Below are 72089 nucleotides of genomic sequence, written 5' to 3'. Positions count from 1 at the left end.
TGCAGACGAGCCGGAGGTTGAAAAATAAGCCGGGCTGCGTGGTTCTGAATTAGTTGCAAGCGTCTGGATTGATACGCGGGGATACCCGCATAGAGGGAGTTGGCGTAATCTAATCGTGAGATTATAAGCGCCAGGACAACCAAGGTAAGGGCTTCTGTTGATAGAAATCTTCTAATTTTTTTGATTTTGCGTAGGAAGAAGAAAGTAGCCGAGACCAAGGAGTTTATCTGATTTTTCATTGATAAGTCGCTGCTAATCAGGACCCCTGAGCTTTTTACAGTGGACCCTGGGTTGGGGGGCAGGCCCAGAGATGTGGGCCAAAAATTGGTGTTCCATGGGTTTGAGAGGCCACCACTCAGGATTAGATCCGTTTTATCGGGGTTTAACTTTAGTTGGTTGTCTTTCATCCAATTGCTGATAAATGTCATTATGGATTGTAAATTTATCTCAGACGATCTAGTCCGTAGGATGTTGAATATTAGTTGCAGGTCGTCTGTGTAATTGAACGTCAAGACTTCCTTTTCTTTCAGAGCGTGGATTAGGGGCTGCAAATACAGATTAAATAAAAGGGGGGATAAGGAAGATCCCTGAGGGACTCCGCATTGGAGTTTCCCTTTAGTTGAGCCAAAGTTTCCTAGGCGGACTGATTGGTATCTGTCCTTTAAAAAAGACTGTATCCACCCAAGAGCTGGGCCCTGAATGCCTGCGCTGTGGACACGGTCGATCAAGCTGGAGTGATCGACCGTGTCAAAAGCAGCAGACAGGTCCAGAAGAATCAGAGCCTGGGGGGAGTCATGATCGGCCCCGTTTCTTAGTTCATCCATGACTGTCTGTTGAGTGGGCTGGCCTAAAGCCGGCTTGATGAGGGTCAAGGAACATTGACTCCTCTATAAAGGTACTGAGACAATCTGCCACGTGTGCCTCCAAAATCTTGCTCAAATATGGCAGAAGAGATATGGGGCGGTAATTGCTCAATACTTGAGGGTCGGCCTGGGTTTCTTTAAAATGGCTAGAATTTCTGCATTTTTAAAACAATCAGGGAAATGAGTGGCCACTAATACACTTTCCTGCAAAACAAACCCTGGAGTGCGAGTATTTCTTTCCTGCTAGCGAAACTCGAGTGATATTTTCCTTTCATTTCATACCGGGTCCCGATGCCAGGAACTCGCACCAACCCCATTAGGGGGGGAGCTGGTGGTAAGGAACTTTTCTCTGCATATATCTATTTATAAATATATATGTTTGTGTCTGTGTGTATTTATATATCTATTCACTGACAAAACAATGGTTACAGGGACATTATAGTTAGGGTCAGAGTTCACTCGTACTAAACCAGTATAATTCAGCAGTTATAGCTACCTGAGCTAACTATAACTTACGACCCTGCATGCACTGCTTCAGGCCTCACATATTACATCACTCATGACATGGTCAGTGACACAACACAATACATCTCAAATGACATCACTGATGACATCACCCACAAAAACACTCAGATACAAACTCACACCTCTATAGAACATTTCACACACCCACTCCCACTGCCACACATACCCATTCACAGACCCACACCATTCTTTATCATTTTTAATTATATTTAAACATCCTTGTATGTTTAATCTGTCATAATGTCAATACCAAAAGTGTCTACTCTTTCTTAAACTGAACGTTAAAAATTAAAATGATTTCCTAATCTTTTATAAAAATACCTGCCTACTAGGAGGCACCCTCTAAAATTATCTGCAATTGCAACAGTGTAAATGTTTATTTCAAGAATATATCATTTGTTTAATTCTTCTTTTGGGGGCATATACTTGAAAAAAGTTAAATAAACAAAAAAATAACCACCATAACATCAAGCTTCCAAGGCTAGACCTACTGGTGTTATCAATGCTTGGCAGACATTGTTTTTAATATACATCTGATCTTAACGGAGGCACTGGGAATCAGACGGCGTGTGTCTCTGCAAACGGACCCTGTAAACCTGCAAACCGGCTCAACATCTCGCCGCACCCGCTCCGCGGGTGCCGCTTCGGCCAGGTTTTCATAGCGGGCGTTGAGGAGGCTTCCCAAGGCGGTCTGGGCGAGAGGCTCGGCGGGGCTGCGAGCGTGCAGGGACTCCAGTAACCAGGAGTCCCTGCGAGACCGGGGAACAGCTGACGGTCCGCTCTCCCTGCTGGCCCGCCCCCCGCCCATCGTAGGAGGATAAAGGCTCACTCTACCGTCCACCTGTGGGACATCTGATCTTAACGGAGGCACTGGGAATCAGACAGCGTGTGTCTCTGCAAATGGACCCTGTAAACCTGCAAACCGGCTCAACATCTCGCCGCACCCGCTCAGCGGGTGCCGCTTCGGCCAGGTTTTCATAGCGGGCGTTGAGGAGGCTTCCCAAGGCGGTCTGGGCGAGAGGCTCAGCGGGGCTGCGAGCGTGCAGGGACTCCAGTAACCAGGAGTCCCTGCGAGACCGGGGAACAGCTGACGGTCCGCTCTCCCTGCTGGCCCGCCCCCGCCTAACACTCTTCCTATATAACAGACGCATACTCCCGCAGCGCGGGACGCAGCTCGGGGCGAAGAGCGGGCAAAGAGAGGGCCGTTCGAGGCCGTTCGAGGACAGAGAGGACTGGACTGGCCCACCCCCTTTCGCTCGATATCCCTCAAACTACTACAATAACATAAAGGTAAACACCTATCTTCGTCCCCGCGCCCCAAGCACAATGAATACAAGGGTAACTCGTAGTAAGACATGAAAGAATCAAGCTGAACAGCCTGACCTCTGCGCACTGTAACTTTTGCCCTTCTGGGTTAAATTATACACATTTTGCAACGTTTTTCAAAAAAATTATTAGAACACCGCAAGCTGTGATTTTGATTGTATCCAATTGTATTGTCAAGTCATAATAAGAAATTACATTAACATTCTCATGTAATTCATTCATTGGAATGAGATATTTTTTTCACATCAAAAATAGTTTCCATCTTACAATTTATGGCCAAAAGTTATCGTGCCCAATGCATTTCGGGCCATACGGCCCTTCGTCGGGGGCAGTACCTGAAAAAAATATAAAAAATGTTTTTTGTAGCTTGATAAACTGGTCTGACAACATGCAAGGTTGCAGAGTGACACAACTGGTTATTAACTAGTATGTTGGCAATTCCACGTATTTAAAGCTAATTATAGCGTCTTAACTGACATCAAAACAGTGAAGAGACCTGCATATGGTTGTACATAGTTGAAATGAAATGGTACTGTACAATGTGACAATTTAGGAACATGGTAAAAAACATGATTCTGAAAAACCTATGGGTGACCGTATGAAAAAAAGACTCACTTATCTGGCCAAAAGAGCTAGCAAGATCTGGAGTTTCTACGGGATTTGAGATGATTCAGGGAAGCATCCTCCAATGTGCTAAGTGAAAAAAATGAAATAAACGGGGATCACTACACCAATATTTGAGACAAGAAGAAACTATTCAGCTAGTCAAGTTTACACCCCGAGAGGAACAAACTTACATACAATGTTCTGGTAAAATGAAGGTTCGTTGATGATATCCAAGCGCAACAATTGTCAAGCCTGTAAGCACAAAGTAAACCTCAATGTTACACGCAATGCTCAGTGCACGTCCGTATACAATATGCTTCCCGCTGGTCAGGTTACTCTGGGCTGCTCACTCATATTATTCTAAAGCACTCGAGTTGCGCTAACAAAGCCCACTCTTAATTATTTTAGCAAAAGCACCAGTGCCATAACATTACACTCGGATTTATAGGGAACTGACCTTGACGACGAGCCGTCAATGTCCTGCACTCTAATTCAACATTGCTCTACCGGCAGACCCCTATAACGAGAAGGCGGCAATACTATGATACTCAAACATGCTGTCACGCAATGCCCCCTGTTACAGAGCAAACCTCCGTGAACCGTACCTGCACGCGTTTCCTGGACAAGTTCACAACCCGGACCATAACCACCATTCGATCTGTCTACGACTAGCTGAACCCGGCGCCATTAAATGACGCGTTCTGAAACATAAGGACAAACGACGGACTACTACAAAAACGACGGACTACAAAAAAACGGCCTGAACAAATGCTAGAGCCTGCTTGAGCGCCATATTTGACTGGGGGAATGTGGAAGTATAAACATATCTACAAATTTACAACTACACGGTCACCCAATGGGACAGTTAAATGGACAATAAACATTTAAACAATAATCAGTGAATATATAGAGGTGCATTTCTCATATACTGTCTACATTGACCTTCTGCATACATGAGTGGAGCAGGATCTCATAAGAAACAAGTGAGATCCACTCGATCATTGATCCCTTTGGGATCTTGTGTCTGTAGTCTGCGGATCCAGAAGATTTCCCTTTGTAACAAGGTCTTGGTAATGCATTTCCCAGGAGTTGGGGTAACCATTTCGAGAATCTGGAATTTGACCTGCGCAATGGTGTGTCTATGAGTTTCCCAATGTAAGGCCAGACTGCTGTTGGGATTCTTGTTTCTAATTGTACTTTTATGTTCCGATATACGGGTTTTTATCTTTCTTTCTGTTTGTTTTGCCTATGTACAACAGCCCACACGGGCACTTAATGGCATATATAACATTTGAAGCATTGCAGTCTGCACTGATCCTGATGGGGATAGTTTCTCCCGTGTGGGGGTGTTTCACACAATCAGTCACGATGACGTTATTGCAATGAACGCAATTATAACATTTCCTCATTCCTTTGTATGCCTTGGATGGAATAGTGGGATGATGTTTCAACATTTCTTTGATGTTTTTTGAGCGTTTGTACGCAAAAATAGGCTTGTCACGGAACAGTTCCTTAAAGTCAGTCTCATCTCTTAATAGCTCCCAGTGAGTGGTGATACTTTTCTTAATCTCATTTGAGCTGGTGGAATACTTGGAAACGAAAACCTGTCTGGTTTGTTGCTTTTTCATTTTGGGAATGAGTAAAGAGTCACGCATTGATTTATCCGTTTTGTCTTTGGCTGTTTCTAGTACAGAAGGAGGATATTTCTTGGATGCGTACTTGGCTGTAATGACTGTCAAATTGCTTTGATATGTTTCTGCTTGTGAACAAATTCTTTTCGCTCGTAACATCATAGAGTAAGGCAAATTATTGATAAGATTCTTAGAGTGGAAACTACTATACATGAGTGCCGTATTTTTGTCGGTTGGTTTATGATACACTTCAGTTTGTATTGTATTGTCTTTTATTCTCACCAATACGTCCAAAAATGCACTCTAAGAATCTCATCAATAATTTGCCTTACTCTATGATGTTACGAGCGAAAAGAATTTGTTCACAAGCAGAAACATATCAAAGCAATTTGACAGTCATTACAGCCAAGTACGCATCCAAGAAATATCCTCCTTCTGTACTAGAAACAGCCAAAGACAAAACGGATAAATCAATGCGTGACTCTTTACTCATTCCCAAAATGAAAAAGCAACAAACCAGACAGGTTTTCGTTTCCAAGTATTCCACCAGCTCAAATGAGATTAAGAAAAGTATCACCACTCACTGGGAGCTATTAAGAGATGAGACTGACTTTAAGGAACTGTTCCGTGACAAGCCTATTTTTGCGTACAAACGCTCAAAAAACATCAAAGAAATGTTGAAACATCATCCCACTATTCCATCCAAGGCATACAAAGGAATGAGGAAATGTTATAATTGCGTTCATTGCAATAACGTCATCGTGACTGATTGTGTGAAACACCCCCACACGGGAGAAACTATCCCCATCAGGATCAGTGCAGACTGCAATGCTTCAAATGTTATATATGCCATTAAGTGCCCGTGTGGGCTGTTGTACATAGGCAAAACAAACAGAAAGAAAGATAAAAACCCGTATATCGGAACATAAAAGTACAATTAGAAACAAGAATCCCAACAGCAGTCTGGCCTTACATTGGGAAACTCATAGACACACCATTGCGCAGGTCAAATTCCAGATTCTCGAAATGGTTACCCCAACTCCTGGGAAATGCATTACCAAGACCTTGTTACAAAGGGAAATCTTCTGGATCCGCAGACTACAGACACAAGATCCCAAAGGGATCAATGATCGAGTGGATCTCACTTGTTTCTTATGAGATCCTGCTCCACTCATGTATGCAGAAGGTCAATGTAGACAGTATATGAGAAATGCACCTCTATATATTCACTGATTATTGTTTAAATGTTTATTGTCCATTTAACTGTCCCATTGGGTGACCGTGTAGTTGTAAATTTGTAGATATGTTTATACTTCCACATTCCCCCAGTCAAATATGGCGCTCAAGCAGGCTCTAGCATTTGTTCAGGCCGTTTTTTTGTAGTCCGTCGTTTTTGTAGTAGTCCGTCGTTTGTCCTTATGTTTCAGAACGCGTCATTTAATGGCGCCGGGTTCAGCTAGTCGTAGACAGATCGAATGGTGGTTATGGTCCGGGTTGTGAACTTGTCCAGGAAACGCGTGCAGGTACGGTTCACGGAGGTTTGCTCTGTAACAGGGGGCATTGCGTGACAGCATGTTTGAGTATCATAGTATTGCCGCCTTCTCGTTATAGGGGTCTGCCGGTAGAGCAATGTTGAATTAGAGTGCAGGACATTGACGGCTCGTCGTCAAGGTCAGTTCCCTATAAATCCGAGTGTAATGTTATGGCACTGGTGCTTTTGCTAAAATAATTAAGAGTGGGCTTTGTTAGCGCAACTCGAGCGCTTTAGAATAATAGGAGTGAGCAGCCCAGAGTAACCTGACCAGCGGGAAGCATATTGTATACGGACGTGCACTGAGCATTGCGTGTAACATTGAGGTTTACTTTGTGCTTACAGGCTTGACAATTGTTGCGCTTGGATATCATCGACGAACCTTCATTTTACCAGAACATTGTATGTAAGTTTGTTCCTCTCGGGGTGTAAACTTGACTAGCTGAATAGTTTCTTCTTGTCTCAAATATTGGTGTAGGGATCCCCGTTTATTTCATTTTTTTCACTTAGCACATTGGAGGATGCTTCCCTGAATCATCTCAAATCCCGTAGAAACTCCAGATCTTGCTAGCTCTTTAGGCCAGATAAGTGAGTCTTTTTTTCATACGGTCACCCATAGGTTTTTCAGAATCATGTTTTTTACCATGTTCCTAAATTGTCACATTGTACAGTACCATTTCATTTCAACTATGTACAACCATATGCAGGTCTCTTCACTGTTTTGATGTCAGTTAAGACGCTATAATTAGCTTTAAATACGTGGAATTGCCAACATACTAGTTAATAACCAGTTGTGTCACTCTGCAACCTTGCATGTTGTCAGACCAGTTTATCAAGCTACAACAAAAAAAATTTTATATTTTTTTCAGGTACTGCCCCCGACGAAGGGCCGTATGGCCCGAAATGCATTGGGCACGATAACTTTTGGCCATAAATTGTAAGATGGAAACTATTTTTGATGTGAAAAAAATATCTCATTCTAATGAATGAATTACATGAGAATGTTAATGTAATTTCTTATTATGACTTGACAATGCAATTGGATACAATCAAAATCACAGCTTGTGGTGTTCTAATAATTTTTTTGAAAAACGTTGCAAAATGTGTATAATTTAACCCAGAAGGGCAAAAGTTACAGTGCGCAGAGGTCAGGCTGTTCAGCTTGATTCTTTCATGTTTGTCTTTTTCGACGCAGTATGGGCATTGCATCCTCCTCTGCAGCACGCTTAGATAACTGGAAAAAATTACAAATAATTTTTGTTTAAACTGGAGTGCCTCTCCCATTACTAATTCTTAACTCGTAGTAAGACCTCAAAAGGTGGGTCACAAATCAGTGGCCCCATGGATGACTTTATTACCCGCACCAACATAGCCATAGACGAAGAGATATCTAAAGTCCAAACCCGGGTCTCGTTAGAATTAGAAGCTGCCAGAAGAGTGTCCCAAGTCATCGCACTTTCTAAAAAATCCTCTTTAGGCCATATAGCTACTTCAGTTACTCCTGAGCGACCTGCCCGCCCTTATTGTATGGTTACTCAGGTCGACGTCCATCACTCCCCGATCCCTGCTATTTTCCCTCCAGCCCTAGAAAACATAGATGAGGGAACCCCATCCACACCTCTCAGTGCGCACAACTCTATCCCTATTATATCCCCTCAGACAACTTTGATTTCCATCAATACTAGTGGCAAGCAACCAAAGAGGAAGCGACATTCTCGCTCTGCCTACTTTCGTAAAAAAAAAATATATATATATATATATAATATTATATGTCTATCTTGCTATCAAGTAATAACAATAAAAGAAAGAAAAAAATTAAATTCACCACAGATCTCAGAGTATAGAATATTTTTTATAAATAGTGGTAACCTCCGACATAACAATTAAATTTGGACAACAATACATGTGAAACACGTTTTCTGCTTATTTAAATCACACTGTGCACATACACAAAAAGGGTGTCATACATTGAAGGGAGTCATACTGGGATGAATCAATGATTTGTGACAACAATTGTGGTTGCAAACCACTGATTAGATACTGGCATCTGCTTTGGGGTGATATGTTATTCACAAAGGGGAGATTATCCCCTTACTGTGAGCAGATAGTGCTAATAACTGATGTGTTCCCAAATAGTGAAGAACACCGACCTCTTTGATGAACATGTGCTGCTTCACTTGGTCACAACATCTATCCTGCTTAATTAATATTTTTTAGGCAGATTGTTTTGCAACCCATTTAACATCAATAATTTGTAGTGTGACGTATTACTGTATATGTTGCATCATCAATTGCACCATCATTTGAAAAGTAGTTGGTGAGCATGTACATATTTCTGGTTTGCAATCCAGGAGAGTGCAAGAAATTGACATCATATTTATGGGCCCCTTGTGCTGCCAGAGCATCACTTATTGTGATGCTCCAGCGACCAAACCACCAAATCATATTTATGAGGCCACGCAAAGCCACTTTGCATGGCTCTGAATGGCATCATAGATATAGGGTAAGGCGAGGTAGCAGAAATTGCTGTGTTGCCTTAATCTAGCTAGGTATCCAGGGTGTTGTTGTGGGTCTTCCAATACAACACTCAAGGATTTTGACCTTTCACCAGATTTACAACCCCATTTAAACCTGGGGATGCACCAAAATCTTATACCTCCAAAGGTGAGGCATAACAAGGAGAAATAAAAAAATGTCTCCTCATTTAGTCCTCTTTTTATGTGTGCTGTATTTTTCAGCACGCATAGGAAGAGATCCACACCTCAAAGGATTGTTTCTGTGCAGGAAGGGGCCCCTTCCTGTACATACAAATACTGCTGACAACACAAACAAGGTTGCACTATGGTGCAAAGGTGTCTGCATTGGCACTAGGGTGCCGAAACAGTGTCAGTGCAGGGGGAAAGAACAGGAATGCACTGTAATGGAAAAATACAGTACATTTATGCCCTTTTACTTTGACCTAGGACAGCACATCAAGGTGACTTGCTGCGCTGCTCTATGCCAAATCACCATAAATAAGCCTCAGAGGGGCAGATTTATGTTGGACTTGTGCCACGTTTGCGTCACGCAACAGCGGCGTAAACGTGGCGCATCCCTACGACCCATTTCCAACGTGAGGCATCTAGGCAGATGCGTCACGTTGTAAAGCCCTGCGCCACATGTGGGCGTTCCGGCGCAGGGTTGGCGTTCCGGGGCAGGTGCGCCTCGCAAAAGTGCCTGCGTGAAATCTACAAGATTTCCCGCAGGCACTTTTAGGCCAATGCTGCGTCAAAACCCTACGCCTGCTTGAAGCAGGCATAAGGCTTGATAATGCATTGGACAGATAGGGCACCCCCGAGCCTTGCTGGAGCTGCGTCGCGCTTGCGACGCAACTCCAGCAATGCGCCACTTTATGGCACAGATGCGTCACGCATCTGTGTCGTTTATGCCCCATGGTGCGCCGCTTTGTAAATGCAGCGCACCATGGGTGGCGGAGTTGCGGGGCTCAATAACTGGCGCATCCCTGGGGATGCGCCAGTTATTGCAAATCTGCCCCAGAGTTCTTAGTTGCAAAGGAAGTGAGTTTTCACAAGTAATAAGTCTGAACATTTATTTTTTAAGTGAGGGCATAAACGCTGCTCCACCAGTGGAGTTCACAAAGTATTGCAACTCCGCGCTCCACTTGGAGTGCAGAGTTCGGTAAAAAATCTGCAATCCACCGCGTGGTGAAGTTTGCCTGTGCCCTCGGTCCACCCCTATTTGTAATAAACAACAAAATCACCCAAGACATCATTCTGCTGTGGCTCAGCACACACCCAATCTGCATCTCATTAGAATGAAATCAGTCACAATGTACCACAACAGCTCTACAGATAGTTAAAGCAACTGAGATAAAAAAGCACTAGAAAATAAGGCAACTCTGTCAAGAGGAGATAAGCGGGGATGGCTGAGCTCTAAGTGCTCTGTAATTGGTTTTCACCCCACTAGCCACATTTGTGAAAGCCCTGCTTGCATGCTCACTGCCAGTCCCTGCTTTTAAATGTTGAATCAGCACACAGCAAAAAACAGACAAAGTTGTCGCTCCAACGAACTGGTAGTCTCTGATGTGTCAGTGGCACATGTGCTAACTGCACCCAGCCCTAAAAAAGCACTTTAAATTCTGAGAAAGAGAGAGTGAGAAAAGAAAACTTGAGGGCGAGAAACTGATGCAGGAGACACTTAGAAGGGGGATGGAAAGAAAGTGAAGCAGAAATAGTGAGTGGCAAAAGAGAGAGTGAAAAGGGGAAAGAGAAACAGGAAAAGGGTATAAAGAAGCGGAAAAGGCAAAAGGGGATAGAGAGTGGGGTGGTAGAAGACGGGAGAAAGAAGCGAAAGGGAGAAAGAAGAAAGTGAGTGTGAGTGTGTAAAAAGGGAGACACGTGCTTGGGCATAACAAAGCAAGAGGGGGCTTTGGAGGGGAAATTATTCTTATACAGTTCAAGTTGTGTGACAGCAGGAAAGTGACAGATTGACCCACGAGTTCCTGGAAATATTTGTCAATAACCTGTACTTTATGGAGCAGCTGTGAGGCAGCGCAATGGTTATTGACTCCATAAATCAGCACTGTAAAACCACACCTGGCATTACTACTCCTTCATGCCATTTAGAGTTTGAGAGCTGCAATGGGGACTAACATATGACAACTAATGCTTTCTCATTCATTCGTAGACGTAATTGTACATTCTACATATTAAAGAGGAACAGTTTGCCCTTTCTGATAAAATGCTGGGTGAATACCTGTGAGTGATGTATTCTTGCACCACTAAACCTAATTGTGTCCTGTGCCTCCAATTACCTGGCACACTGGGAAATATTACAAATCCACTTGTCATTTTGGGGAATTAACGAGCTAGAACAGGAGATTTGTAGTCCACCTTTAAAGTTGTAGAAGCCTCGCTCTTCACCCACAGATTCAGGAGGAACATTGTCCAGATGGTCCTCAAGGCTACTTTGTTGATACTGCGCCATTGAGCATGCGCTGTCCTGACACCTAAAAGTCAAGGATTTCCACAGCCAATCCCACAATGCAGTGAACGTCTCTGAGGCTTAATACTGTGTGCACACCGGTAAAGTACCCAGCTTTTGCCAGACTCAACATCCATGACATCTTGAGGTATAATGGAACTCTCTACAAGGCCTTGGTAACAGAGATAGCATTGTTGAGCAGCGATAAGAGCATGAATCTTTTCAGGTGTGCAGCTCAGTGTCTCCGCGAGGCCTTTGGGATGATGATACTTCTGTGGAGCAGAGGGGCGCGTGGATGGCCTCTGTACAGCAACGCATGCTCATGAGAGCAGGTTGGGTCAGACCCCACAGTACCACTCTGCCCACTCGCGAAACAGCATGGAATCTTTTTGGAACTCTGCATTGCGACCCAGGCATAGTCTTTTTACTGGAAACCCCAAAAAATGTTTTAGCGCGTGTCTCTTCCAGAGTAGTAAAGCAGTGAAGTTGCCATGGTTACTCAGTGGAGGTAGTGTAAGCAGGTAACCCCATTTTGATAGTATACAACAATAACACTAAATAAAGTATTATCCATGTAGAGCTTTTTCTTTCAAAAAGAAAGGTATGTTTATTACCCTATTAAATACTATGGTTTAAATTACAAATATATAAAATCGATATTTTGTGTAGTTACCGAATGGAGTATATTCAAATGACCTCTTGACTAAAGGTTTACCAGAAGCAGGACTTTGCACTGTGGGAAAAGTTTGTCAGAGAGCTGCATCACAAAGTATGGCAATTGGCCCCCTTGTGTTGCATTTAAAAGATGTTCTCAGTCTTTCAATTGGTAGGAAATCCCCGCTTCTCTTTTTCATCATCATGGAAACTTTAGGGATGTCCTCACTTTCAGTGGCCTCTGGGAGAATGTCCAATGTGGGGATGTCAGAGGCAAACCATCGGAACTGGGCTCCAGTGCCCTTAGTTTGCATTCGCTTACCACGAACTAGACAAAAAGGCATGTGCCTACTTATATGTAGGACCATCCTAATTCAGGACAATTATTACTTTATGTTCAACCTAGATGCAATATAACACATTTTTGCATACATTAGTGAATGATTGTTGTCGCCCTCCAAAGCATCATCATCTGAGATTGACTAGAGGTAAAATAAAGCAGATACCCAACATTGGTCTGACTTCATGCACTCCCCTTTCAGAATGGATCTTGGTAAAAAGATGAGGCCATTATTTCAACAGAGTGAATATACTGCATGTGAACATCTGCTGGCTGACTTATACCAGGATTTGTTACTTTGATGGAACTGCCTTTTAATCAGTCATACTGGCCCTGAGACCCTGTAAGGATTCCTTGTGTTGTGTGAAGCTGATGCCCTCTGTCCCTCCCAACTCTAGGGCAAGTGAAGGTCCTGTCAGCACACTCCCTGCCATAGGCCTCTGTTCTGCATAATGGTTTAAATTCTTCCCAACAGCGGAGAAATGGGATCTGTTGCTGCTGTCTTGCTCAGTCATACACCACATTAATTTTTCATTTATATAGCTCAGGCAACTATTTGGAACTTGAAAGATAGTCATAGATTGCAATAAAATACGAAGCCAAATGTTCACTTTCACAGAAGATTTTATTGCATTGAAAAAAACATTTTATCACAACGTCGGTACATTTTCTGGTCTCGGTCTGATTTTTCCAAGTCTGGGCCTTTCGGTTTCTTTTTTAAAAGAGCTCTAGCTTTGTGCTGACAGAGCAGAGTTAAACTGAATATCCACTTTGTATAGCTATAATATATTTGAAAACCCAAGCAGGCGTCATAAACAAAAGAACATTATGGAATGGATATTTTTGGTGATTGGTAGGGATGGTGGATTGATAACAAGAATTGCTTTTTGTTCTAAAGCCATGAGCACCTCCCACTGTAACTTTAGTTAGCCATGTTTTTCTAAAGGGTGCTCCATTTCGAATATACATTGCCATTGTTCTCAGTAAGGTTTAGATATTTCATAATTGAGGTTGGCAGTAATGCTAACTAATGCCAACCTGTGGGTCATATCATTTGACCCCTGTAAGGTGGTACATTTTGCCACAACCAGTCCAACAGCTAATTTGCGTGATTATTCCTATTAGAGAAGACTTTTTTTTAGATACTGAAGTTGTTGTCTCCTCATAAAAGGGAGAGAGTTTCCTTGGATTAAAAGATTCATGAGAAGCTGCCTGGTGACATTTTAAGATGCCCTTTGAATAAAGAGAATGCCAATCCAGAGTTACATATCCCTAAGAATATGGGGGCATATTATCAAGGGGGTTTACCTCCGCTTTTTTGGCTTTAAAAGCCAAGAAAGCGGAGATAAAATTATCTCCCTATTACCTAGCTGTCACTAACACCAGTTAGCGACAGCTAGTAGGAGATAGCGACCATCTTGGGCCCCGCTTTGCATGTCAGTGATATTTATCACTAATGACATGCAAAGTGGGCGTGCCAAGATGTTAGCGACTGGAAACAGTTGCTAACATCGCTATCTCCTATTACCAACTTTTGGAGATATTCGCGCTAAGCGCGAATATCTCCAAAAGCTAACACCTGCCCTGAGCAGTTCTTAGCCATGTTATCAAATGGGAGGTGGATAACATGGCTAAGAGCATTAGCTCGGTAATGCATGAATATCGCGGACTTTTCAGCGATATTCATGCATTGAGGCCGATTTTTATCGCATTTGCGATAAACCTTGGTAATACCAAGGTTTATCTGCGATAAAAATCGCCGCAGCTCAGCGGTAAATTTTTGTCTCTAACCAAGCAATAGCGATAATTATCGCTATTGCTTGGTAATATGCCCCTAGGACCCTTAAAGTAACTTGCAATTAGACAATTTTACACATTTCTGTCCATCAACTTTGAGCTGCAGGGCTGAGAGAGTATAGGTGGCATAGGTGCGCCTGAATATGAGTTGTGATGGTGCGGTTCCATGTTCATAAACGTGCTGGTCAAGGAGATTCCCAAGTTCTCTCACTTCCTTACCACCTGGCTAAAATCTGAAGCAGTAAGCTGGCAATAATGGTGCACAGGAAAATGGCATTTAGGTCATATAAGTTAGAGGCCTAATATTTACTTAATAGGTTATACCTCTCTTCATGTATCAAAAATGCCTGCCTTCCTAGTCAGGAATGGAATTGAATTCCAAGAGAGTAAGACAACTGTGCATCTTTCCATATTGTCATTTCTGTGGTGTGAACGATTAACAAAGATATCTCTTCATCAGTTCTATCGTTTCACTTACCTATGCATGGGCAGGACTGACATCTGTCCCTTTAAAGTTAATGACTTTTCTGGGTCCTCCTCAGCTGTCCTTTTTGAGCTTAGAGTAGGTACATACCACCCACCAAGGTATCCCTGACAAAAGGCTCAAGCCATGGGCCTCATTTATGAAAAGTGACGCATCGCTGCGTGAAATCAGCGATGTGTCACTTTTCACTGCGAACTCCTTACGACATTCCTGATGCGTCATATTTAATGTATGATGCATCATGTCGCAAGGAGTTACAGATACGTCAGTATTTTGAACGTATCTGTAAGTGCAAAAGTGACACATTGCTGGAGTGTGTCACAAAAGTGACGCAACTCCAGCAATGCGTCCTTTCACACGGGGAAAGCCCCATGTGAAAGGGCTTGCGTCATTCTTACGCCTGCTGTGAGGCAGGCGCAAGATTTTGACGCAACAGCGTCCTAAAAGTGACGCAGTGAAATCTCATAGATTTCACTGCGTCACTATTAAAGACTTTTTGCGGGGGAACACCCCCTCTGCATACATTATACCTGATGCAGGTATAATGTGGCGCAGGGGTTTAAAAAGTGACGCATCTACCTAGATGCGTCACTTTTTAAATATGGCGCAATGAGGCGCATTTTTTACACCGCTGGTGGGTCGCAAAAAGTGACGCACCGGCGGCGCAAAACTGACTCAAGGCCTCATAAATAAGGGCCCATGTTTCCTGCTCTGTGGTAGGTGATGTGGGTCAGTAGTTGTAGGCCTCCTGCTTGCGTGTCTGCGTGCCGCTTTGAACATTGAAGCCTTGATTTCCTTCTTGCCCATGCAAATGTCTTAATGTTTTTATTCATCATGTGTACCTTTGTTTTAGTTATCAGTATCAGCATCAGGCTGAAGACAGTGAATCCGGGAGCCGTTACCATTTTCTCCACCAGTATTCTATCCCAAAGCAATAACTGCAGAGAGTCGTTGTGAGTTTTTGTCATTAGAGGTTGCAGATTGTCAATGAAAGTCGTTTCCAGACCACTCTTTACTGGTGTGTCCAGGTATTTCAGATCACAAGCCTTCAAAATGAAACTGTGACTTGTATTGGCATGCCTGGCTGGGCATTTCCAAATGAGTAGAGCTTCACTGTTACTGTACTTCTGTAGCTTGCAAACATCAATTCTTGAGATTATAGGTGGTATCAAAGCATCGGGGTCGCTACGTTTAAGCAGAAAGTTGTGAGCAAACAAAGGGGCATATTACCAAGCTATAGCGATAATTATCGCTAAGCTTGTTTAGCGGGCAAAATAATATTGCCGAGCTTCGCCTATTTTTATCGCTTAGGAGCCTTGCTATTATCAAGGTTTATCTCCTAAGCGATATAAATCGGCCGAAATGCATGAATATCGCTGTAAAGTCAGCGATATTCATGCATTACCGAGCAAATGCTCTTAGTCATGTTATCCATCCACTATTGGATAACATGGCTAAGAACAGCTCAGGCAGGGCAGGTGTTAGCTTTTGGAGCTATTTGCGCTTAGCGCGATTATTCCCAAAAGTTGGTAATAGGAGATAAAGATGTTAGCGACTGTTTCCAGTCGCTAACATCTTGGCACGCCCACTTTGCATGTCATTAACGATAATTATCGCTGACATGCAAAGTGGGCACCTAAATGCCCGCTATCTCCTATTAGCCAGACCCCCCAGGATATAGCGGCATGGATTAGCAAATTTAGCGGCACAAAAATGGAAATTTAGCGGCACAAATATGGAAATTTAGCGGCAATTTTGCGGCATTTTATGTGGCCATTTTTCCTACAACAAACACAGATATCTTAGTTTTTTTAGTTATTTATCAAAATGAGCTATGTATATTTGGTTTATTTACAATGTAGACACACTGTGAGGTCCTCAGTGTCCTTTTGAAGTAAATGATCAGTCTCTCCCAAATGCAGTCACAGTTGTTAAAAAGATATTATTGCCTTTGCTGCTGTACTTCTTTGAGGCCAGACCCATGATTTGAAAAGTAGCATTTTTCAAGGAACCCAGTAGTTTGTTGTTCGACTTGATTTGGAGGAGGTCAAATGCAAAATAATGGCAATAAATAAGGTGATGCTTCCCCTTTAAAGTGGAGCAATGTGGGTGCCTAATATGCAGGGCCGGACTGGGAACCAGAACCGGCCCTGGCAAAGTGCTCGGCCGGCCCCCCTCCCCCCCTCCGGGAGGAGAGGGGAGGGGGAGAGGTGCGATCGCGCTCTATGACAGGGCCGGTTTTCGGCCGTTTTTGTTACAGGGCCGTTTTTGAAGCATAACGGCCCTGTAACAAAAACGGCCCCAGGGGCCCAAAACCGGCCCCCAACCATGCGGCCCACCGGGGAATTGCCCGGTGCCCTGAACGGCCAGTCCGGGCCTGCTAATATGGAAGTGTTCTGCCTGGTCGGGCAACTGATCTAGTCAATGCACTGGAAAGGCAATCTGCGTGGTCGGGACCTCCCTGTAGCTAGGTGCCGTGATATAATGTTTCATTATTGCAGAGTGATATAATGCAATGACTCAAAACGGAACTCAGAGGCGTAACACAGTGTCCTAAAGCCACTGTGGTGCAGGGTGCACCCCAACCTTTAGGTGCCCCCATTCACCCCCAAAACTGTGAATATATGCAACATATGGAAGTCTCAGGACCCCGTAACACATTCTGCAGGTGGTTCCATCACCTTGAAACACACCATTTCCTAAACTGAGAATGCTTTGACTATAGCGCAAAGATACTACACAGCCACCCACTGTGGAAGGCTTTTTAGGATTGCAAGATGTTTTGGGTGGCAACTAATTCAGCTCCTCTAACTTTGCTGTGGTGTACCGTCAAATGTGATGGGTGCTTGGGAGCCAAAGAGCAGAGGGCGCTCTAGGCCAATTTCTAAGTTCGGTGGAAATAAGCCTGCATGAAGCCAGCTTCCCGAGTCCTTCCAGCCAACCTTCTATCTTCATCCACAGTGTGAATTTACAAGAAAGGAGTAAGATTGCGGGCGGACATGGCAGGTCTTGTGCGGGCATAACAGGATATGCTCAGGGTAAAAGAAGGTACACGTTGGCTGCTGGAACTTCAAGGATTGCCCTCTATAGAAAGAGATGATACTCTTGCAGAATATTGAAGGCCTTAGAAAGGATTTGAGAAGGTTGTTGGTTTTGATAAGCACCGAGGAGCCAATTTCTGGATGTAGGTTACACATAATCTACGTAAGGACCTGGACAAGAAAGAGTTTGGCAAGAATATTGGAGACTGCATTTTAAAATCAACAGGTTTGACACAAGTGCATTCAGTTAACTAAATATTTGAAATAACTGCAATACTTAAATATTTGAAAGTGACACATCTTTTTCTATTATAACAAGATTTTAGAAATAGAATTCGGTAATGTCGTACAAAATCTCTCCGTTGTTGACAGTTTAAAAGACAATGTTGCCTTTTGGTGACATATCCAAAGACGTCATTGCTGAACATGAGTGGTGTTAGGTGATAAAGTCTGCATTTCTAAGTTTAAGATCGGGCACATATCTGTGTGTCACTGCACAGCTTTGAGACCCAGCAGCACCGACCTCTGATATTGCTTTTTCCACCTCCTGCGCGTGAACAACATATCAAGTTAGCCTCTCTCTTCTCTTGTACATCTGCACTGGGCCCTGGCTGCCATCCACGTGCCATAATTCTGTTGAAGAAAGCTTTCTTGACATGCAATCGAAGGTTCGTACTGCTCCAGTGATGGGGAAATGGTTGTGGGGCTTGATTAAATAGACGCGGGGAGAAAATACACCGCTTATTGGAATGTCAGCTAAAATTTGAAGTAGCAATAACCTGGTGAAAGAAAGACTGATAAAATGCTGGAAATTTCAGACTGGATAATGCGGTGTCTAAGTTTATTGGTATCCGCATAATACTAAGCATACTCATTCTATCTAGATTGTTGGTGTCTGACTCTGGTGTAACTCCTGCCTCCGTATGAATAGTGTCTCCATCAAGTATTTCTTAAATGAGTATGTTAATTTCTAGTGCTAGCTAGTTAAAAAATGAAATATTCTGATTAAAAAAACCTGCTTTGATTAAAAAAACCTGCTTTTGCAGTTGTAGGTTTCTGTTACCAGTCCAGACTCATCAGAAATGCAAGATGCCTTTGAGTCTGTCTACAAGTGATGTTAATGATTCAGAGACGCACAATGGCCTATTCTGAGGGTCCGTGTTTCTTGGTATACTAGTGGCACTGTTCAGACACGATCTAGCATTGACAAGTTTGACATTCCTCCTATCTCTCTCTCCACCTGTCTTCTATTTCTCTTTCCATTTATCCTCTCTCTTTCTGTCTCTCTCTCTTTTTCTCACTATCCCTTTCTCTCCTTCAATGTGTTTGTTATATTAAACATGCTTTTGTCTCTCATCCCTCTCTTTCTATTCCATTCAGTGACGTTTTCTTGGCATAATCTGTTGGTTTACAAGTATTGCCAAGTTCCGATAGAAGAAAGTAATATTTCTATGCTGCGTGCGCAGGATGCAATGCTCCACTGTGTCCTGGGGAGATTGTGCTCCGGAATTGTGTGCGGGAGGATGACGCTACGGACACTGGCCCTTTTATACATTGGTCTGCGGTCTTCGCTACTTTTGTATCTCCCTTACATGGGATCCTTCCAGATAACATTCACCAAGCACAAAAGCTTTCTTCCAGTTGTCAGCTTCCAGCGCTGCTTTGCTTTCTAGAGATTACTTATTCCGCGCGCATTTCAATAGATAGAGTTCTCTTCTCCAGATTCCTGGTGTTTAAAGTATGCCAGGCACAGACTGGGACCCCGGTAGCATGTTGTTTACATATACTCACAGTTCAAGGTGATGCCACTTATGTCCCTCGTGACACACTGATTACAGACACCCCAGGATATAGCGGCTTTTGTAATAATGCCGCGCGATTTCTACAAAAGTGCCGATTTCGCGGGCACATTTGTAAAAATCGCGGCATTTTTACAAAAGTGCCGATTTCGCGGCAAACCGCGAAATCGCGATATCCTGGAAGGTCTGATTAGCTGTCGCTAACTGGTGTTAGCGACAGCTAGGTAATAGGGCGATACAATTATCGCCGCTTTAGCGGGAAAGATTCCCGCTAAAGCGGCTATAATGCCCTTGGTAATATGCCCCCAAGTTATTTTCGTTTCCCCCATTACATCCCCAGTGCCCCCAATTACGTTATTTTTCCTTATGATAACTTCCAAGAGCTTCAGGGCTAAGAGAAACAAAAATGGATACAACAGGCACTCCTGTTGTGTATCTCTGTGAATGGCAAATGTCAGCGAAATATGCCCTCCACAGTCAATTTTCTGTAATGGAACAAATACCCCCATTCTACCCAATCAAAAGCCTTTTTCGGGATTGAGTGCAGCAATATTTTGTACTCCAGCTCTGCCCTCACCTGCCACAGCAGGTTTTCATAAGATTTTTAAAGACTTGCCAGGTAAAAAGTCTACCTGGTACTCGTGCACTGCACTTGTGACAGCTTCCTTTAGCAACTAAGCCACCCAGCTAAGTAATCTTATGTATATCACTAAGACACGTGACTAAAAATGTCCATGTTTGTGTTTATTTACAAAATTGTACAGTAACTGGCAGAGAATGGCTTTGTACTAAACCATTTGTCTGAATAAAAATGCCAAGACTGCAATATTTTGATACATGTTTGTTCCTGTGCTGCAATTATTGTTTTCCAGTCGTTGACTCTAGAAAAAGATGAGTAAATAACAGGGGAGGACTAAAAACATACTTTTAGCAGCATATACTCTTGATAGAAATCTAACAGTGTTGTGAAAAAATATAGAATATAAAATATTGCGATTCCAAAATATTGTGTCAAGTACTTTGTTTTGCTAACCACATTAGTAGCCAGATCGCCCTCCATCATGTTTTTTGGGAGGTAGAATGTATTATTGTATAGATTGCAGGTGATGTCTGGGACATAGAGGAAGAAGCAGAACTGAGCTAAGAGACAACCCTTTTTGAGGCCTATTTGTTGCAATCTTTTTACTTAATGACTTGCCTTTTCCCTGTATAACTTGGTCTGTGCATAGGGCCAAGAGGGCACTTAACGAGATGTTTTCAATTCCACATCCTTTTACTTTAAGCCAAAGTAAATTCTAGGGGAAACATCCGGAGCAACGAATTTGGGAGAGAGGGGTGGGGGAGAGTGAGCAGACCATGACAACCAATAGAGTGTGAAAAAGGCCGCTTTATTGGAACAGGTGCACATTTACAAATACCACAACCTCGGCAACAGCCTAACAATCTAACACCATAACCAATTTTGTTCGTTATATTTCAAATCCCCAAACCCCGCCCCCACCCCTCACCCTCCATCACACCCGCCCCCACCCGTACATACCCAAACACATAATAAACCATACAAAACCCCAATAACATTATAACATCACATTACCAAAGTCCTAATTACCAAATCCCAATTATAAACCAACTGATCCATATCCCCCGACCCATATCCTCTGAACACAACCTCAATCTGTATAAAACTTCCCCCGACAAAATCCCACTTCACAACTAACGGGTCCAAACCTGGCCAAAAACTGACAATTACAGAATAAACCGCCATGCACCTGTCCCAAGCGACAAAGAAACAAAGCTAAAACCCTATGCCCACCTGTTACAATCAGCCGCCAAATAAATAAATAAATCAGAAAGAAAAACAGAAAAGAAGAGCCCAGAAATTAAGGGAGGGAGGGAGGGAGGGACAAAAAACTAGCTAAGGAATCAACCGGCCACCAGGTCACCTAAGCCCAAAATGGTGCCCGGGAAAGAGAGCCCCGCCCATTTATAGGCTGGGCTCCTAATCCAACCAAAAAAAGCCCAAAAGAAGCCCAAATGGAATCTGCTAGAAGGAAGGCCCCACCCAGATCTCCCAAACCGCCCGGGGGAGGAGACCTCCCAGGGGTCGGCTGCCCTCCCCCAAGCCCCCCTTGGGAGAGAGGGGTGGGGGAGAGTGAGCAGACCATGACAACCAATAGAGTGTGAAAAAGGCCGCTTTATTGGAACAGGTGCACATTTACAAATACCACAACCTCGGCAACAGCCTAACAATCTAAAACCATAACCAATTTTGTTCGTTATATTTCAAATCCCCAAACCCCGCCCCCACCCCTCACCCTCCATCACACCCGCCCCCACCCGTACATACCCAAACACATAATAAACCATACAAAACCCCAATAACATTATAACATCACATTACCAAAGTCCTAATTACCAAATCCCAATTATAAACCAACTGATCCATATCCCCCAACCCATATCCTCTAAACACAACCTCAATCTGTATAAAACTTCCCCCAACAAAATCCCACTTCACAACTAACGGGTCCAAACCTGGCCCAAAACTGACAATTACACAATAAACCGCCACCCAGAAAGCAGTGGGGAGAAAGACCGAGTAGGGATAGAACCCCACCTTTCTGCCCCCCACCCACAAGCAAAAACGGGGGGGAAGCCAGGGAGAGGAGGGGGGAAAAGGAAAAACAGCCAAACAACTATCCAACTCACTATTCACCTACAAAGTGCTGAACCGACAAACAGCGAGACAAGACCTCGCGCAGCTCTAGGAGGTACAAATCCATCCCCATCCGGGACAAATGAACACCATCACCTCTAAAAAATTCAACCGCATCATACTTAATATCGCTGTGGACGATACGCCCAAAACCCAGGTCTCTACAGAACCTAGAAACTTCCAAGTTAAGCTTTCTACGGGATTTATCGACCGCCTTCGGCTTCACAGCATTCCTCCAAACCCTCCTAGGGACCAACTCTGTCCACAAAACATGACACCCAGACCACTGCTTATGTATCAAAGACAGATCTTTCTTCATTGCCCGGAGAAGAACAAAACCCTTCACTGAACCCAAATCGTTTTCACCCAGGTGGAGAACCAGCACATCAGGACAAACCCCACCTACCATCCAGGAATTCAGAGCAGGAATTAATTCTTTCCACAGCATGCCCCCTTTACCTTTCCACACAATGTTAAATAAGCGGTCATTAAAACCCAACAATGTTCCAAAATAACTTTGTCGAGCTTGAACTTGCGCCCGTTTAACGAACGAATGGCCCACGATCCACACCGTTAGAAAAGCAGCGCGAGGACCAGCCACGGAACCTGAAAAAGAAAACAGTATCAGACAGGCAAAACAGAAGAGGACGCATGCGCACCACTAGAATCGCTCCTGACATAGCGCTGAAAGCAGTTTGAAGTCCAGCGCCCCAGGCCCATGATATCCTCCCTCGACCAACCCCTATTAAAAGCCTCAGTGGCCGCCCCAATCCTGAAGGAGTGTGTACCATACAGCGTATCGTCCAAGCCAATATGACGCAGCGCTTTACGCAGTACCATGCGCAATTGATAGTTAGACACCAAGGAACCATTCACATGACAAAAAACCGGGTGATCCAAAACCCCACCCGACAGTTCTTTCCAGCAATGAGCCCAGCGTAAAGGGCACGTCTCCGGAGGGGAAACCGCCTCCAACCAAACCCCCTTGCCAGAACTTCTCTGGTCCATTTTCGAATGAGAGAGCCAAACATGGACTCCACTAACCGACAATTGAACGTCCCCCCACAGAAGACCTCAAGCAGCTTTATTTCCCAGCAGCTCAGACACCCGGAACGCACCAAAAAACATCCATACCATCAAAGTGGCAAACAAACAAGCTTCTATTCGATCAGTACATACAACAGGCAGTACAGAAATAACATGGAACAGTTTTTGCCACGATAAAGGTGACCGAAGGGTTCGAACACAGCCCCGCTCCCGAGACCACCCTTCTAACATTCTCCTACCCAACTCCCCGGCCGACGGGGCATATCCCCACAACAGCTTACCCATAAATGAAACACCCGCCAGCTTGCCAGCAATGGTAACTCTGGATAAATCCCTGTCCATGAGACGCAAAATAAACTGAACAACATCTTCAGACCTTTGCCAAGCCAGCTCCCTCTTACAGGCACCCGACGCCAAAAACTCGTTCCATACCAACTCATACGCCAATTTAGTGGAAGGAGCCAGGGAGCCTAGAACCAATTGAATAACCCTGTGTTGCCTACCGTCCACAGATGGTCCGGCATGGAAGTCGGCTCCTCGTCTGCCTCCAAAGCAAGCCCACGGAATCTCTCCCACTGTGAACGAGACAAAGCATCCGCAATGTCATTGTCCACGCCAGGAACATGCAAGGCCCGAAAGCAAATATCATATTTCAGACATCCCAACACAAACACTGTAAGGAGTTTTAGGATTTGAGGGTCCCTGGCCGACTGTTTATTAATCACTTGAACCACAGCCATATTGTCAATTCGAAAAAGCACCTTTTTGTGGGCCAAATCCTGACCCCACAACATAACGGCCACCACGACAGGGAACAATTCCAAAAAGGCAATACTCCTGCCTCCGTTCTTCCAGTGTTCCGGCCACTGCTGAGCACAACATTTCCCCTGCCAGAAAAGTCCAAAACCCTCACTGCCTGCTGCATCAGAAAATATTTGTACATCCCAACACCAGTCCACCTCACAACATAGGGGCACACCGTTGAAGGAATGTAAAAAGAAAATCCACATATGCAGGTTCTCCTTGACCCCCGCTGACAGCCTCACTCGATGATGTGGCAGGGAATGACCAGACATAGCTCTACCCAACTTCCTACAGAAAGTCCTGCCCGCCCTGACCACCCTCAAAGCAAAGTTAAGGTGCCCCAGCAGAATTTGAATCTCCTTTACCAACACTTTTTCGCTTCCCAACATTGCTCCCACCAAATCCAGCATTTTCTGTTTCTTTTCAATGGGAAGACGAGCTTGCATCAAATGCGAGTCAAGTTCAATTCCCAAAAAAGACATGGTTGCGCAAGGACCCATTGTCTTTTCGGGAGCCAATGGCACACCCAAATGACTCATCAAGGACTGAAATGTTGTGAGAGCATTATGGCAGTCCAATGAATTTGCTGCACCCACAAAGAAGAAGTCATCCAAGTAGTGCGTGACCAACTCATGTCCACTTCGTTGAGTAAAAAACCATTGCAAAAACGTACTAAAGGTTTCAAACAATGCACATGACATAGAGCAACCCATTGGCAGTGCTTTGTCCACGTACCATTTACAAAGGAAATGGATGCCCAGAAGACTCCAGTCTTCAGGATGGACTGGAAGCAGTCGAAATGCAGATTTAATATCGCATTTTGCCATTAAAGCAGCAGGGCCTGCCGTTACAACCAGTTGCATAGCCACATCAACAGAAGAGTAAGACACAGAGGCAGCGTCATTGTCAATAAAATCATTCACAGACTCACCCTCCGGCCAGGACAAATGCTGGATGAGCCGAAACTGCCCAGGCTCCTTCTTGGGGACCACTCCAATAGGGGACACAATCAAATTCACCAAAGGCCAATCATCAAAAGGACCTGCCATCCTACCCTCACTCACTTCCTTGTCCAACTTTGCTTGCACTATAGCAGGATGTTCGCTGGCCGACTTCAAATTTTTTGACCAACGTCTCAAACGAGGTCCCTCATAACCTAACCGAAAACCAAATTGGAAACCAGATAAAAGAAACGACCGCAGCCTCGCGGGCACATAGTCCCGCAAAGCGGCAGCCAAATTAATGACATTAACCGGTGTACGAGCCTTTGGGCCCAGCACCGGCTGATGACTTCCCTCCCCTGGGAGCTGGGGATTGCTGTGGCGCGACATAAGCCCCTGTACCCTGCTGTGAACCTTGTGGACCTCCGGAAGGCCTGGGACCCCAACATATGGACAAAGGATGATTTTTCCTGCCACATTGGGAACATTCGTGCCAGAACTTACAGAATTCTCTGTTACACACCCCCTTGTTAAAGTTCCAGCACGTGCCTGCAGTTGACTGCGTGGTAAACTGGCTCCCACCCCTCCATGGGTGGGACGAGCCTGAAAGGGGTGATAAACTAAAGGAAGACCGCTAGCTGTGAAAATAGTTCTACCACTAGCAGACGAACCCATGGTATGCTGCCAAAGGTCAGTGTCCAACTCCCCCCATTTCGCCTCCGGGTCCCAAGCCATGCGCGCCCTAAACTCCTCATCATACTGAGCCCATGTGAAATCATTTCTTGTAATCTGAGCCTTTCGAATGACATCCATATATTTAAATAATGATACGCAGCGCTCAGGAAACTTCTCACAATAGACGCTGGCATATATTAAAAAGGCCGCCGTCCAATTCTCAATATTTAACGGAACTTTAGGGCGCTTAGCCAGTTCATACTCTTCCTCCTTAGAGCCTTCCTTGGCCCGAACCTCCCTATGTAACAATTTCAGCAGTTCCACATACTCACCGTTCCAAATACGTTCTTTTGTGCTGAGCATTAAATGAGCCCCCAAGGGCTTAGTAACCCCCATACTACTTATGTACTTATATCATCACCGTTTGTGCCCACAACTTGGTCTTTAACCACACGACCTTTGCATAGTTTACCATCACTTTCATTAAAGACCAAGTCCACACCAATACCAATAGAGACCATTTTTGGTCGCACAGAATGTACCACAGTCTCACCTGGGCGTAATAAAGGAGGCTGACTGGATTCTGTCCTCCACTCCGTACGAGAACCGTCGTCCGCCCTCCGAGGAGCCCTCACCGAGGGGCCGAGCACTCGTGGCCTTGACGACTCTGCACGACTCCGCACCACCGGTGCCTGCAACACACTGTGAGAGACATTAGAATGCCCCCACCCCCCAGACACCACTTCTCGCACCTCGCCCTCCTCAGGGCTGTCCTCGTCATAATCCAAAATTAATGATTCTTCCAACTGGGAGGGAGTAGGTACAACCACTGAATTCTGAACTGTTTCAACCGTTTTAGAACGACCCTGGGCCTTATTAGCCCTCACACTTGACCTGGGCGGGGAGGCCGACTGCACTCGCCGGTACGCTCCTCCTCTATTACCACTTACAACCTCCTGGTCTCCTGGAAAAATTAATGCAGAATTACGAAAACCACGGGGCACAAGAGAGGTCGTGCATGACCCGCTCTCATGAAAGGCGCTGGTCTCCTTCGTTGAGGCTGGTAAGGTCACGCTTGACCTGCTTACACCGCCTATGCTGAAATCCCTCGTTGGGGCCATCGAGGTCGTGCTGAACCTGCGTGGGATGGCCACGACGGGATCCCTCGTTGGTATGGGACGTGCCGCGCCAGGCTTCACCCGCACTTCTCCTCGGCGTGATTGGGCTGCCTGCCGCCCTGCCAAGTCTGCTGCTCCCGGGCGAACTCCAACCTGCAACGAAAAAGGCCGGACTGGTGTGCCGGGTCCCTTACTAAACCCAACACCAGGAACTGAAGACAAATCACCTACTCTACCACCAAAACCTTGCCCAGCTTCTGTAAAAACCACAGAACCACCTGCGCCTTTCCTTTTCAAAGCAGCACTTAACCTAGGAGGAGACGGCTCGCATACTTCTTCATCAGAACTAAGATCCAACAATGACTGTATAAACACTGACGCAGGGCCCTGAGCTGTCGAATCCTGAACCCTCGATTCCTCCAAGGAACCCCTCGCTCCAACCCTCCTATCAACAAGCAATCCAGGAAACTGAAACTCACCAGACAACCTATGAAAAGAACCACCCTCACCACAACCCAGCTGAAAAAAAACATCTCCACGCCCTTCCCCCCAAGAAGGTAAACCCTCCAAAACCCCTAACGAACGGAACCTCGCAGCCGGAAGACCCATGCCAGAAGAATCCCCAACATGAAACGACCCATCCCCACGCCCAGCTCCCTCCAAAATCCCCATCTGTGCCCAGTCCCCCTCGCCTAGAGAACCACTACAAACTGAAACCACTTCCCCCCTAGTAGAAACCGCAGGGGAAAACAACAAAGGGCTACTTTGGTCCCTATCCGTCGCACCACTCACAACCAAACCAGAACTCTCAGTAATAACAGGACCAGACAACAACGCTAAAGGCTGTGAAATAGAAGGAGCACCCACCATATCCGATTCAACCACCACAGGAGCCGTAGAAACGGTCTGTCGGATAACGCTCAGGGGAGCGATAACTTCGGACACAACCTGCACCTGACCGCCCTGTAACGGTCGCGGCGCCAAGGATTCAAAATCCAAAATGGCCTCCGCCCCTCCTCCACCAGTGACATCAGTAACCGCCACCGCGGAGGCCGAAGCAGAGCGACGCGTGCAACCACGCTGCCTGGAAGCACGACGTCCTCGCAAAACAGGAGCAGAGGCCGCCCTGTCGCGAATATCGACCGTTGATACCTCCACCGGCACAGTGTGAAATTCACCCTAAAAAACCACACCGCCCACAGAAAGGCCCAAATTACTCGACGGGTCAGAAGACCCTGAGTCACTCCCACGGCGTGACCTCGCACCCGCCCTCCTCGTTCTAGAGCGGCCCCGTTCACTTACCCCGACCTGTCTCCGACGTTTGGGGGAAGAACATGCTGCCACCGCAGCCGGCACCCTCGCGGATGCCTCCCGCTGGGGACGCGGAGGCTCGGCCTGCACCCGATCGCCTATCACCAGGTCCAAACGACCCGCCTCGCTGAGAAGACGGATAGCTTCAAGTACATGATAATTCTCTCCAGCCATAATAACCAATAGAGATCACTACAAAGAAGAGACTAAGAACTACCAAAAACTCTGACACAAAAAACTAGCTAAGGAATCAACCGGCCACCAGGTCACCTAAGCCCAAAATGGTGCCCGGGAAAGAGAGCCCCGCCCATTTATAGGCTGGGCTCCTAATCCAACCAAAATAGCCCAAAAGAAGCCCAAATGGAATCTGCTAGAAGGAAGGCCCCACCCAGATCTCCCAAACCGCCCGGGGGAGAAGACCTCCCAGGGGTCGGCTGCCCTCCCCCAAGCCCCCCTTGGAAGAACGACTTACCTTAACAACGAAGTTAGTACCACGACGAACCTTGAACAACGAAGTCCTAAACCACGACTTTCAACAACAACAAAGATGAATCGCAAATAGGAATATGCCACTTTATTAGGATTCGACAGTGTTGGAGTGTTACGTCACACATTTCCGCTCCCTCATCACTCTGAACTGCTCAGCAGTGCAAATCAAAAGGCATGTCAGTTACTCTATGACACTGCAACAATGATTGGCACATCACCTTTTTTTTCAGGAAAACACTCCTCTTCGTCAACGAAACGGCATTGCTGCAATCAGGATGGCAGGCGACGAGGAATTCTCTCCAACACCACCCACTCGGATTCAGAAGTGTTGCCTCCTGGCGGCGGACTCTAAGGAGTTGGGGGAAGCAGTTTGCTCTCATCATGCTTTCGTCATGGGAACAGCGTCTTTGGGAATGCTATGTCATTGTAAGGTGCATTTCTAATTCATATTAAAAATGTGTTATGCCGCAATTAAAGTGATCAATGCAGTCAGCATTGTAAAAATAGATGATGGGCTGTTATTTTTGTGTCTCCATGCGCAAAAAATGTACTTATTACTGTTCGACCGGTATTGTAAAGTATGTCTTTAAATTAGAAAAAAAGATATTTTAAAGAATACTCACTTAAAAATAAATATTAAAAAAGTATTTATTATTATTAAGAATAAAAGGTCAAAAACATGGGGGCATATTACCAAGCAATAGCGATAATTATCGCTATTGCTTGGTTAGAGACAAAAATTTACCACTGAGCTGCGGCGATTTTTATCGCAGATAAACCTTGGTATTACCAAGGTTTATCGCAAATGCGATAAAAATCGGCTACAATGCATGAATATCACTGAAAAGTCAGCGATATTCATGCATTACTGAGCTAATGCTCTTAGCCATGTTATCCACCTCCCATTGGATAACATGGCTAAGAACTGCTCAGGGCAGGTGTTAGCTTTTGGAGATATTCGCACTTAGCGCAAATTTTTGCAAAAGTTGGTAATAGGAGATAGCGATTTTAGCGCCTGTTTCCAGTCGTTAACATCTTGGCACGCCCACTTTGCATGTCATTAGTGATAAATATCACTGACATGCAAAGTGGGGCCCAAGATGGTCGCTATCTCCTACTAGCTGTCGCTAACTGGTGTTAGCGACAGCTAGGTAATAGGGAGATAATTTTATCTCCGCTTTCTTGGCTTTTAAAGACAAAGAAGCAGAGATAAACCCCCTTGATAATATGCCCCATGATAATTTAAAAGTAAATAGTGTTGTTATTTGGTAAAGAGAAATGTAAAGAATTTTCGTGCTTCAGGAAGTCGTTGTTTAAAAAGTAGTGGTTTAACAAGGCTCGTTATTTAGCATTCGTGGTTAAGGCAGTCGTGGTTTAGGCAGTAGTTGTTTGGACATACAATCAAATTCTGGGGCAATATTATATATACTGCATATTTTACTTGTTGGTGCAGGGCGCACCTTTTAAAAGGTGTGCCTGGTGCATACAAGGAAAATGCACCATATTAGGATGAATGTGCTGTTCCCATGACAGGGGGAATATGTGAAATACAGGGCGGCTACTTTGAAGCCACTCTGTGTTTCACAGTGCAGGCAGCAAGCCACCTGCACTTTTAAGGGAGGATTAGATATCCCCTTGCAGCCGGTGTCTCACCAGGACATGGAGTGTTACATCACCCATATTGTGTCTTCACAGGTTCAGCCATTTAGCCACTACTTTCATGAAGAGAAGTTAGTGTGTGCTCTTGCCTCCGGGTATCCTGAGTAAAAGGGGAGGCATGCATGTTGGTACATTATAATGCTTTAATAAAAATGTTAGTATATAATCAGTAGTTGTTTTACCTTTATTGCTTGTGATATGACATTTGTTTCTAATCATTGTCAGAAACACCCTGCTAGGTCTCCACGGTCATACTTCCTAGCCAATATTTGATAGGTAGTATAATTATGACTCAACAAACTTGACAATGTCCATGTTTCTTGTGTACACACTATACAATTATCTCATGGGTGCTGTTCTGATAGACAGATGTTTTACTAGGTTGGCGACAGACATCAGACTTAGGGAGCAGAATGGCCACATCAACTTGTTGAAAATGGCGGCACTATCTACATATTGGTATGCATTTGTGAGCAAGCTATTGTGAGTAGATGGGAAGAAGGCTTCTCTGTGGGCCACTCCAATGGCATAGGAGGATGGCAACAGAAGGGTATAGAGAGGTTCAGTTGGCATAGAATAGACAAATGACACTGAAGAAGAGAAAAGTTGTTGATGTTCTATCAACAGAGCATGAATAGCTTACAGGGTATTGATGAGTCTACCTTAGCTTTTTGATGGGACTAGCCTGTGTTGAAAATTGTAGCATTCTACAGGATCACTACAATTTGTTTTAGCTTTTTGCAAAACCCAAGTTATGCAGGCTGTAGAACTCTGTTCACTTTACCCATGATAACCAGTAGTAAAGTGTTCCTGCTCCCCTTTCAACATGATGACATTGCCATGTCTCTGAATGGCCTATTTAACTTACCAATAAGTCCCCTGATGGCTCCTTTATGGTGGGGTGTAAAATGCTCCCAGGGCTTAACAATAAACTGACTTAAATGGGGCTCCCTCTGAACCAGATACAATATCCAAGGTAGTTAGGGAGGAGGGCCCTGTTTTTTACACTTAAGTATCGAGTCCTGCTTAAATGTCATATCCTGCTTGACAGGTGGGCTTGAGCTTTCGGCTTGGTGCACATTTCAAAGAGGGCCCCCTGCCAAAGGCCAATGTTAGCTGACACTTGAGCAGGACCCTTCTTTTTGTCCTTCCAGCAAGGCAGGCCCCAATCACAGTGGGACTCTGTTTTACATTACAGTGTTACAACCTATTTGATAGATGTGGGTTTTCATATAACATTTTGGGTGCACTTCAAAGGAGAAAAGCAGGATGCAAAACCACTTTCTGAATACCCACTGTTTTGTAACCCTGGCCGTAGTGTGCGGAGTGGGGCTACGCGGAGCTATGCGAAGTGGGCACAAAACTACGCCCACCCGCGCACTCCGCGTAGCCCCACTACGCGCCGCCCGCCTCCCTCCCGCCCTCCCTAAATACTTCAATAATGGCTAGAAAGCTTTTAAAAACACTTACCTTGTCCGCCGCATCCCCGGGGCTCCTTCTCGCCGTCCCTGGATTTGCGCCGTCATTTCGAATACTAATGCGCATGCGCGGGCGCCCGCACATGCACATTAGTATTCGAAATGACGGCGCGAATCCAGGGACGGCGAGAAGGAACCCCGGGGATGCGGCGGACAAGGTAAGTGTTTTTAAAAGCTTTCTAGCCATTATTGAAGTATTTAGGGAGGGCGGGAGGGCGGGAGGGAGGCGGGTGGCGGCCGGCTACGCACCGTCTGCGGAGCGCGCGTAGTGCCGCCTGGCTACGCCCGCTACGCAAAATGCGTAGGAGACGGCACCACGCACACTCTGTGCACGGAGCGTAGCTGGCCGCCCACCCCTACTGTTTTGTTGTTGAAAGCTCAGCTTTGTTTTTACCAAGTCTTCTGTCTCTCAGTTTGTTGGGAGTAGACGGACTGCCTATAATAGGACTGATTTTACAAGAATTACCATAGTACACTCCCCACACATGTACCAACCCTCAGAGCCAATGTCGAGGCTGGCTAGAGACTTCAGCCAAAAAGAAAATGTGCCAAGTGGGTAGTTTTAACCTTGGGAACCTTTACTCTATTAGTTAAGGCATGCCCAGGGTCATTACATACTAAACTTGTGCCAGGCACAAATGTTGCACCTCATGGCGCCCATTTCAGAAGAGTCCTGAATCTCAGAAAGTTTTGAAGTGGACTGAACCTGCTGGCTACAACCTGAGAAGAGCCCCAGAGGACTTGAACTGCTATCTCTCTTGTACCCAGGATACAGAAGTAGACTCTATTTGTCAAAAGGCTAACCTCATGTTACACAAAAAGCAACAAGAGGCCTTTTTCTGCAGCTTCTCCTCAACCAGTGGCCACTTGGCCTGGTCTGGACTCTCCTATTGGCCTCTGCCTGCTGGCATGTGAGTTTCTAACTGTCTCATTGAATGTCCTTTGGATCATCAGATGTGTACTCATATGGAGGATTGTGATTTGACGAACTAAAGTCAGAAGGTAAAATTGTTGATCATGATGAAACTGGTTAGTGTATTTGACCCAGTCTCCAACGCGGTCAGCATCAAATTGTACTTAAGTCCTCTTCTACTACAACTTATACTATCATTGGCACTTTGTTCTTCTTGACTCTATTTCTACTTAAAACTTTGCATCCCCAATTATTCTTTTTGGTTTTTTTCCATTGTGGTGTTATTTTCCTTGTTACATTTTGCTCTATTTTTCTAATGCATTTGGGATTTTCATTTTTTTCATTACAATATTATTAATGTTTTAGTACAGAAACAAATACTTTACGCATTACCAATAAGTTAAGCCTGTCTGCTCTGTGCCATAGATACCAGAGGGTGGAGCTCAGGTTAGTTTACTTAGCTGCTAACCCTGACATGAATTGCTATTATTACCTGAGGTGGATGTTTACCCCCTCATCAAATAACCCAATCTCTTACAAAGCTGATAGATTGTGTTCATGTATCTGGTTCGCAAAAGGGATGGTAAAACCAGGAGCTAATGTCTGTTTTTCATGTAATAATGTTTAAATGTATTTTCAAGAAGGGCAAACTAACTGCAACATTTACAGAATTGTGCATTTAGGTATTTTTGCAATGTAATGGACCATCCCTAGCAGAATACCCTCATCCCTTTCAAACCCTTAATTTAAAAATGGAGTATATTTGTTAACTGAAGATATGTGTTTAATCTGGATGTGAAATCTGTGTTAGAAAATGTGTTAGATGTGCAAAAGGTTTTGTGAATCAATCCTTTCATGCACAGATATCTACCCTACTTAGGGTTCCTAGAAGGGTTTCTAAATAAGGTTATAAAACCTTGGATAATAACCTTAGACCTGAATCCATACACTAAAGGATTTAAGGTTGGTGGTACACAAAAGTGTAGAGTATTGATCAGAACTGTACTTTCAGAAGCATCATTGGCTGAATTTTTATTGATTGCCACCAAAATTATAAGGGAATAGAAAAAGAATATAACTATAAAATGAGATATGCAAGTGCTGAGAGCCTTTCCTGTGGCTCCTTTTTCATGGAGGTGCAATGCTGCCCTGAGGATCAGGCAGTAGGACAGGAAGATCAATATTAAGTCTGACAACATGAATGTAAAAGCAATGCTCAGTTGGTACGTCACAGTGAGCCTGCTGTCACTGCATGCGAGTCTGGCTACAGCCAAAGTGGAACATAAAATGTGATGAATAACATAATCAGAGCAGTAGATCAATTGGGCAGTGAAGATTGGCACAGGTGTTGTAAATAAAAGTGACCGTAGGCTAATCAGTACCATGACCCTTACCACAAACTTATCAGTGAGAACTGAAGTGTACCTTAGAGGAGTACAGATGGCAACATAGCGGTCAAAAGCCATAGCCACACATATGCCTGATTCCATTCCGGCCAAGCAGTGAATAAAGTACATTTGTGTGAAGCATCCAGGTAGAGTAATGGCTTTTGCATCAAACCAAAGGATGGCAAGGATTTTAGGTGTGGTGACTAGGCAGATAAATAGGTCTGTTACAGAAAGCATGGAGACAAAATAATACATGGGCTCATGAAGCCTTTGTTCCCTGTATATTATTAGAGTTAGAGAAATGTTGCCCACTACAGCTGAAATAGTGAGAAGAAACAAAATAATAGAAAGCAAAGTCTGCCATGCTTGCATCCACGGGAGAGCAGCAAATACAAATTCTTTGACATTTGTGAAGGAGGAGTTGGTGGCCAATGTCATCATTAGCACTAGTGCAGTTTTAAACACCTACAAAGAAAAAAGAGAAACAATAAATATCCACATACTATGCATGAAATGTAAGGACAAAGCAATTTCTTGTACTCATAGTTATAAACCAGTGGTTCCTTACGTTTTGACTTCTGTAGACCCCCACTTAAAGAATATATGAATCCAGGGACCCCACTGAATCATTATTGGAATGCAAGGACTCTCATTGAGTCAAAATGGGAAGCTAGGGACTCCGGATTCAGAATGTTCAATGATTTGAACCGCAAAACAACGCACAGAATTACAGACAGTAGCATTCATCAAAGGAATCCACAAATTATGAAATAAGGAATACGCAAATTATGAAATAATTTATCTAAGTAACAAACAGGCAAAACTGCAGTTTTGATGGGAAGGTTAACGCTTTTCTAAATTCAAGTGACGCCACCCATCATTCGTATTATATTCTGTGTGATGCTCTTTTGCTGAGTGCTGCCACAAATCAATCTGAGCAGACCAACATCATTTTTGGTCCCAATTTCAAATTTGTTCATTTTAATGGAATATGTATTTTTATTTTTACATGTTGCTTCTTAATTTAGATACACTTTCCTAATCTGTTGATACTATTTCATTGTCCAAGCAGTCATGGATGAGCTGACTAGGATCTGGAAAACACATTAAGAACCACTACTCCAGTGCCTAATTTGATCCAGTGATTTCCTGTACTCAGCACTGGCACTAGTCAACATAGTGCTGAGGTCAATCTGCTACTTGATGGTACAGTCTGTCTAATTTACAGATGAGCACAACAACAGCTATTTATTAATACAATACACATTAAAAAAATCTAATGCCTGCCGTCCAAGCTGTTCTTATATCTCTGGGGGCCTGGAATAGTCAGAATTTTCAAATTTGTAGGAGTGTGGTAGTTAGTAGTTGTGTTGGTACTGCCATTGGCAGTGCTCGCAGGGGCAATGTGCAGTGCAAATTGCACTGGGTTCCTGACGAGTGCCCTGGCTTTTATTTTATTACAAAATAAGCACTGATAAACTGTAGTGTACACATCCACTCTTTACACAATATACATACATGAAAAGCATATGTTTTATCATATGTATGCCATTAATGGATGTTGTAAATGATTTTCCTAAACTCTAGCTATACTTTATAATGTTGATAATACTGCTGTAGAAGGTACACAATTGGAGGTTTCTGATATGTGAATGTATTGCTTGCATCCCATACAGGCCAAATCATCAACAATTCCCTAAATAGGAGAATATTTACAGAAGAATTTAAAAAAGCCATACCTATGCCCATTATTAAAGAAAACAAACCTGGATCCCCTGAACCCTCTCAGCTGCCTTTCACATAGTTGACTATGACACTCTGATACAAACATTCTACGAAACCGGCATTGAGGTGACTGTTCTTGACTAGATCACACTCTACCTTCACAACAGAACTCTGTCATCCATACCCCCTTTCTCTTCCAAACCGTACTTCCCAAAAGCAGGAGTCCCTCAGGGCTCTATCATTTCACCCGTGCTTTTCAACATCTACATGAAGTCATTACCTACACTAATCAATCAATTTCACCTAATCTGTGCAGATACCACACAAATAATCTTTTCAACTGAAATGCCCCAAAGACAATGGAAACTCACCAGTTTTCAGTTGTCTCAGAGCGGTGAATCAATTTATGACATGGTGCCTCCTCAAATTGAATGGGTCCTAAACAGAAATACTCATGTGTGGTGATTGGAAAAAGTATGGCCCACTGCTGCATGACCTGATGATTTAGGAACACTGCCTTAAGTATCAGAGGAGGTAAGACAGCTCAGAATGACAATGGACTCCAAAATATCGATATCTTCTCTGTTCAAGCAGTCAAAATACGGAACTTGTTATCCCCAAATATATGATCCAAGGATAACCACCTTATCTTCAGAATAATACTCAAGAATAGGATCTTCTCCACATAGCCGTCATACTCAAAAATAAATATACAGCATGTCCCTCTGTATATAATCTTTTATTTGTACTATGTATATGTACCAACATATGTGTAACACTTTATATAATTAGATATAATAATTATTATTTTGAAAGATATAGATATTCATTAGTTTCTTATTAATAACTGTAAATATTATTTATAGTTACATTATTCTATGCTTAACATGCATATATGTGACTGTATAAATGAGTACATTTGTTATCACAAGTATTTATCTTCAATTGCTTCACTATTGAATTACCCCAAAAAAATAATTTAATGTACAACAACACTTGAAACTCTGAGTTTATCAAATGCAATTTCAGTCTAAATATATTACCATGCGTATACATATATAACTTCCATCTACTTATGTATCTTTGTACTTATTGCTTTTGAATTACCCAAACAAATCATTTAAAGTACAACAACACTTGAAACTCTGAGTTTATTACATGCAACTTCAGTCTACATATATTACCATCCTTATACATATATAACTTCCATCTACTTATGTATCTTTATACTTATTGCTTTGCTTCTAATTCAGCATATCCAATGCACTGGCCTATATCTCACCCTATATCTCTCGCAATATATCCTCTACCTTCACTATGACTCATCTCAAACCTCAATCTACTACTCTCTCCAATGCACTACTCTATTTCTCACCTCATATCTCTCTCAATATATCCTCTACCTGAACCCTCCCATTCACTCCATACCCCATACGGTAAACAGACAAAATATTGACTACAAAATATCGAATGGACATAATATCAAGTTCAAAATATAGGCTGGACAGAATATCGAATGGACAGAATATAGACATCAAAAATATCGTTTTGAAGGTAAGTAATGTAATATCGAAATTTAAAATATAGATAGTCAAAATATCGAAGTACATAATATAGATTATTAAAAATATAAAAATTTTAATATTGTCAAATTTTTATAGTGTATTTCATGTGTTAAAAGTGTTTATTTATGTTATAATGTATTTTAATTATTGAATTTAATGTTATTTAAATTTTACGTAATTTAATTCTGTAGCGGGTTGTGGGTTTATAGGGGAAAAGGGTGGGAAGTAATTTAAATATAATATATAAATATGTACATTTATTTATTGGTATTTGTTTATAATTAATTGTTAATTAATTTTTATTTTGTAATTAATTACATTTTAATTGCCGATTAATTTTACTTAATTGATTAATTGATAATTATGTTAATTTAATTAATGTAATTTTTGTAGCGGGTTGTGGGTTTATAGGGGAATAGGCTGGGAAGTAATTTAATTATAATTAATTAAATGTGTAAATTTATTTATTGGTATTTGTTTATAATGAATTGTTAATTAATTTTTATTTTGTAATTAATTACATTTTAATTGCTAATTAATTTTATTTAATTGATTAATTGATAATGATGTTAATTTAATTAATGTGATTTTTGTAGCGGGTTGTGGCTTTATTCGGGAGTAGGGTGGGAAGTAATTTATTTATAATTAATTAAATATGTAAATTTATTTATTGGTATTTGTTCCACTCTTTAGAGTGGGAATAGTAATTTTTACCCCTACGCTATCCAACGCTTTCCCTACTGTTGCACTCTCTGGAGTGGGAATAGTAATTTTTACCCCTATGCTATCCAACTCCTTATCTACTGTTGCACTCTTTGGAGTGGGAATAGTAATTTTTACCCCTATGCTATCCAACGCTTTCTCTGCTTTTGCACTCTCTGGAGTGGGAATAGTAATTTTTACCCCTACGCTGTCCAACACTTTTCCTACTGTTGCACTGTCTGGAGTGGGAATAGCAATTTTTTACCCCTACGCTATCCAACGCTTTCCCTACTGTTGCACTCTCTGGAGTGGGAATAGTAATTTTAACCCCTACGCTATCCAAAGCTTTTCCTACTGTTGCACTCTCTGAAGTGGGAATACTAATTTTTACCCCTGCGCTATCTAACGCTTTCCCTACTGTTGCACTCTCTGGAGTGGGAATAGTAATTTTTACCCCTACGCTATCCAACGCTTTCCCTACTGTTGCACTCTCTGGAGTGGGAATAGTAATTTTTACCCCTACGCTATTCAACGCTTTCCCTACTGTTGCATTCTCTAGAGTGGTAATAGTAATTTTTACCCCTACGCTATCCAACGCTTTCCCTACTGTTGCACTCTCTGGAGTGGGAATAGTAATTTTTACCCCTACGCTATCCAACGTTTTCCCTACTGTTGCACTCTCTGGAGTGGGAATAGTAATTTTAACTCCTACGCTATCCAACGCTTTCCCTACTGTTGCACTCTCTGGAGTGGGAATAGTAATTTTTACCCCTACGCTATCCAACGCTTTCCCTACTGTTGCACTCTCTGGAGTGGGAATAGTAATTTATACCCCTACGCTATCCAACACTTTCCCTATTGTTGCACTCTCTGGAGTGGGAATAGTAATTTTTACCCCTACGCTATCCAACGCTTTCCCTACTGTTGCACTCTCTGGAGTGGGAATAGTAATTTTTTCCCCTACGCTATCCAACCCTTTCCCTACTGTTGCACTCTCTGGAGTGGGAATAGAAATTTTTACCCCTACGCTATCCAACGCCTTATCTACTGTTGCACTCTTTGGAGTGGGAATAGTAATTTTACACTTCCGCTATCCTACGGTAATAATATTGGATATTTTTTTATTATAATATGTTACTATATATATATGTTTTAACAAATATGATTGTAAACACTTTTTTTCCTTTAATTAATTATTTAATTATTATAAGTTAATTTAAGTATTTTTAAGTATATTTTAGTAAATAATTTTTTATATTAATTTAATTGAACATTTTTTTTACTAAATTCGATATTTTTACAAACTATATTTTAGTAGACGATATTTTCTTACTCGATATTTTTGTACTTACCTGTTTGTAGATAAAAAGTCGATATTCTGTCTGTCGATATTTTGTCGCCGATATTTTAGGTAGTCGATATTATGTCCCTCGATATTATGTCAGTGATCCACCCCATACATCTACGATGATCCCCAAAATAACCCTTTCTATACTCTTCCTTCCTCTACCCCTTATGCATCACCTCATATTTCTTTTACTGTTCAGATCTCCCAAACAAGCCCTTCTAAACCTTCGCTCTGATTTTCCCATCCCAAAACACACCATTACTATGAACTCCCCCTCAAAAAACACTTTCTAGACCAGTCCTTCTTCTATCCATCTACTATTCCTTTTGCAATCTTAATAAGACTAACATGTACACCTCTCAAATCAAATTAATTTCATATTTCCCTACATTAATTATTCACTAATAATATTTTTTGGGCTCCGGGAAGCAGGCACTTATAATTTGCAAACCCTTCCCTCTTCCAGCCCCCCACTATCCGTTTCAATCCAAATAACAGACTAACATGTCCATCGCTCAATTTAGTTTCATCTTTTCCTAGACTAATTCAACACTGATCCTTTTCTGGTTCCGGAGCAGCATGCTACTCCCCAACAAGTGCTTCAAGACCTAATCAGGGGTAGCAAGCACAATATAACTGCAAATCCTTTCGTCTTATATCCCCCACTAACCTTCTCAATCCAAATAACAGACTAACATATCCACAGCTCAAATTAATTTCACATTTCACTAAATCACTAATCCTTTTGGGTTCCAATGTGGTGTGCTAATTGCTGAAAAAGCGATTTGACACCTCATCAGGGGTAGTAAGCGCTATAAAAGTGCCATTACAATACAATACAAGAAAATGCAGTGGGACAGTGGTGATGTTGTAAAATAGTAGTAACACGTACTAGGTGATGGTTAAAAGTTACACTGCTTGACGGTCATATGTAAAGGTGTCTCTGTAGCCACTGCTCTTGCCTTTTGCATTGAGGTAAGCACCTGCCACATCTTTAGGAAGTCTGTTTAAAGCTAGATTTTATTCAACCTGAATTTAAAGCTGTTTCTTTCCACGTGTTATATCCTGGGATTTCAAGCTATGGCAAAGAATCTCTGTCCAATAGACCTTAACATGAAAAATTGACCTTGAAATTAACATTTACTTTTCCTCCTCTGTTATTTATTTTGAATGCACCTCTGCTTCAGTTCTACATGCCTCTACTATGTATAAACTCCTCTAACTCTCATGCCTCTTTTGTCTTTAGCTTTTTGTTGAAAATCATACCAATATTAATTCAAGCAGGCATTTAGACCCCTATATGATCACTTCCTAGTCACTAATGTACCACAATGAAACTGGAGTTGGTGCATGGAATGGCTCAACACTAAGCCCAATAACTAATGGCCTGTCCACTAACTTTGGGCTCCCGGGTATTGTGTAACTCGCTGTAAAGCTCTTCAAAGCCTTGTCAGAGGTAGTAAGCACTACATAAAAACAATTTGAATACATTTATATAATATCTGTTTTTAAAATAACTGAATTGGCCCTTCTGACGTAAACATTTCTAACAAACTGAGAATCATGTATACATTTAAGATGGTTGTGAAACAAAAGAGCTGAATTATTCAAAAAAGTAACTCTTCTCCATTTAGTTGGATGGATATAATAGCTGAGAATCCAATTCTTTAATAACCCAGACCATATCTATTTTTGGAAAGTGAAGTATTTGTAGAAGTGAATCTTAGAGCAGTGCTAGGTGTCTATCTGCTCAGTGACAGAAGAGTCCACAATCACCAAGATGGATTGTATTGATGAGAAGATTATGATACATGTAAAAGGGGACTTATTTGGGGCAGTGTTTAGCTTTACACCACCTGGAATGTAATACGAGATTGATATTTGCTACCAGCAGACCTTAATTTAATATACCAAGTTGAAGCTAAAGAGTGAGCCCTCCCTGTCTCAGCTCACTGCCCAGCACCAGGGTAATTGTGGAATGGGAAGGGTTTCTGTCCTCAGATGAGTCATGCACTAGTATGCATTCAGAGCCTACTCGTCATTGGATTTTATGCCATAACATGCCAAATCATGTTATTGCACATTACATTATATTATATTATCATATCCTATGCTATGATTTGCACCACTTGATTCAATCATTAGAGTTAAAAATAAGCTTTTGAAGCAACATTTGCAAAATCTGATTCACAGAGCTACCCAGTTGTTACATTTAGAGTTCAGGATTGGTCTTGTCTTGGAGTATCTATAATTTAATTTCATATGACAGACTGCTCCACAGTGAAGGTAAACTGACCATCAAAACAGACCTAGAGTTAAGGAAGTATGAAACATTCATCGCAAGTGAACCCTCTTTATTTACCAATCAGAATAATGTCTTGGGCAGGGCCTGTGTGAAGGTGAATGTTACAAACACGCTGTGAGGCTGTCCATTGAATGTATTTGCTTTTGTTAAGCTTAATACATTGGTTGGGGCATTGATTGGAGCAGTAAAACATATTTAAGGGAATTCCATGGTTGATGAAGACAAGACCATAGAAGATGCAGCAATTCCAATGTCTCACATTATAAGCATACTACTAGCTTGGTTTCCCTTCTGCAGTCTAAGCACAATTCTTTCCTTAAAGTGGTCATTTACGTGTGAGAAAGGTGTACACAAGTTTACTTACTTATACCAAAGAAAAAGAATGTTTGCCAATTGGTTTGTAGTTCCCAGGACTAAGCACTTTCAATCAGTCCATTTCTGCACCTTTTTTACTGAACTGCATCACACCATGCTTTTGTCTATCCCCAGATCACTCTCACGTCACTGTAGTAGTGCAAAAAAGGGGGGAACCTTCAGTGGACAATATTTTAGTGGGGTCCATTGTACTAGTCCAACGAACTGATAGCAACACAGGGTACAAAGTTCCCCAAGGAAAACGAAAATAAAGACTACAAAGTGTGTGCTCGGGGTGGAGGGTATCTGCACAGGGAACTGGGGGGTTCCCTTATTGGAACTAGAAAGCCTCACACACCCAGCAAGCTAGATGTCATGCTTCATCACTGGCCTTCTGCTCCTCGTCAGACTGGCGCTGCAATGTCTGACGGGCACCTTATAGGTGCTCTTTGGCGGAGTTCTTCTGTTCCGGCCAGTTGGTGAGTGCGTGTAAGAGGTTCAAAGATAGTGTAGTCGTGCGGGAGTTGTGAATTTAAAAAAGGGGAAACAGTCCACAGTGACCTTTATTGATGTGGCTGGTTCCCTTAGTTAAAAAAGTGGGGGGGGGGGGGAGATAGAGAGACAGGGCGGGTAATGGCTAGCTATCTCAACCCTCTGGTCAGGTCGACATGTTTCTTGCCTATCGGGCAATTCTTCAGGACCTATAGTGACAGTACTACACAGTGAACAAATAAATGTGAGAAAGGAAAATAAAAATTACAACCTCACCAGGTCGGTAATTGGTAGATTAAAGATCCTACTCTGGTATGGTGACCCTAGAGGGATGAAATAAAACATGTTCAGGGTAATGTTGGCAGACGGCCAGGGTCAACAGACTTCACAAAAAACACACACATATATTTACATAATTACAATAGTTGAAGCCAACACAAGGATAGTTGACGCAAGCAACCAAGGATACATCCCAATGTGATGGACCCTAACAGTGGCCCAGAACTGATTACAATAAAATGTCGCACCAGCACGGGAAATGGGGAACTGCATCCCCGTTTCCATACCAGAAAAGGATCTTTAATCTACCAATTACCGACCTAGTGAGGTTGTAATTTTTCTTTTCCTTTCTCACATTTATTTGTTCACTGTGTAGTACTGTCACTATAGGTCCTGAAGAATTGCCCGATAGGCAAGAAACATGTTCACCTGACCAGAGGGTCGAGGTAGCTAGCCATTACCCGCCCTGTCTCTCTATCTCCCCTCCCACTTTTTTAACTAAGGGAACCAGCCACATCAATAAAGGTCACTGTGGACTGTTTCCCCTTTTTTAAATTCACAACTCCACCACGACTACACTATCTTTGAACCTCTTACACGCACTCACCAACTGGCCGGAACAGAAGAACTCCGCCAAAGAGCACCTATAAGGTGCCCGTCAGACATTGCAGCGCCAGTCTGACGAGGAGCAGAAGGCCAGTGATGAAGCATGACATCTAGCTTGCTGGGTGTGTGAGGCTTTCTAGTTCCAATAAGGGAACCCACCAGTTCCCTGTGCAGATACCCTCCACCCGAACACACACTTTGTAGTCTTTATTTTCGTTTTTCTTGGGGAACTTTGTACCCTGTGTTGCTATCACTCTCACGTCACTGTCATATCACATAGACTCAGCTTTTCTGAGCCGCATTACAAGTAGAGGATGCAGATATGAAGACTTAGCTGCGGAGAAGCTGAAGAAAAGTATGCCTTGTTATGTTCTGTGTATTTTGAGTCAGAGTGCTTTGCCACTCAGTTCACATGAAGTTTTTCTGTATGGCTTGTGGTCAACGCCATCTCACTGATTTGAAGAAAGTGACCAGAGTAAAGACAATGAGAGGCAGAAAAAGGCTACTGATTTGCAGCTATGTTAGACATTTTGAATACTGGAAAGGGCTGTTTTCTTGTTTCCATTTCTCATCAATCTTCCCGTTCCAATGTGAGCGGGATGTTTGTGAGCGTATGGCAAGACATCATTTGGTGGGTGAGCCAATATTTCTGGTGTGGAGATTGTAGCATTTTATTATCAGTCTCTTTAAGTGCATCTGTGAAATCATCAGTTGTCTCTAACCAAGCAGTCTATCTATGGCAAATATTTTGCTTTATAGCTGTATCAAAATATGGTGGTGGTTTCAGGAAAGCAGCATCATGGTAACTAGTTATGGGAGTGGCTGGCATTGAGGGTGAAGGTCTTTCTGCTACATTTTGCTGTTCATTAGAGCCAGAGTCACTCACTCTTTTTCTGAATCCTTGTGATGGACCAGCTTCAATGTCATTGCAGAAAATCCTGGGAACACTGACCTCCTCCTTGGTCTCCATCGCAGCGTTTCACTTTTTGGAGACCTCTGGAGTTGTTCTGAGCCATCACCCAGCAGCTTTGCTAGTGGGCTGCTTCAGCTCAGTAAGTACAATCGTCAGGCTTCTTGGGTTTCCTTTCCAGGTAATGAGGTCATATAGCTCCACTTATTGAGGCTCGGCTAAGTGCAAAATCCATATGCCTTTTTCTAACTTACTTTGCCAGCCATCGCTGTTATGTATTTTGTCAATATTTGACTACAGCAGTCTTCAGTACTTCTTTTCTGTATATAACTGGTCTTCGTAGTATCACTCTAAATAATGTACAACTTTATTTTTGAGTGGAAGCGTGGTATAATTATGTAAGGTCTGATCAACTATTTCTTGGCCAATGATGTGTAGATATTTTGCACTGTTTTCCTAATCTCCAATTGCTGCACTGTGACTGGAGCTGCACTTTGTCACTAAATGCATGAAGCATCAATTTCATACTTTGACAGCAACACACTAGACATGCATGAGCAGTCTTCCTGGACCGCAGCAACCTCCTTGAGAGAGCATAGTCATTCTTTGGGTTACTTATTCCATCATCATTGCCAGATGTACCATTCACCCCAGCCTGGGTACCCACCAATGACTAGCCGCACAAGGAGCCTACTATTACATGTCTTTAATCTTCTGCGTGTAACTGCAAGCTCAACATACCAAACCAAGCTTTCATTGTATTCCACTGTAATTGTTATGTCACCATTCTACGGTGTACAGGAGAAACCAGAAGGGGTTTGTTAAAAATATGTGAAAGACACTACAGAAATGATTGCTCTTGCCAGCAGGCAGTCAAATAGAAGCTGGATCAGATGGCCAAAGACTTAGTTTACAGGCAATAGATTGAGGAAACCAGTCCAATAGGAGGTAAATAGTGTTTTGAATAATGCTTTGAGTGGTATCCGATAAAGACATTTGCAATTCAGAAATACAGATGCTAATGTTAGTTCATAATGTATGAGAAATGTAATCTATCGCCTGAAGGCAATGGAATATTTGTTAGACTGTGAAATTGACTGTGGAGAGGCTGTTGGTGGTGAGGGCAGTATTTTGATGAGCATCTGGCAAAGGAGGAGATGAGTGTTAGTTTTAGTTTAGTCAATGTTACTCAAGTTCAATTAGGTTAAATGTAAGCACGAGTTGGCACAAAACTTTTTTTGCAGAAATACTCTCCCCAGTTTTATTTTTTATTGACTGTGTTGCAAAGAAAGTAAATTAAAACAAGCAATAAGCAGTTTTTAATGGATCATCAACTGGTATGTAAGGATAGTGATACCTTGACTTGACTGGATAGAGGTGGAGGATTATCAGAATTACATTTATCAAGTTATTCAACAAAATAGCAGGTGGCAAATTTAAACTTAAAACAATAATCTGAAACTCAACAGTCAAAGAGGAGAGGGTGATAGGAGGAAGACAACCAAAAATACAACATTCAGCAATTTAACAGGAAAGGGTAGTATGCTGGGAATCACAACATATAAGTGTTGAATTAACCTGTGGCAAGAGACCTAATCCAAACACTAGGTCGGGAGTGAATACGACAATGACCTCAAATATGTTGCCTTTGATTAAATCAATAAAATACTTTGAGGGGTAACATTTTAAAGGCAAAACACTGAATTATTAAGAGTAGTTACATTAATAAAGCTAAAGAAGTAAGTGATATAATTGATAAGATGTATACAGCTTCAACACCTGGTTTCAGTAAAGCTCATTTATTTGGATCTAGTAAAAAAAAATCCTGAACCCAGACTTTCATCTTCTTCTTAAGGCAATTTCTCCCTATCCAAATGCAGTTTACTGGTTGAGGAGGTTTTATGGTGTGCTGTTTCCATTAATATGAATATAGATAATTCAGCAATAAGCTGGAAATTTATTATTAATGGGAAGATGCCTATGATGAGGATATTTTAGAAATAACGAGTTTTCAATCAATAATGAATATGAAGACATCAGCACCCCCTCCTCTCCCTTGGTTAGATATCATGCTACTGATGTTAAACAAATGCACAGGGAATATTTTAGGTACCATGCTTAATGATGATGTAAAGAGTTCACTTAGTGACAATAAGAGTTACAGCAAGTAAAGATGTGTATGCATTTCTTAATGAGACTGATTTAAGAGGAAGTAGTGAGAACAGCACCTCATTAATGCAGCAAACTCAGGCTAAAATGCAAGTACTATACCTAATGTGCCTTCTAGTTCGGGCTCTTTTTTATGGTCATGGCCGAGTACCTTGAGAACATTTTAATCAAAAATGAAAAGAGATGGTAGGACACAAAGGACATTCAGTCCGGTTTGACCCTGTAGGCTAATAATGGTCTTGATGGCAGAGGGTAAATACCACTAATTACTCTAACATTACTCTAATTCTACCAGAATAATCTTCTGGTCTATACTGACATAATTAGGCATGGGAAAGGAATTAGAAAAATAAATACGAGCTCTATGATATCTTAGCACCCCATGTGAGTAAGGTTGCTGAAATCCATCGCCAAGCTTTCCTGAGGCTGAAAGATGTCTTTTGGAAGGAATGTCGTAGGACTGGTGCCCACAAACTACGGCAATCTTGGTTTGATTCAAACTGTAGGAACATGAAAAGTGCTTTGATAGAGGCCATCAAATCAAAGTGTAGTACCACAATAAAAAAGGCAAGGCTTCTTTATAAAAATGCTACTCATGCTGCTAAAATCTCGTGGGGTGAAGACCAGTGGGCAAATCTCAGACAGGCTCTGGAAAATAAAGACTTAAAATCTTTTTGGAATATAGTAAGTTCCGGGACTGCAAGAGGACAGGGAGATGTTGAACCCAATATAGCAGCAGAAAAGTGGGAAGCCCATTTTAAACTCTTATATGCACAAAGTCCAGAAGAATGCTCTGGCCAGGGGCATGACACCACAGTCCTCCCAGATACAGATTCAGATAGCATAAAGATCACCTTTAAGGAAGTGTATAATTCCTTAGACAGGATAGCCTTGATAAGGTTCCTGGCGACTTGTATCAGGCTGAACCTAAGATCTGGGTTCGTTATTTGTGGGTAGTTTTTAATGCCATTCTGGAAGGGATGGATTCCCCTGAAACCTGGCTCGGTGCAGAGGTGATACCAATATTTAAAAAGGGTTCAACTCTTCTCCCAATTAACTATAGACCGATCAGTTTGATCGACGTCTCACAGAAGGTGTTTGCCAGGATCCTTTTGGATCGCCTGCCACTATGGATGGAGGACAATAATATCCTCTCCTCCCTCCAGGCGGGGTTTAGGGCCAAAATGTCAACAGTAGACCAGATTTTAAGGCTGCAGCTCCTCTTCTGGAAAACAGTAACAATGGGGGATGGCAGTCTGTATCTTGTCTTCGTTGACCTTAAAAGCGCCTACGATTTGGTTCCTAGAGAGGCCTTATGGAAAGTGCTCAAAGAGCTGGGTCTTCCGTCTTATCTCTTACTCCTACTTAGGAAATTACACTCTGGAACTTTTGCCCAAATTAGATTTGGTAAGAACGGGGAACATACTAATCGTATTCAGGTCAATAGGGGAGTGAAGCAAAGGTGTGTGTTAGCCCACACACTGTTCTGCATCTTCATTAATGGCTTGGTGGCTGTTATAAACATAGGTCATAACATAACGCCCCTAAGTTAGCAAACAATAGTATACCTGCAATGATCTTTGCAGACGACACCTTGCTCCTCTCAAAATCCCCCATGGGCTTACAGAAAATCTTGGATGCCTTTTGCGATTTCTGCAGGGATAGTGGTTTAGAAATCAATGTACTAAAAACAAAATTTATGGTTTTCAACCCCGTTAGAATGTTTGATCTAATCTCCGCATGAATGGTGTTCTGTTAGAAAGGGTAACAGAATTTGATTACTTGGGACTTACCCTAAATGAAAATATGACATGGAAACCCCAAGTGACCAGATCTAATCTAAGGCTAATACAAACAGCTGGGGGCTTGGCCAACCACTATAGAAAGTCCTTTCATAAACCCTTGACCCCGGCCATAGAGACTTATAAGATGTAGGCCAGAAGCTCAGCTCTTTACGGGGCTGAACTCTGGGGGCACTCGAACCTTAAGTCAATTTCAAATACTGAAAACAATTCTCTTAGACAACTGATAGGGCATCCACGAACCTCGCCATTGTTGCCCTTGTACATGGATTTAAGGGTGAGACCAATAGCACAGGAAATTGCAAGGCGCCTGCTATTGTATTGGCGACGTCTGTGGGCAACAAATGAACTAGCGGAGTACAGAGAAGAACTGCAAGAGGTACTTAGCCTACCTGGGGCAGCGACGCTTCCCTGGCTTATGCATATCAAAAAAAGTTTAAATGAGATAAGCTGTCCCAAGCTATGGAAAAGTCCTCTAATTGCCCACACCAGTTTCATGCAAACATATTTAACCACTAGGTTTTGGAAGTCAAGCTTTGATAATATCTCAGAAGACCCCAAAATTGGCTCTTTAGCTCACCAGTTCTTGGATATAAAAACCATATACCAATTAGAGCCATGTTTGGACTTTATTCGTCCAACCATTGCCAGGAAACTCTATCTGCAGTTTTGTCATGGTTGTGTCAGGATCCGATGTGTGCCTACCTAAGAGTAAACTAGAGACTACATCTCCCAGAGTTCCGGCGGGTCGAAGGTGAGGGAGAGGCCATATAGTACTGCGAGCCGCCGGGTGCGGTGCACGTGATTTTTGTCTTTGATGGACTTCTGTGACGACGGACGTCTTGGTTCTCCGTGCCTTTCGTGTGGAGAAATACTTTAGCTGTTTCTGTACGTAATCCTTGCGGCTGCGTATTACGCTGTGATTCAAGACCCAGCCTAACTGCTTTGTGTAGGCTTGTAGGCGGAACTTGGGAGTTTAGTCAGATAGGGAGACGCTGATTTCTTTTCTCCCTAGTCTTACGGTTGAAATTTTTGGCTGTTGTTTTTTTCGTCGCGAGAGATGCAGGATTGCCCCCTCTCGCGTCGGGTTGCCTTGTGCAGATACGAGAGGCGCCGGATTGCCCCCCCCTCTCTTGTGTCGGAGTGCACAGTACTGGTACGAGAGACACTGGATTTGCCTCCTCTCGGCCGGTGCGTAGTCCTGAGGAGAAAAGGTGCTTTGGGTCGTCGCGAGAGACGCAGGATTGCCCCCTCTCGTGACCAGGGCCTCTCGCAGGTATCCGGAGGTGTTCACAGGGTATTGGGGTCCGGTGTGGGAGTCGCAGGATTGCCCCCTCCTGCGGCGGGAACAGAGATTCCATTATCCATCCAGTAAGAAAGTCTCGTTCCTATAGATTTTGTTTGTCCAGTGCTGCAGTCCCTGTTAGAAGACATTGGAGCTTACATGTAGACAACTCGAATTGGTACTGAAACTGTCTGGCCTATAGTAGTTTACCTTGGAATGCTTGAACTGTTTTTTGCACTTGAACTGTTTTTCTTGTTTACTTCCTTTTTTCCTTTTTTCACCTTGTGGCTTCGTATCAGGAACATTATTCCCGATTACTAGATTCCTCTATATCACTGGGGCGAGAACGTATGGTATGTATGTGTGGAAGTTAGGGGTTATCTATAGCAAGGTGTAAGGAAGATTCAGTTTAACGAAGGGCTCTTTTTCTTTCAGGAATACATTACCATGTTATGAGAGAAGTCATCTCATCCTATTATTTCGAAAGGAAGGGAGATAACTTCTGAGACTCATCAGGTAGGGTTTAGTCTAATAGAGAGAGATACAGGAGAAGTAGGGAGGAACAATATTAATGTATGGTCTTTTGTTTCCTACAGGCATCCCTTCTACTGCTGTTCCCGTACTGGCATTTTTTCCCTCACCTGCTTACTACCGTACTCTGTTAACAGTTACAGTCAGAGTGCGGGGAAAGCTGGAGGGGGATCCCATTTTGGCATCACCCTGATTCCGAGGAGTCATTGGACCGTGACAGGTTGCCTCCCCTTGCATTCTTTTCATAATAAGTGGTATAAGGATTCCCCCATGTCCTGCCCTTCTTATGGTGTAGCTGAGGAAACAGAATTTGACCCTTTTTTGATTGCAAAGGCTACTCTAAGATTAGAAGAAGAGATTTACAGCAAGTATGCAAGAACCTTTGTGCCATCCATTGTATAGATGTGTTTAAGCTTTTAAAACATGACACCAGTATGCATATAGTTTTTGCTACCACACAATTCCTTGCTGCTATGTGGTGAGCTCATATGCAATTTTTAAAAACTTAATGAAATATATCTTTTTATCTGTGATTTTTTACTTATTGCGAATGATCTTTTTTATCAATGCATTTTATTCTTTTAACACTCTTGTTAAAATCTTTTTTAATTGTTCACATGAAATGCTGTCTTTTATGGTTTTACAACCGAAATAAAGATTTAATAAAGTAAAAATTGAAAAATAAAATTATAAAATCATTCACATTAACTTCGGATTTTGTCCAATTGTACTTTCCTTAACCCCTTCGCTGCGGCGGCTATTCCGCCGTAGCGCTAAAGAGGAGGCGAGGCCGCGTGGCGATCCCGTGCTCGTGACGGAACCACTCCGTCACGGCTTGTGGGTGAGCTGTGCTTGTGACGGAACGGTTCCGTCACAAGCACGGGATCGCCGCGCGGCCCCGCCTCCCCCTTAGCGCTGCGGCGGAATAGCCTGCTCTTCAGAATGTCCAGCGCAGGCGCGGAATTCGCGCCGCGCTTTCGCGGCGAGTGGGCCATGACGGAACTGTTCCGTCACCAGCACAGCCCACCCGAGGCTCATGACTGAATGGTTCCGTCACGAGCATGGAAGGAGTTAAAGCATTTGTACATATTATTTAAAACAAGTGGGGTATACAAATATTACATCATATACAGAAGTTGCTAAGAACATCTCACAAATAGCAAAGGTTTCCCTTCGAAGATACTTCTAAGAATAACATTGTTCAATCAAGTCCTACAAATTAAAAAATAAATTCAGAAATCAGGACTAGCAATAAATCAAGTACATATAAAAGAGAGCAACTGACTTTGAGAAAGTTTGACAATATAAATGAAGATATTTTAACCGGTCCCAGTATGCTTGCCTGCTTCCGGTTCAGGGAAGACCTGGCTTGGCAGTGCGGACTGGACTGTTCCCATGAGGCACAGGGTCATGCTGCTTTGCATATAGCTGGGTTTGAACTGAGGTTGCAAAGTGAGCTAAAGAACAATGATGGACTCAACCCAGATCTGTGACTGGGGTGTGAGTGTCTGAAAAGTTTCAGCACTCCTTCCCTCATGTCCTTGTGTTTGCTTTGTTCGCCCTAAGTTGGCAGGGTATGCCCAGACGTGGATATCTTGCTCACTTTGCCACCAGATTCAAGCTAGCCTGGCTGAGGAGGGGTGTTACCCCATAACCAGTCACAGGTTGCTTGTTTCTGGTTCAGGGAAGTCCTGACTTGGCAGTGTGGAATGGACTTATCCCATGAGGCACAGTGTCAAGTCTGATTTGCAGATAGCGGGGTATGAACTGAGGTGGCAATGTGAGCTAAAGAACAATGATGGATTCAACCCAGATCTGTGACTGGGGGTGAATGTCTGAAAAGTTTCAGCGCTCCATCCATCATCTCCTTGTGTTTGCTTTTTTCGCTCTAAGTTGGCAGGGTATGCCCAGATGTGGGTCCCTTGCTCACTTTGCCACTGCATTCAAGCTAGCATGGCTGATGAGTGGTGTTACCCAGAAACCGGTCCCAGGATGCTTGTTTCTGGTTCAGGGAAGAGCGGGCTTGGCAGTTCGTGCTGGACTGTTCCTATGAGGCACAGAGTCAAGACTAATGTGCATATATCTGGGTATGAATTGAGTTGGCAAATTAAGCTAAAGAACAATCATGGATTCAACCAAGATCTGTGGCTGGGGGTGAGTGTCTGAAACATTTCAGCGCTCTGTCCCTCATCTTCTTGTGTTTGCTTTGTTCGCCCCAAGTTGGCAGGGTATGCCCCTGCGTGGGGCTCTTGCTCACTTTGCCACTGGATTTGAGCTAGCCTGGCTGATGAGGGGTGTTAACCCGAAACCAGTCCTGGGATGCTTGTTTCTGGTTCAGTGAAGACCTGGCTTGGCAGTTCAGGCTGGACTGTTACCATGAGGCATTGGGTCAAGACTGATTTTCAGATAGCGGGGTATGAACTGAGGTGGCAAATTGAGCTAAAGAACAATGATGGATTCAACCCAGATATGTGACCAGGGATGAGTGTTTAACAAGTTTTAGCGCTCCATCCATCATCCCGTTGTATTTGGTATTTTAAGGGTGACTATAACAAAAGCTGGGAATTAATGTAATTCTAAATGTTTCAGATGAGAATTGTTTCACCAGTCAGTTCAGTTAATGAATTGGAGAGTGAATATAGTATTCCCAGTAAAGTTGATTAGAATTCAAGATCTCCACTCAGTATATGAACACTTCCCAGAAACATACATTGTTTATGAAATTAGAAAAATACAGCAGCTAGCAAATTTAATCTAATTTCACGATTATGGGCCTAATTCATAAAACATACAAAAAATTGCAATTACTAAAATATGTGCAGAGTTTAATACCACGCCATTACCTATACTTATTTTGGTGGTGTTCTCCACCTAGACTGCAAAGTAGCCACACCTTATGTATATGTTTTAGTATAAATGTGGGTGGGATTGTATAGAGTGGGTAGGAAATTGGGCAGACGTACTACAAAAAGGGATGAGATTTGGGAGGAGTAAATGTGGTTAAGGGAGAGTCAGGGAAGGGTTTTAGGTATTCACAAACTATGTGCAGAGTTTTACAATTCCACACTCATACACAATGGAAAGAGCATGACATACGCAATATTCAACTGCTGGTGCTTCTTCTTCATCTGGAGATATTTTCTGCGTGCCTCCTGAACCGCCATGGTGAAGTCTGGGTATAATGACACTTCCACCCTATCAAATTGCATCTTGCCGTGTTCCCTTGTGAGCAGTAGTGCAGCATCTCTGTCCCTGTAGTTTAGGATCCTCACGATGATAGGGCAAGCAGGGGTGCCCAGTACAGGCTGGGGGGCAAGGCATCTGTGCGCTTGCTCGACAATGAAAACTGGCGAGAAGGCCTCCCTGCGGAAGGCCGAAATGAGCATATGCTCCACATAATGCTCCATTTTCCCGTGGCGGTAGTCTTGGTACTCTTAGGATTCGCAGGTTATTTCTCCTCGAGCAGGATTCTAAATCTTCATTCTAGGTGGTAATGACCCTCAGGACTTTTTCCATGTTGAGTGCTTTGTCACAGATCGTGGGGGAGGTGTCCTGCAGATCAGAGATGCGACGTTCCATTTCTTTGAGCCTTTCTTCATGGCGTTCGCTCTTATGTGTGAGAGTGTCCATGCTCGCATTCATCGCATCCATTTTGGACTCTATGGATGTCAGACTGGATTGCATGATCAGAAGCAGTTCTTTCAGTTCCTCGATGGAAGTGGATGGGTCAGGAGCGGTGGCCCCGGGTTGGTCGCCCTCCACCTCCGCCTTCATTCGCGCCAATTTGCAGGCCTCTAAAAAGGGAGTTTAGGTTGTGTGCCGTCCGATTTGCCCATGGCGGAGGCTGCCAGTTAGGGAGGAGCAGGCGGTGAAATGTCCCCTGGGTTAAAGGCTGGTACCTCTGGGGCAGGTAGTGGTGGATGTGGTAGCGCTGATTATCCCAGGGAGGTACAAATGTCAGGTGAGGTGCAGGTACCGATGATTCGTTGCAATGGCCGGAAACAATTTAGTTGTGGGTAAAGATGCTGTTGGATTCTGCTGGTGGCGGCGGAAGAGGAGGGGTGGTGGTTAACATTAACTGTATTGATCTTCTATCCAGGTCTCCTTGTTCTGACAGCCAGCTCAGGGAGGGAGGTGATGGAACAAGATTGGGGTGGACAGCAACCGAATGGGCCCCTAAAGATCATCTATAGGGGAAATGGGGTGGTGAATGGTGCTGGTAGGCAGGACAGGCGTGGAGGCCTTCAGGCTGGACTGTCCCACCAGCAGGAGCCACGTAAGTCACAGCAAGAAAACAATCTCAGCAGCAGGCATGAGGGGTCCCACGAGGCTGCGCAGTGTCCAGAAGTCACTGTGGGGTGCAAGTCCTTCATCAGAGAGTGGAGACCGTTGCGTGGATGGGCAGTGGCCCCGTGAGTAGGCCTAGTAGCGGCCGCTAGATGTGAGGTGGTGCTCTGCGAACATGAAGGTGCAGCTGGAGGAGAGGCATCCATTGGTAGCACGCAGCAGGTGGCCAATGCAGGGCGCTGCTGCTGACGTGGGGTAGTAGAGGAGGGTAGCGGGCACTGAACGCAATCTCACCAGGTCCGGCAGGCACAGGGTGTCACAGCAGCCAGAGCAGGTAGGCCAGCCAGCACCCGCATGCGGCCGGGAGGTGGTGTTGGCCCTCGTTTCTTTATCAGGGCCGGTGGGGGCTGCTCTGGATCAAGGCTCATGAGACCGCCGACAGGCCCTCCAAACTCGCCGCAGGGTCAATCTACTCAGGCCGCAGGCTAGAACCAGCACAACCCACACATCCTCTGCCAATCGCCCTCTATACAGGATCTTCAGGGCGGGCAGGCGCTGAGGTAGAGCATGGGCCGCAAGCACTCCTGCAGACAATGAGAACTAGGACCGCTCAGTTATCGAGGGGAGGCCGTCTGTACAGCCAGCCACGGAGTAGATCGCGTGCTCCTCAAGCATTCAGTGCGGCCATCTTGCTTGGCGCCCTCTAGCGCCCCCTTACTCTCTAAACTGATGTGTTACTCCTAGGTACAATCCCAGATTGGATAGTGGGGTACCCTTATCAGCCCCTAGTATATGGTACCCAGGTAGCCAGGGCATTGGTACCCCAGAGATCTCCAGTGGGCTGAAGCATGCATTGTGCCACCCATAGGAGACCATGCAAAATGGAACTACAGGTCTGCCATTGTAGCTTGTGTATGTTGGTGCATGCCCAACTTACTAAAGGTATAGGTTTATGTTGTGCCTATCACTTTAATGTTATCCCTGTTTAGAGTGTTATGCCAGTATGTATTCCATGTTCTCTCTTACCTGTGTAGTTCCATATTCTCTATTCTGATCCTGGCGGTTGCTGAGGCAGGATGGTGAATACTTGTACTGCTGTTCTTGATGAATAAACTCACCTCAATCAACTCCTGGATCTCGACTCCTTCACTTCATTTTGGCGACGAGGATGGGATACCACCTCACAGACGTGGTAGACCGTACTATATCAAAATGTTACTTCACTTAAAACGTATAAGTCACCCCTATATCACGCCTTGACAATCCTGAGGGCAGGGTGCCTGATTCTGAGGGTGCCCCTACATGAGCAGGACACCCCTGCAGCCTATGATGTTCATTCTCCCGGGTTGTCAGCGAAGCAGCCACATACTATATATAGGGGTACCTCGTAAGTATGCGATGACCATCTTGAAACTGGCTGCAAGGAATCCTATCATGAATGGTATCAAACATGTCAGAATCATACCCCCACGTTGTAAACAGTGTGGGAGGTATGATTCCAAGCACTGGAAGAGCCCTCTGTTAGGCTCTCAGTGTTCCCTGTACCAGCCTTCTTGACCCGAACAGCACAAAATGGTTGCTGGTGACCAGAGACACATTTATGCCCTCCTGCTGATGAGCCAAGCTCGAGCAGAGGAAGGTAGAACAATAGACATTCTGTCACAGTGAGTTGTGACCTTCTCCCAGACAGGAAATAGTGTGATAGGGCTGGGTGGGTGCGCTTGCCAGGATCAGAAAGTCTGCATGAGGAAAACATTTGATGTCCCTGTGCATAGTCCAGTTCAAACCAGTCCTGGGGGCCATTGTCTCCTGCTCTGATGCTAAACTGGACAAAGGACATGGGAGTAACCTCCCCCCCCATTTGGACCCTTCCCTGGCAGGGTTCCCTGAATCTTCCCACCCCTTTCACTAGGGTACTTAAGGGCTTACCTAGATTCATCTAGGATAAGATTCAAATCAGACACCACTTCACTTCTACCATCTAGACACTCTGGACTTCTCTGGACTTCGTTTGGGTCTGACATTGTCTCCCTTCCAGTCTGCTGCAATGTCTGTGCCTGTGCATCTTGCAGGAACCTTCGAAGATGTGTGAAGTATCAAGGACAACTGAACGAATCTCCCCTGGACTGAATTCATAGGCACCACAACTTAGTTGACCGGTCTGCAGATCCTGAGCTCCTCTAGACTCTTTGGCCTTTGAAATCCAGGTGGTGGTTTTCCACAGAACCCAAGGCCTGTTCTACCCTCTCACCAAGCTTGAAGCCAGTAGTCCTCATGGGGGTTGCAAACACCAACCCCTGGGTACTGCATCCCTTTTGCAGTTGCAAAGGCTTGTTGTCATCTTTGCATGAAGAACTTTGGGATCAAATTATCCCCAACATTGAGCACCCCCAGTGACTAGAATCTTTGGCCATATTGCATCGTTTGCATTGTAACTTGCTTCATTTGGTGAGCTGCCAGAGGTCCTCTTGCGACTCCATCCCTTCGGCCCGTGGGGCCACTTGAGGGTCAGATTTGGTTTTTTGGGGTTTCCATGATTGCTCAGGCCTGCCCTAACTCCCCTGCTTGTGGTGAGTCTCCTGGACCTTGCTGGTCCCACCTCTGTACTTTCTTGACTTCCTGCATGGGTTGCATTTGCCAAGGCTTATCAATGCTCAAGCTGGACACCGGCCCCTCAGCACTCGACATCCTTTGTGGGCCAGCTCGTGTGTGACTCCTGGTCATCATCGGCTTCACCTGGTCCCTGCAGCTGCAGATTTAAGGTCATTGGCATCATCCCTGAAGCACCAGACAGAGGAGGGCATTCGCCTTCAAAGTCTCCTGGTCACTCCAGGTACGTAGACTCTGTCCCCTCTGCTTTCAGGGATGCTTCTTCAAGAATCCATGTTTGGATTCCCAGAGACACTTTCTCATCTTCCAGCAGTAGCACTTTCCTGAAGTCCTCCATTGAGTTTGAAGGTGGTTTGCGGTGCCACTTCACTCCTATCCACCCAGCTTTCCTAGTGTAGGTAACGTGGGTACTAGTGTATAAATGGGTGGGGTGGCTCCAACCTTCTGTTTTCCATGGGTTTTCTTTAAGATCCACTGGGAAGGGTACTTAATCTTAAAAACTCCAACCGCGACTTACACGTATAGTTGTACGGAGACCGTGGTTGTGTCCTCACACTGCACACACTCTCTGTGGGGTCCCTATCTATTCACCTTGGGTGGTTCCTTGGGGTCCCAGTGATTCTACATCTCAACATTGTCCTGACTCGAGTCGGGGTTCTCTTTCCACTTTCTTAGTATATGGTTTGGTCCCCCCTGGGGCCCACTGTGTGTTAGTGCTATTTACTGTGATTTATTTGCTGTAGTATTATGTGCTTTGTGTCTTTCTTTGTGTAGGAAATACTGTAACGTACTAGATAGTGTTATATAATACATATATTTATAAATACTTTGTGTGGTTCTTTTTCATTTGATCTATTCTATAAGATTGCATTCTGGTGAAACAAGCTGCTTCACACTCCTTCAAGACTAAGCCTGAAAGCTGCTCTAGACAGCTACCACTTAAAGAGCTACTAAGGTTGTCTAAGACCTCTTAAATCACCATAAGAGTTGTCTAGACTTATGCAAGGTGCTCACTTACATTAGTTGACACCATATACCAGGTCATCTTCTCACACTATATATAAACCACACCATAGATTATTTAAGTGCAGAACTTAAAAAATCTGCTAAATTGACATAGAGCTAAATTGATTTTAGAATTTTTGAAAATGTTGACTCATTTTTTTATTTTGCCATTTTTTTGATTTTTCATAATTGTTCTTGTGCTCAATTGGCAGCACAGTTTTTGTTGACACTATACCTAGGAAAACCATGGAGTTTGAAATCGCTAATGACTAACCTCACAGAACTTGACCTCAGGAAACAGCTACTAAGAGAATTAGAAAAAGATCTGGCTAGGTTCCTTAAGGCCTGTTCAGAGTCAGCTCCAGAGAACGAAGGGGAGGGGAGGATGACCCCTCTAACAGCCTCCAAGAGTAGGATGATGATTAGGTCCAGGCACTCAGCTAATAGGCAGGGGGGGTCCTCAAAAGAGAACACAGAGATGTTTCTTAGAGAAAGAAAACTGGAGGCTCAACTAGTTTGCATATCAATAGAGACCTGGCTATGAAGAAGTGGTACGGAGTGGTCATAAAACTCTCCTGCTCTACAGTGAGTTCCTCGATCAGATGGAGCTGCTCAGCAAGCCCATTCGCGTTATGTTTCTGTCTTATGCAGCATGAAACACTTCTTCGTGCTATAAATTGCACGCAAACGGCAACACTCGGTTCACATGTGCATGACCATTTTCTTTTCTGTGTTGTTCATGGTGTTGGACCTGTTTTTCTAATCCTACTCAATCTTTTCCATTCTCCCCATCTAAGCTAGCTATGCCTCATTTTTCACTATTGTATTAGAGTGTGTTTTTGTGTCTGTCTATTTTTTTTTTCATTTTCTTGAGACTTTTTTGTTTATTTTTCCCTTAACTTCATTATTACTTCTTTCCTACCTTTCCCTGCTTCTTTTCTTTTTTTTTACTCCACCCAGCAGCATTGCAGAGCAGGACGACCATGAGAGTGGCAGAGTCAGGCTCCTGAGCAGCCATCAGCAGTTGCCTACCGAGGGGTGCAGTTCCACATAATCTTTTGCAAGGCGGAGATGACAGCACTCATTATTTTTGTGCAACACCATCTCCTCACTAGATTATTTATACAAGATGCTGCTGGCAGCAGGCATAAGGCATCAGTCTCCAGGCCTGGGCATGCATACCCCCTGTGGGAGCATCAGCTTTTTTTGGGGAGGGTGCACAAGTGTGTGTTCTACTACACCAGGTCCAAGCCCCTCCCCCCGCCCCCTGCAGCAACTGGTGCACTGCTGGGTGGATATCCTGTACAGGGAGCAGGACCAGCTCACTTGAAATTGCGGGGCTCAGTAAGTAATTGTTTGTTGTGTTTGTGTTCTACAATGCAAACTTATTTTCTGAGTAGCATGCTGCTGAAACTCAGAGGTAAGTTACATTTAGTTTATATTAAGAACATTAGATAATATGATCCAGTTTGAGCTAGGCAGGTGCTCGGCACTACCTACTCATACATGTTGGCAGTCACTGTGGCTGATATTATTTTAGGAAGCCATTGTAGACTCCACTATACTCCTGCCACCACAGTGAATTAGTGATATTGGTGAGTTAACGTTCTCTGTGATTTTTTTTTATATAGCTCATACAGACTCAATGAATCTCACAGCGATGTGCAGCTTCCATGTATGAGTTGCAAAAAAGGGAGACTGTGATGGTCCATCAAGGGGGTTTCGAAATGAGAACAGAATCAAAGATCATTCATTTCAATGCATTAATATAGTTTTTGGTAAGGACATTTTGAATAGGGATTTTAGGATTAGTATATCCAACTCAGCGATAGATGATCAGTACGAGTACTATAGTTGATCTGATTTTAAAAAGTACACTGTTACTGCATTTTGTGGAAATTTACTGTATCACTAAGCTGTTTTGTTATTTTTTTTAATTCTTATATGAGCACCCATGTTTAAGAAAAGGGGCAGCACGGAGGCAAGTCCAGGAGGAGCTGGTCAGGAGGTGCCGACCACCAGCGCCGCTGCTGAGAGCTCTGCTAACCCCAGTAAGTCCAAATTTGTATTATTATTCTTTCCCTAACTTTTACCTCTGCTCATTGTTTTGTACTACTTTTAATTTTGCCTTGTTTCTTTTTTTATACTGTTTCCTTTTTTGCAACTCCCCTTTCCAATTTTTGTTTTATTTTTGTTATCCCTGTATTTCTCTTTTTTCCATGTTTCATGTTTTTGTTTTATAGCTGATTTTCTCCATACTGTACTAATCTGCAGTTTTCTTCTTCTGATTTGTTAGAAATCTTTCCCTCTTACATATGTATCTTGCAGTACTGACAGAATAAGAACAGATTGTTGGTACTCTATAGTCTTTCATGAAGATTGCATGCCCAAGTAAGCTGATATTATAAATAATATTCTCCATATATATTTGTTGGAAAGGCTTTCTTTTTCTTGCTCATGCTCTAACAGTTAACAAGAGAGTGACCATGGCCATGGACCCCCTCCAACCCCCCAGTGCTGTGTTGTGGAATTCATTTATACAGTATAACAGCAGTATCCATGACAGTGCACCATGGCTGCAAAGTATGTGGTCCCATTGTATTTGCCATTCAACACCATATGTCTTTGAGTGACCATTATTCCACACCTTCTTTGCACTTCAATGATTCAGAGTCATCATCAAATGTTATGGCTCTGCCCTTCCATCACAAAACATTTTTGGTTGGCATGACTACTTGGCTTTTCTAACATTATCAACCAACAAAATGCCCAGAGTGATATTTTTGATAGAAGATACTGCTAACAGAACTGTAGTGATGTATTGCTTTTGTATTTTTTTAATTTAGAAAATGAAGGCGAGGATTATTTGCAGTGTAAAACATTTTGCATTTGTTTTCTAGATGTTCAGACCACCAGTGTCACCTCAAATTCTGCTGCCGGAGAAGAGACAGTTGGAGGGGGAGAAGCGGCAACAGGGATGGGTGGTGGTAAGTCACAAATCACAATGCTTGCTTATTGAATATTACTATTACTGTCACTTGCTACAAGGGCATCATCGTGACTTGTGATCATGAATCCCCCGCTTTAGCACTTACAGCGGTGGTTGAGTTCTTGGCCTTTTCTATCTGCAACTCCACAAAAGCTTACATAATGAATGCTAAAAATTATGGCTTGATGGAAATGGGAAAGAACAAAAGGTTAAAAGAAAGGATAGGTGGAATTGAAATATGCAAAAAATGATGCGTGGGTGAATGACAGGATGTGTGGGTGGGTATTGGGTAAGTGGATGGATGGGTGAAAGGAGGGTTGAAAGAAAGGATGGATACTGAATGATGGATATAGATTGGAAATTGTAATGAAAGATTGGATGAGTGAAAGTACATCGTAAATCCTGAAGAATGGAAGGATAAATAAAAAGTTGCTTGGATTAATAATAAAGGGCACTGTTGTAGGAGAGTAGGATCTTCGTACTATGGTGACCCCCACCATTTGCTGATGTTTCACTGTTTTTCCACTTTAGTCTGGCTGGGTCCCTACCATCCAGGACCCCAGCCTAGCTGCTTCCTCTCTAAAATGATTGTCTGTACATTAGTTACACTCCAGTTTGGTTACTGGGGTACCCTTGTGTGTCCCTAGTAGATGGTACCTTAGGTACCAAGGGCATAGGTACTGCAGAGGCCTAACAAGGGCATAGGTACCCAAGAGGCCTACCAGGGGCTGCAGCATGTATTATGCCATCCCGGGGAAGCCTTCCAAAATGACTCCACAGGCCTGCTACTGCAGCCTGGGTAAGGTGGTGCATGCACCCCTTGCTAAGATATAGGTTACTTATATCTACCTTTAATCACTGACACATATAAAGCTATCAGTCACTCCTATGGCAGGCCTTATCAATACTGAAGGCAGAGTGCTTGGTTTTGTGTGAGAGGGTGCACATGCATGAGGAGGACCCCTCTGCAGCTTTCGGGATCTATTCTGTGATGCTGTTCTGTGATGCAGGAAGACCATATACTCTTGAGTGCATTATCACTAACCCTGGGCTAAGCCCTACGCTACGCTCACATAGTTTGCGTAGTTTCCACTACTTCGCTCTACGCGAATTGCACGTAGCAAGTTGGCGATCACGAGCAAGCAAAATGGCATCCCGGCGAGACTTTTTCCTCATTCGCGATCAGCAACATCAAGTTGCCGATCACGAGCGTGGGAAAGAAAAAAACCCCGGCAAGATTCTCAACGTGAGGCAGTTTGGTTCCTCGTTGCGAGTGGTCGCATATGCTTGCGACCTCTCGCGATGAGAAACTACCAGTCTGCGTTGAGAAAGCTCAATCAACTAGAGCGTCAGAAAACTACAGCTCGCACTGTGCAAGATGCCGTTTTCAATGGATCACTGACAGAATTTCGACCTCAGAAATATCGACCTACAAGAATATCGAGTCAACAATATCGAGGGCAAAAATATCGACATCCTATCTACAACATGGTAAGTACAAAAATATCGAAAAAATAATATAGATGTAAAAAATATCGATGTTAAAAATATCGATTTTTTTTCTTTTAATATATAAATGTAAAATTAAGTATATAACACTAATAAATAAAATATACATATTTAAAAGTATGTAATAATGTTTACAATTAATAAATAATTCATATATATTAATAAAACATTAATTAAATATATACAGTAAATATATAATATATATGTACTGAACAATAAGTATTAATAATTATTTTACTAATTTATAAATTAATGAAATATATTCTAATTTACTAATACATTTACAAACATAAAACAATAACATAAATAAAATGTAAGTAATATAAAAAATAAAATAAACATTTGATATTTTAACAATTAATTATATAAAACGTTGGATAGCGTAAGGGTAAAAATTACTATTCCTACTCCAGAGAGTGGAACAGTAGGGAAAACTGACCCTGAACCCAAAAAACACCCCTTTACCCAAAAACTGAAAACTGACCCTGAACCCTAAAAATACCCCTTTACCCAAAAACTGAAAACTGACCCTGAACCTAAAAAATACCCCTTTACCCAAAAACTGAAAACTGACCCTGAACCCTAAAAATACCCCTTTACCCAAAAACTGAAAACTGACCCTGAACCCTAAAAATACCACTTTACCCATGAACTGAAAACTGACCCTGAACCCTAAAAAAAAACCTTTACCCATGAACTGAAAACTGACCCTGAACCCTAAAAATACCCCTTTACCCAAAAACTGAAAACTGACCCTGAACCCTAAAAATACCACTTTACCCATGAACTGAAAACTGACCCTGAACCCTAAAAAAAAAACCTTTACCCATGAACTGAAAACTGACCCTGAACCCTAAAAATACCCCTTTACCCAAAAACTGAAAACTGACCCTGAACCCTAAAAATACCCCTTTACCCAAAAACTGAAAACTGACCCTGAACCCTAAAAAAACCCTTTACCCATGAACTGAAAACTGACCCTGAACCCTAAAAATACCCCTTTACCCAAAAACTGAAAACTGACCCTGAACCCTAAAAATACCCCTTTACCCAAAAACTGAAAACTGACCCTGAACCCTAAAAAAAACCCTTTACCCAAAAACCCAAAACTGACCCTGAACACTAAAAATACCCCTTTACCCAAAAACCCAAAACTGACCCTGAACCCTAAAAATACTCCTTTACCCAAACTTAATTAATATTATTTAATTAGCAATTAATTAATAATTAACAATAACAATAAAGTAAATATATTAGCACATTAGCTGTAATTAATATAATGTAATAATTAATATAATTTTTCCCCAATTAATTAATTAACAGTAACTAAAAATTATATATATAAATAAATTACTCTAATTAATGTAATTAACTAATTAATATTATTTAATTACCAATTAATTACTAATTTAAAATATGTACAAATTTATATTAATTGATTAACGAATTAATATTAATTTTTTGCCAATTAATTAATTATAAATATTTAAAAACATATATTAATTAATTAATTATTATTAAATTACTCCCCACCCTATTCCCCTATAAACCCACATCCCGCTACAGAAAATATATATCAATTAATCAATAATTTTTTTCCCAATTAATGATTATTAATTAGCAAATAATTATAATTAATTAATTAATCCTACTAATTATTAATAAACTTACCATAATTAAATTACTTCCCACCCTATTCCCCTATAAACCCACAACCCGCTCCGGTACTAAAACATGAAATTTACTTATAAATTTATATATTATTATATAAAATGTATACACATATAATAGTAATTATTTTAAATACTTAAATTAAACATATAACACATACATAATAAAATACTATAAAATAATACAAATATCGATATTAGTGTCATCGAAATTAGTAACATCGATATATATGCTATCGATATTACTAACTTCGATATTACTTACATCGATATTAAGTATTTCGATATTACTTACCTTGGGTCGATATTCTGTCCTACGATATTCTTGCCTTCGATATTATGCTCCTTCGATATTACAGACTCGATATTATGGTAAGTCGATATTTACAACTCGATATTTTGACTGTGTACCGTTTTCAATGACTGCACAGTGCCGGATGCTTGTCTGCACTGTGCAATCATTGAAAACAGCATCTTGCACAGTGCAAACTGGGTACTACGCAGGTCGCGTAGTGCTACGCTTAGCCTGCGTAGTGCAAAGGGCACTCCGCGTAGCTCAGCGTTGTGCTACTTCGCGAACTTCGCCCAGTGTTAATTATCACCTCGCAGGTGATGCCAACTTTGGAATGGATGCATGGAAACATGTCGTGTTTTGTCTCATAAACTTTAGAATTCTACCACCTCCCGCCATTCCTGGTGAGGGGTAGCATTCCATCCTTCTACAGTGAGAGACATGTACACACTGGTCTGCCCGGTAATAGTTTAAACGAGCCCCAGATTCAACAAATGGATGCTGCAGCCACAGACACACATCTGACCTCCTGCTGCAGGAATAAACTCCGGCATGGGAGGCCTGGACAATAGGTTTTATGTCACACCTCCCAGACAGGCTTTAGTGTATTGAGGCAGGGTACGGGCACTTTGAGAGTGCCAGAAAATCTGCACTGGGGCACATTTGTTGTCCCTTTGCATAGTCCAGTTCAAACCGGTAGCAGGGACACTCAGCCCCTGCTCTGGCGTGAAACTGGACAAAGGAAATGGGTGTAGCTGCCCCTCTTTCCAGAAGTTTTTGACAAATAATGATTCTTACATCCGATCTATCAACCAGACTGAGGTAAGGTGGGATAGTGGACTGGGACTGGTAGAAGTCCTGAGGAAGACCGGCGTGACCTGTTCAGTGGGGGCACAGTAAAACGGTCAAACATGTTGGCATTGGAAGTTTAAGGAGGGGTGTTTCGGGAACCTGACATTCTCTGTAACACTTCCCATCCTTCACTATTTTAATCCTGGCCAGGAAACCCATGAATAAAGGTTTCTTGAAGGGTATCCATGAGCCAGTTTTTAAGCACATTGTATCGCTGCACTTTTTTCTATCACTATACTCGGTCACAGGGTAACAAACACTTTGTTATCACTGTTTGTTATTTTTGTGTTGTTTTGTGTTTCCCCCTCCCTATGCTCAGTCCTGTGCGTGGCTACGCCGGGATGTTTTGTTAGCAGACCCGATGATGAAGCATGTCACACACATTTGTGTGTGAGTGAGGGCAGTTTTCTAAATACACGATTTGTGCCACTGCATGTTTATCACTCTACTTGTGTTGGTTACTTCCTCTCTACCCCTCTTTGTGTTAACATAGCAGACTATATACCGAAGCAAAATAGGATACCTGCTGAAACATAAATATTTTTTCTATGGACACCATATTGATTCATTTATGTATTGTATGTTATTCTTTGTAAGGTCTCTCGTATTTAGTGTATCACAGTCTTGATACACTTTGTTAAGTTTGTATTTATTTGATTATGTATATGTTACGTGACAGTCCTGTGTGTTTCCTTGATATGTTACTATTTCTATTGGTTCAGGATATATGATTAATAATATACCATGTCTTAATTTCAATTCTGGTTAGTGTCATTGTGTTTTTCATTAGGTAATATCTAATACCTGTATAATTGATTTGTCACATTCCTATCTTTGCACAGTGGCAGTATCGTAGCCAATGGGATAAAAGTGAGGCGCGATATTTGCTTATTGAAAACGTTACTCAATACCATATTTCTAGTGATCCAGGATACTGAATGTGTTTTCTATAAGAAATAGTACACTACCTACAGAACCAATTGTTGTTACATATCACTAAATGTCCTAGGCTCTGCGGAATACTGGTTAACCCCATTAGTCTTCACGGTCTCACACTCTAGCAGGGACTGGGAGGCTGTGGTTCTGATCCCTACAGATATCTCCAAGGAATAGCCTGGAGATATTTGTGTGTGCATGTCGGTAAACTCAATCAATCAATCAGACCATTTATATAGCGCACTACTCACCCGGAGGGTCTCAAGGTGCTGGGGATGGGGAGTCCGCTACTGTTCGAACAGCCAGGTCTTGAGCTGCTTCCTGAAGGCGAGGTGGTCCTGGGTCAGGCGGAGGTGGGTCGGGAGGGAATTCCAAGTCTTGGCGGCCAGGTAGGAGAAGGACCTTACTCCTTTTGTGGGTCTTCAGATGCGGGGGACGGCGGCGAGGACGTGACTGGTTGACCGAAGCTGGCGGATGGGAGTGTAGAAGTTGAGGCGGCTGTTGAGGTATCTTGGGCCTTGGTTGTGTGGGGCTTTGTGAGCGTGGGTGAGGAGACGGAAGGTGATTCTCTTGTTGACCGGGAGCCAGTGCAGGTCTCTCAGGTGTCCGGAGATATGGCTGTGTCGGGGGATGTCGAGGATGAGTCTTGCTGAGGCGTTCTGGATCTGCTGGAGTCTCTTCTGGAGCTTGGCGGTGGTTCCGGCGTAGAGGGCGTCGACGTAGTCAAGTCGGCCGGTGACGACGGCCTGGGTGACCGTCTTCCTGGTCTCGGTGGGGATCCACCGGAAGATCTTACGTAGCATGCGCAGGATATTGAAGCAAGATGAGGAGACGGCGTTGACTTGTCTGGTCATGGAGAGGGAGGAGTCCAGGATGAAGCCCAGGTTGCGTGCGTGGTCTGTCGGTTTGGGTGCGCTGCCCAGGGCGGGGGGCCACCAGGAGTCGTCCCAGGCGGAGGGTGAGGAGCCCAGGATGAGAACTTCCGTCTTGTCTGAGTTCAGTTTCAAGCGGCTGGTCAACATCCACTCAGCTACGTCTGTCATCCCTTCGTGTAGGTTGGCTCTGGCGGTGGCGGGGTCCTTGGTGAAGGGAGAGGATCAGCTGAGTGTCGTCGGCGTAGGAGATGATGTTGAGGTTGTGTTGGCGTGCGATGGCTGCGAGGGGGCTCATGTAGACATTGGAGAAGTGTGGCTCAATGGTTAGAGGAGGCATACCCGGAAGCTGAGGTCAGACCCGGGACCAGGGTTCAATTCCCGACGCGGCAGGGTCTGAGCCCAAGTGTCCACGGACTCGATAATTCTCACTTCGGTGCCTACTCGAATCACGGGTTCACACTCTGCAACTCTGGGCAATAGCTTGTTTAATCTCCACTATGGCCCCCCGCGGCGGGATGCCTGGCTTTCACCTTGGGGATGCCCAGTACGGGTTATCTCACAGGGAAAAAGCCAGGACGGGTTCCCAATGCAAGCGCCGGGACACCCCGTTGGGGTAGCCGTGCGCTATATAAGATACACACACACACATTGAAGAGGGTGGGGCTGAGCGAGTAGCCCTGAGGAACGCCGCAGATGACATCGGTGGCTTCTGATCTGAACGGGGGTAGGCGGACTCTCTGTGTCCTCCCGGCGAGGAAGGAGATGATCCAATCCAGTGCCTTCTCCTGGATTCCGATGTTGCTGAGGCGCTGCACTAGGGTGCGGTGGCAGACAGTGTCGAATGCCGCGGAGAGGTCAAGGAGGATGAGGGCCGCTGTTTCTCCGTTGTCGAGCAGGGCTCGGATGTTATCGGTGGCCGCAATGAGGGCGGTCTCGGTGCTGTGGTTGGCCCGGAAGCCAGACTGCGAGAGGTCGAGGGATCCGTTTGTCTCGAGGAAGGCGGCCAGCTGCTTGTTGACGGTCTTCTCGATGACTTTGGCAGGAAACGGGAGGAGCGAGATAGGGCGGTAGTTTTTTAGTTCGGTGGGGTCCGCTGTTGGTTTCTTCAGCAGAGCGCTGAGTTCGGCGTGCTTCCAGCTCTCAGGGAAGGTTGCCGTGTCGAAGGAGGTGTTGATGATGTCCCGCAGGTGGGGTGCGATGACAGTGTCGGCCTTGTTGAAGACGTGGTGAGGGCAGGGGTCGGTTGGAGATCCGGAGTGGATGGTGTTCATCGTGCGGATGGTGTCTTCGGTGCTGATCGGGGTCCAGGTGCGGATTGTGGTGGTGGGGGCAATCGGTGCAGTCGTGGGGAGCGTTGGTTGAGTGCTGAAGCTGTTGTGAATGTCAGCAATCTTGTTATGGAAGTAGGAGGTGAGGGAGTTGCAGAGGTCTTGAGATGGGGTGATGTCGTTGTTTCCGGCGTTGGGGTTGGAGAGCTCTTTAACGATGTTGAAGAGTTCCTTGCTGTTGTGTGCGCTGTTGTCCAGTCGTTCCTTGAATGCATTTTTCTTGGTGGTGTGGATCAGTTGATGGTGTTTTCGGGTGGCGAGCTTGAGGGTGGTCATGTTGTCCGGTGTCGGGTCTCTGCGCCAGGCTCTCTCTCGAGGGCTCGGCAGTTCTTCTTGGAGCTCTTGAGTTTGTCGGTGAACCAGGGTGCTTTCTTGCTGCCGGGTCTGCTAGGCGGGTTCCTCTGTGGGGCGAGGTCATCTGCGCAGCAGGGTGGCGGTGTTGCGGTCGTTGTTGTTCTCCAGGTGGAAGTTGAGGTCCCCGAAGAGGATGTAGTCGGTGGAGGGGAGGGCGTGCGGGCTGATGAAGTCGGCGATGTCTCCGCTGAATTGTGTGCGTGGTCCCGAGGGTCTGTAGATGAGGGTGCCTCTGAGGGTGGTCTTGGGGTCGGTGTGGATCTGGAAGTGCAGGTGTTCGGCGGTGGTGAGGGTGTCATCGGAGTTGGTCGTGATGTGGATGGTGTTCTTGTGGATGATGACGATGCCTCCTCCCGTCTGGTTGCCGCGGTCCCTCCGGGTGATCTTGTATCCATCCGGGATGGCGATGGCGATGTCGGGTGCAGAGGAGGCGTTCATCCAGGTTTCCGTGAGGAATGCGACGTCTGAGGATGTGGTGTCGAGGAGGTTCCAGAGTTCGACGGCGTGTCTGTGGACGGAGCGGGTGTTGAGCAGTATGCACTTCAGGTGGATGCTGCTGGTGCTCGGCTTGGCGGGTGCGGTGCAGGTCCGGATGCAGGTGAACTTGCAGGAGTGGCAGCTGAAGGGTCCGTGGGTTCGTCTCGGGGTGGCTCGGTAGCATCCGGGGATCCGTCCTGTGTTGAGTGCGTTGAGTTCGGTGGTGGTGTAGGTCCAGCAAGGGGGCTGGCGTCTGCGGGGGCCAGGGGTTCTGGTGCTGGGCGCGGTCCAGGCGCGGACAGGGATAGACGGGCTTACCTTTGGCGCGCCTTCGGTGCACAATCGGCGCGCCCGCTGCGCGTCAACGCTGCGCGTATGCATGGTCGCCATTTATGGCAAAGTGGGAGGGAGGGAGGAGCAGCTGGGAGACGGGAGCGGGGAGGGTACAGAAGGTAAAGGGGGCGTGGCCGCACGCAGGCGGCGGGAAGCGGGGAGTGGGGCGGGGGGCACAGGGGCACAGAGAACGGCACAGAACAGTGATAAGGCACACACTATGGGAAACAGGCAGTCAATATGGGGGACAGTACAGAATGGCAAAAACGGAAAAAAGCAGCACAAGAGTAAATCACACGCAAGATATTACGGCGGGGGGCGGGGTCGACAGGGCAGGCTCAGCGAGGCTGAGGACAGCAGCGGGGGAACTCACCCGCTACAGCTGGTGGCCGTGCGGCGCGGGGGTGTCCTGAGGTCAGGTCACACTCACCTGCGCTGCACGGTCACCATTTATGCCCAAGTGGGAGGGAGGGAGGAGCAGCTGGGAGGCGGGAGCGGGGAGGGCACAGAAGGTAAAGGTGGCATGGCCGCATGCAGGCGGCGGGAAGCGGGGAGCGGGGCGGGGAGCACAGGGGCACAGAGAACGGCACAGAACAACGATAAGGCACACACTATATGAAACAGGCAGTCAATATGGGGGACAGTACAGAATGGCAAAAACGGAAAAAAGCAGCACAAGAGTAAATCACACGCAAGATATTACGGTGGGGGCGGGGTTGACGGGGCGGGCTCCACGAGGCTGAGGACAGCAGCGGGGGAACGCACACGCTACAGCTGGTGGCCGTGCGGCGCGGGGGTGTCCTGACATGTGCACTTTCAGTGCCTGCTACTCCTCCTCCACCTGCTGGTGATGCTGCAACCTTGCTTGCCCCGCCTAAGATTTGGTACACTCAGCAAACTCGGTTGGGTCAATGAAAAGTAAAATGATAATAAAAATGTTTCTTATCATTTAATTTGTATTTTCTGCCTTTAAGCAGTAGGGTGATGCCCCTTGCCCATAGTGGAGGAGCCACCCCTGCAAAGTACTTGATGTGCTGGCTAGCATGCCTCCATTAATTTAGCACAACAGCTTGTGCTCCATAGCACATAAAGCCTTACTCATTAATTTGAGGTCATTTATTTTTCCACAAAAGGTATGTACTCCTACTGTGCCACCCACAATATAATTTTAAACAAATGTTTACTCAGAGCATTGTTTACAATTTCTTTTTTATTTTTGTTTTTCTCCAGACACAGCTACTTCTGCTGGTCCACCACCACCATTGACTAAGTAGTAGATAGTGACCAGGCTGCGGAGGCAGAGTTCAGAGCCATCCAATTAGAATGCTCGGGGCTGGTGGTCCTGGAGCAGGAAGAGACAGAAGTAGCTGCCTCTGACCTGGGCCCCAGTTCTGCAAGCCTGCCACAGTCTACAGCCTCTAGCTGCTTCAAATGCACCCCCTGCTCATTCCAGATTCTCATACTGCAGCGGATTGACCTTTTGGAGAGTCGGTTAGAGTTACCAGAATTTACAATGCTCTCATCTAAGCCCTTTTAAAAAATAAATGTTGGTTGAAGGGACTGTTGGTATGGGTGGAGAAGGTAGGAAGGGAGTTCGGACCAGGTGTTTTGGGCTTTTGTTTCTTTGGACATTAGTTGGGGATGGGTTGATTTGTTTGGGGAGAGGAGTGGGGCTGCTGTCCTTGGATTTTTTTTCGAATGTTCATACAAAAGGGACAAATATTTTCATATCATACTTTATACTTGAAGTTGTTTTTTGTGTTTCACTTTTACTTTGCACTTCTGCCTTTTTGTGAAGCCTGTTTTCGAAATGTATTTCTCAAAGTGTATGCCAGTTAGTGTTGTCTAGCATTTTAGGACCCTAGTGTAATTTTCCAGATTCATGCCCTTATATAGGTATAAATCACCCTATTCTTATATAGGCATAGAAATCATAACCATATTTAGACATAGCCCATGCAGTCCATATACGGCATGGCTACTTCCACTAGTTCTGAAAATAAACAACGATTTCTTGAAAAACTTGTCTTCAACAGTCAGGGACTTCCCCTTGCTTAAATATTGATTTGTCCAAGAACTCATGGACTTTTCAAAGAACTGCGAGTCTTTGATGACGTTATTATGTCCAACCTTACGTCAAACTCAGCACCTTCAAGGTATAAATATGCCCACACTTGCCCTAGCAAACACACAGTGGTTAGGAGCAGTTCGACTACCTACTTGCCCCACGCAGCTTGATACAGCAAGTGCCGAAGGAAGCCGACCCTCCAGCAGACGCACTGAGAGAGACAATGTCTTTTCTCTTGCTGAGAAATCCTGCTCCAGTGTTTCCAAGCTCCCCTTGAGGGAAATTGAGTCCTGAGAGAGAGATAACAGACCT

General features: G+C 43.9%; 1 protein-coding gene and 1 non-coding gene across 2 annotated transcripts; one reads left to right on the top strand and one right to left on the bottom strand.

The window, feature by feature from the left end:
- Window positions 1–33603: 33603 nt before the first annotated feature.
- On the bottom strand, window positions 33604–44465 carry LOC147693414 (olfactory receptor 56B2-like). Its single transcript, XM_086935975.1, has 2 exons — window positions 44382–44465; window positions 33604–34584 (listed from the first exon to the last, which is right to left on the bottom strand). The coding sequence occupies exons 1-2, from the start codon at window positions 44463–44465 to the stop codon at window positions 33604–33606; spliced, it is 1065 nt and encodes a 354-aa protein (XP_086792101.1).
- Window positions 44466–66236: 21771 nt separating this feature from the next.
- On the top strand, window positions 66237–66374 carry LOC147693413 (U4 spliceosomal RNA). The gene has a single exon (XR_015299549.1). It is a non-coding gene; the product is annotated as a U4 spliceosomal RNA (small nuclear RNA).
- Window positions 66375–72089: the final 5715 nt, after the last annotated feature.

The sequence above is a fragment of the Lissotriton vulgaris genome, chromosome 8, assembly GCF_964263255.1.
Source record: "Lissotriton vulgaris chromosome 8, aLisVul1.2, whole genome shotgun sequence".
Lineage (NCBI taxonomy): Eukaryota > Metazoa > Chordata > Amphibia > Caudata > Salamandridae > Lissotriton > Lissotriton vulgaris.
Note: the sequence above shows the minus strand (reverse complement) of the source record. Positions and strands in the feature narration are given on the sequence as shown.

What these genes read in the sequence shown, in the direction of transcription:
- LOC147693414 (XM_086935975.1), bottom strand. Translation starts at nt 44,465, where the DNA reads ATGGAGACCAAGGAGGAGGTCAGTGTTCCCAGGATTTTCTGCAATGAC. An exon ending in CACAAGGATTCAGAAAAAGA is followed by an intron (nt 34,585 to 44,381) that starts GTGAGTGACTCT and finishes TTTTCTTTGTAG; the next exon opens with GTGTTTAAAACTGCACTAGT.